The sequence below is a fragment of the Lissotriton vulgaris genome, chromosome 10 (genome assembly GCF_964263255.1).
Source record: "Lissotriton vulgaris chromosome 10, aLisVul1.2, whole genome shotgun sequence".
NCBI classification, from domain to species: Eukaryota; Metazoa; Chordata; class Amphibia; order Caudata; family Salamandridae; genus Lissotriton; species Lissotriton vulgaris.
Genome location: NC_141698.1, coordinates 661,566,424 through 661,636,052, shown reverse-complemented (window position 1 = coordinate 661,636,052; position 69,629 = coordinate 661,566,424).

The following is a 69,629-nucleotide window of genomic DNA, read 5'->3' as shown; positions in this document are numbered from 1 at the left end:
GTGGAGCTGTGTAGGTGGAGCTGTGTGGTGGGTGCATTGGTGGAGCTCTGTGCTGGGGGCATCAGTGAAGCTGTGTGGTTGTGACAGTGATGGAGCTGAATGGTGGGTGCATCAGTGGAGCTGTGTGGTGGGTGTAGCGGTGGAGCTGTGTCGGTGGAGCTGTGTGGTGGGTGCATCAGTGGAGCTGTGTCGGTGGAGCTGTGTGGTGAGTGTATCGGTGGAGCTGGGTGGTGAGTGCCTTGGTGGAGCTGAATGGTGGGTGCCTCAGTGGAGCTGTGTGGTGGATGCATCGGTGGAGCTGTGTGGTGGGTGCATCGGTGAAGCTGTGTCGGTGGAGCTGTGTGGTGGGTGCATTGGTGGAGCTGGGTGGTGGGTGCATCGGTTGAGCTGTGTCGGTGGAGCTGTGTGGTGGCTGCATCAGTGGAGCTGTGTGGTGGGTGCATCGGTGAAGCTGTGTGGTGGGTGCATCGGTGAAGCTGTGTGGTGAGTGCATCGGTGGAGCTAAGTGTGGGTCCATTGGTGGAGCTGTGTGGTGCGTGCATTGGTGGAGTTTAGTTGGATCATCGGCGGAGCTGTGTGGTGGGTGCATCGGTGGAGCTGTGTGGTGGGTGCATCGGTGGAGCTGAGTGGTGTGTGCATTAGTGGAGCTGTGTGGTGGGTGCATCAGTGGAGCTGTGTGGTGGGTGCATTGGTGGAGCTGTGTAGGTGGAGCTGTGTGGTGGGTTCATCGGTGGAGCTCTGCGGTGGGTGCATCAGTGAAGCTGTGTGGTGGGTGCAGCGGTGGAGCTGTGTGGTGGGTGCATCAGTGGAGCTGTGTGGTGGGTGCAGCGGTGGAGCTGTGTCGGTGGAGCTGTGTGGTGGGTGCATCAGTGGAGCTGTGTCAGTGGAGCTGTGTGGTGGGTGCATCGGTGGAGCTGTGTGGTGGGTGCCTTGGTGGAGCTGTATGGTGGGTGCCTCAGTGGAGCTGTGTGGTAGATGCATCGGTTGAGCTGTGTAGTGGGTGCATCAGTTGAGCTGTGTCGGTGGAGCTGTGTGGTGGGTGCATTGGTGGAGCTGGGTGGTGGGTGCATCAGTCGAGCTGTGTCGGTGGAGCTGTCTGGTGGCTGCATCAGTGGAGCTGTGTGGTGGGTGCATCGGTGGAGCTGTGTGGTGGGCGCATCGGTGGAGCTGTGTGGTGGGTGCATCAGTGGAGTTGTGTGGTGGCTGCATCAGTGGAGCTGTGTGGTGGGTGCATCGGTGGAGCTGTGTGGTGGGTCGTTTGGTGAAGCTGTGTGGTGGGTGCCTCAGTGGAGCTGTGTGGTGGCTGCATCAGTGGAGCTGTGTGCTGGGTGCATCAGTGGAGCTGTGTCGGAGGAGCTGTGTGCTGGGTGCATCGGTGGAGCTGGTTGGTGGGTGGATCGGTGGAGCTGTCTGGTTGGTGCATAGGTGGAGCTGTGTGGTTGGTGCATCTGCTGAGCTGTGTGGTGGGTGCATAGGTGGAGCTGCGTGGTGAGTGCATAGGTGGAGCTGTGTGGTGGGTGCCTCGGTGGAGCTGTGTGGTGGGTGCATCAGTGGAGCTGTGTGGTGGGTGCATCAGTGGAGTTGTGTGGTGGGTGCCTTGGTGGAGCTGTATGGTGGGTACCTTGGTGGAGCTGTGTGGTGGGTGCATTGGTGGAGTTGCATCGGTGGAGCTGTGTGGTGGGTTGTTTGGTGGAGCTGTGTCGTGGGTGCCTCAGTGGAGCTGTGTGGTGGGTGCATCGGTGGAGCTGTGTGGTGGGTGCAGCGTTGGAGCTGTGTAGGTGGAGCTGTGTGGTGGGTGCATTGGTGGAGCTGTGGTGGGTGCATCGGTGGAGCTGTGTGGTGGGTGCCTCGGTGCAGCTCTGTGGTGGGTGCATCAGTGAAGCTGTGTGTTGGGTGCATCTGTGAAGCTTAGGGGGTCCATTGGTGGAGCTGTGTGGTGGGTGCATTGGTGGAGCTTAGTTGGAGCATCGGTGGAGCTGTGTGGTGGGAGAATCAGTGGAGCTGTGTGGTGGGTGCATCGGTGGAGCTGTGTAGGTGGAGCTGTGTGGTGGGTGCATCGGTGGAGCTCTGTGGTGGGTGCATCAGTGAAGCTGTGTGGTGGGTGAATCGGTGGAGCTGTGTGGTGGGTGCATCAGTAGAGCTGTGTGGTGGGTGCATCAGTGGAGCTGTGTTGGTGGAGCTGTTTGGTGCGTGCATTGGTGGAGTTTAGTTGGATCATCGGCGGAGCTGTGTGGTGGGTGCATCGGTGGAGCTGTGTGGTGGGTGCATCGGTGGAGCTGAGTGGTGGGTGCATTAGTGGAGCTGTGTGGTGGGTGCATCAGTGGAGCTGTGTGGTGGGTGCATTGGTGGAGCTGTGTAGGTGGAGCTGTGTGGTGGGTGCATCGGTGGAGCTCTGCGGTGGGTGCATCAGTGAAGCTGTGTGGTGGGTGCAGCGGTGGAGCTGTGTGGTGGGTGCATCAGTGGAGCTGTGTGGTGGGTACAGCGGTGGAGCTGTGTCGGTGGAGCTGTGTGGTGGGTGCATCAGTGGAGCTGTGTGGTGGGTGCATCGGTGGAGCTCTGCGGTGGGTGCATCAGTGAAGCTGTGTGGTGGGTGCAGCGGTGGAGCTGTGTGGTGGGTGCATCAGTGGAGCTGTGTGGTGGGTACAGCGGTGGAGCTGTGTCGGTGGAGCTGTGTGGTGGGTGCATCAGTGGAGCTGTGTGGTGGGTGCATCAGTGGAGCTGTGTGGTGGGTGCATCAGTGGAGCTGTGTCAGCAGAGCTGTGTGCTGGGTGCATCGGTGGAGCTGGGTGGTGGGTGGATCGGTGGAGCTGTGTGGTGGGTGCATAGGTGCAGCTGTGTGGTGGGTGCATAGGTGGAGCTTTGTGGTGGGTGCCTCGGTGGAGCTGTGTGGTGGGTGCATAGGTGGAGCTGTGTGGTGGGTGCATCGGTGGAGCTGTGTGGTGGGTGCCTCAGTGGAGCTCTGTGGTGGGTGCATCGGTGAAGCTGTGTGGTGGGTGCATTGGTGGAGCTAAGTGTGGGTCCATTGGTGGAGCTGGTTGGTGGGTGCATCGGTGGAGCTGTGTGGTGGAAACCTCGGTGGAGCTCTTTGGTGGGTGCATCGGTGAAGCTGTGTGGTGGGTGCATCAGTGCAGCTTAGTGGGTCCATTGGCTGAGCTGTGTGGTGGGTGCATCAGTGGAGCTGTGTGGTGGGTGCATCAGTGGAGCTGTGTGGTGGGTGCATCGGTGGAGCTGTGTGATGGGTGCATTGGTGGAGCTGTGTGGTGGGTGCATCAGTGGAGCTGTGTGGTGGGTGCATCAATGGAGCTGTGTCAGTGGAGCTGGGTGCTGGGTGCCTCGGTGGAGCTGTGTGGTGGGTGCATCGGTGGATCTGTGTGGTGGGTGCATCAGTGGAGCTGTGTGGTGGGTGCATCAGTGGAGCTGTGTGCTGGGTGCATCAGTGGAGCTGGGTGGTGGGTGCATCAGTGGAGCTGGGTGGTGGGTGGATCGGTGGAGCTGTCTGGTGGGTGCATCGGTGGAGCTGTGTGGTGGAAACCTCGGTGGAGCTCTGTGGTGGGTGCATCGATGGAGCTGTGTGGTGGGTGCATCGGTGGAGCTGTGTGGTGGGTGCCTCAGTGGAGCTGTGTGGTGGGTGCATCAGTGGAGCTGTGTCGGCGGAGCTGTGTGCTGGGTGCATCGGTGGAGCTGGGTGGTGGGTGGATCGGTGGAGCTGTGTGGTGGGTGCATAGGTGCAGCTGTGTGGTGGGTGCCTTGGTGGAGCTGTGTGGTGGGTGCATAGGTGGAGCTGTGTGGTGGGTGCATCGGTGGAGCTGTGTGGTGGGTGCCTCGGTGGAGCTCTGTGGTGGGTGCATCGGTGAAGCTGTGTGGTGGGTGCATTGGTGGAGCTAAGTGTGGATCCATTGGTGGAGCTGTGTGGTGGGTGCATTGGTGGAGCTTAGTTGGATCATTGGCAGAGCTGTGTGGTGGGTGCATTGGTGGAGCTGTGTGGTGGGTGCATCGGTGGAGCTGTGTGGTGGGTGCATCAGTGGAGCTGGGTGGTGGGTGGATCGGTGGAGCTGTCTGGTGGGTGCATCGGTGGAGCTGTGTGGTGGAAACCTCGGTGGAGCTCTGTGGTGGTTGCATCGATGGAGCTGTGTGGTGGGTGCATCGGTGGAGCTGTGTGGTGGGTGCCTCAGTGGAGCTGTGTGGTGGGTGCATCAGTGGAGCTGTGTCAGCAGAGCTGTGTGCTGGGTGCATCGGTGGAGCTGGGTGGTGGGTGGATCGGTGGAGCTGTGTGGTGGGTGCATAGGTGCAGCTGTGTGGTGGGTGCATAGGTGGAGCTGTGTGGTGGGTGCCTCGGTGGAGCTGTGTGGTGGGTGCATAGGTGGAGCTGTGTGGTGGGTGCATCGGTGGAGCTGTGTGGTGGGTGCCTCGGTGGAGCTCTGTGGTGGGTGCATCGGTGAAGCTGTGTGGTGGGTGCATTGGTGGAGCTAAGTGTGGGTCCATTGGTGGAGCTGTGTGGTGGGTGCATTGGTGGAGCTTAGTTGGATCATTGGCAGAGCTGTGTGGTGGGTGCATCGGTGAAGCTGTGTGGTGGGTGCATCGGTGGAGCTGTGTGGTGGGTGCATCGGTGGAGCTGTGTAGGTGGAGCTGTGTGGTGGGTGCATTGGTGGAGCTCTGTGCTGGGTGCATCAGTGAAGCTGTGTGGTTGGTGCAGCGATGGAGCTGAATGGTGGGTGCATCAGTGGAGCTGTGTGGTGGGTGTAGCGGTGGAGCTGTGTCGGTGGAGCTGTGTGGTGGGTGCATCAGTGGAGCTGTGTCGGTGGAGCTGTGTGTTGAGTGCATCGGTGGAGCTGTGTGGTGAGTGCCTTGGTGGAGCTGAATGGTGGGTGCCTCAGTGGAGCTGTGTGGTGGATGCATCGGTGGAGCTGTGTGGTGGGTGCATCGGTGAAGCTGTGTCGGTGGAGCTGTGTGGTGGGTGCATTGGTGGAGCTGGGTGGTGGGTGCATCGGTCGAGCTGTGTCGGTGGAGCTGTGTGGTGGCTGCATCAGTGGAGCTGTGTGGTGGGTGCATCGGTGGAGCTGTGTGGTGGGTGCATCGGTGAAGCTGTGTGGTGAGTGCATCGGTGGAGCTAAGTGTGGGTCCATTGGTGGAGCTGTGTGGTGCGTGCATTGGTGGAGCTTAGTTGGATCATCGGCAGAGCTGTGTGGTGGGTGCATCGGTGGAGCTGTGTGGTGGGTGCATCGGTGGAGCTGTGTGGTGGGTGCATTAGTGGAGCTGTGTGGTGGGTGCATCAGTGGAGCTGTGTGGTGGGTGCATTGGTGGAGCTGTGTAGGTGGAGCTGTGTGGTGGGTGCATCGGTGTTGCTCTGTGGTGGGTGCATCAGTGAAGCTGTGTGGTGGGTGCAGCAGTGGAGCTGTGTGGTGGGTGCATCAGTGGAGCTGTGTGGTGGGTGCAGCGGTGGAGCTGTGTCGGTGGAGCTGTGTGGTGGGTGCATCAGTGGAGCTGTGTCAGTGGAGCTGTGTGGTGGGTGCATCGGTGGAGCTGTGTGGTGGGTGCCTTGGTGGAGCTGTATGGTGGGTGCCTCAGTGGAGCTGTGTGGTAGATGCATCGGTTGAGCTGTGTAGTGGGTGCATCAGTTGAGCTGTGTCGGTGGAGCTGTGTGGTGGGTGCATTGGTGGAGCTGGGTGGTGGGTGCATCAGTCGAGCTGTGTCGGTGGAGCTGTCTGGAGGCTGCATCAGTGGAGCTGTGTGGTGGGTGCATCGGTGGAGCTGTGTGGTGGGCACATCGGTGGAGCTGTGTGGTGGGTGCATCAGTGGAGTTGTGTGGTGGCTGCATCAGTGGAGCTGTGTGGTCGGTGCATCGGTGGAGCTGTGTGGTGGGTCGTTTGGTGGAGCTGTGTGGTGGGTGCCTCGGTGGAGCTGTGTGGTGGCTGCATCAGTGGAGCTGTGTGCTGGGTGCATCAGTGGAGCTGTGTCGGAGGAGCTGTGTGCTGGGTGCATCGGTGGAGCTGGGTGGTGGGTGGATCGGTGGAGCTTTCTGGTGGGTGCATAGGTGGAGCTGTGTGGTTGGTGCATCTGCTGAGCTGTGTGGTGGGTGCATAGGTGGAGCTGCGTGGTGAGTGCATAGGTGGAGCTGTGTGGTGGGTGCCTCGGTGGAGCTGTGTGGTGGGTGCATCAGTGGAGCTGTGTGGTGGGTGCATCAGTGGAGCTGTGTGGTGGGTGCCTTGGTGGAGCTGTATGGTGGGTACCTTGGTGGAGCTGTGTGGTGGGTGCATCGGTGGAGTTGCATCGGTGGAGCTGTGTGGTGGGTTGTTTGGTGGAGCTGTGTGGTGGGTGCCTCAGTGGAGCTGTGTGGTGGGTGCATCGGTGGAGCTGTGTGGTGGGAGAATCAGTGGAGCTGTGTGGTGGGTGCATCGTTGGAGCTGTGTAGGTGGAGCTGTGTGGTGGGTGCATCGGTGGAGCTCTGTGGTGGGTGCATCAGTGAAGCTGTGTGGTGGGTGCATCGGTGGAGCTGTGTGGTGGGTGCATCAGTAGAGCTGTGTGGTGGGTGCATCAGTGGAGCTGTGTTGGTGGAGCTGTGTGGTGGGTGCATCAGTGGAGCTGTGTAGGTGGAGCTGTGTGGTGGGTGCATCGGTGGAGCTGGTTGGTGGGTGCATTGGTGGAGCTGTGTGGTGGATGCATCGGTGGAGCTGTGTGGTGGAAACCTCGGTGGAGCTCTGTGGTGGGTGCATCGGTGAAGCTGTGTGGTGGGTGCATTAGTGCAGCTTAGTTGGTCCATTGGCTGAGCTGTGTGGTGCGTGCATTCATATAGATAAGTTGGAGCATCGGTGGAGCTGTGTGGTGGGTGCATCAGTGGAGCTGTGTGGTGGGTGCATCGGTGGAGCTGTGTGATGGGTGCATTGGTGGAGCTGTGTGGTGGGTGCATCAGTGGAGCTGTGTGGTGGGTGCATCAATGGAGCTGTGTCAGTGGAGCTGTGTGCTGGGTGCCTCGGTGGAGCTGTGTGGTGGGTGCATCGGTGGATCTGTGTGGTGGGTGCATCAGTGGAGCTGTGTGGTGGGTGCATCAGTGGAGCTGTGTGCTGGGTGCATCAGTGGAGCTGGGTGGTGGGTGCATCAGTGGAGCTGGGTGGTGGGTGTATCGGTGGAGCTGCCTGGTGGGTGCATCGGTGGAGCTGTGTGGTGGAAACCTCGGTGGAGCTCTGTGGTGGGTGCATCGATGGAGCTGTGTGGTGGGTGCATCGGTGGAGCTGTGTGGTGGGTGCCTCAGTGGAGCTGTGTGGTGGGTGCATCAGTGGAGCTGTGTCGGCGGAGCTGTGTGCTGGGTGCATCGGTGGAGCTGGGTGGTGGGTGGATCGGTGGAGCTGTGTGATGGGTGCATAGGTGCAGCTGTGTGGTGGGTGCATTGGTGGAGCTGTGTGGTGAGTGCCTCGGTGGAGCTGTGTGGTGGGTGCATAGGTGGAGCTGTGTGGTGGGTGCATCGGTGGAGCTGTGTGGTGGGTGCCTCGGTGGAGCTCTGTGGTGGGTGCATCGGTGAAGCTGTGTGGTGGGTCCATTGGTGGAGCTTAGTTGGATCATTGGCAGAGCTGTGTGGTGGGTGCATCGGTGGAGCTGTGTGGTGGGTGCATCGGTGGAGCTCTGTGCTGGGTGCATCAGTGAAGCTGTGTGGTTGGTGCAGCGATGGAGCTGAATGGTGGGTGCATCAGTGGAGCTGTGTGGTGGGTGTAGCGGTGGAGCTGTGTCAGTGGAGCTGTGTGGTGGGTGCATCAGTGGAGCTGTGTCGGTGGAGCTGTGTGGTGAGTGCATCGGTGGAGCTGTGTGGTGAGTGCCTTGGTGGAGCTGAATGGTGGGTGCCTCAGTGGAGCTGTGTGGTGGATGCATCGGTGGAGCTGTGTGGTGGGTGCATCGGTGGAGCTGTGTGGTGCGTGCATCGGTGAAGCTGTGTCGGTGGAGCTGTGTGGTGGGTGCATTGGTGGAGCTGGGTGGTGGGTGCATCGGTCGAGCTGTGTCGGTGGAGCTGTGTGATGGCTGCATCAGTGGAGCTGTGTGGTGGGTGCATCGGTGGAGCTGTGTGGTGGGTGCATCGGTGAAGCTGTGTGGTGGGTGCATCAGTGGAGCTGTGTGGTGGGTGCATCGGTGGAGCTGTGTAGGTGGAGCTGTGTGGTGGGTGCATTGGTGGAGCTGTGTGGTGGGTGCATCAGTGGAGCTGTGTGGTGGGTGCATCAATGGAGCTGTGTCAGTGGAGCTGTGTGGTGGGTGCATCGGTGGAGCTGTGTGGTGGGTGCCTTGATGGAGCTGTATGGTGGGTGCCATGGTGGAGCTGTATGGTCGGTGCATTGGTGGAGCTGTGTGGTGGGTGCATCAGTGGAGATGTGTGGTGGGCGCATCAATGGAACTGTCTCAGTGGAGATGTGTGGTGGGTGCATCGGTGGAGCTGTGTGGTGGGTGCCTTGGTGGAGCTGTATGGCGGGTGCCTCAGTGGAGCTGTGTGGTGGGTGCATCGGTGGAGCTGTGTGGTGGGTGCATCGGTGGAGCTGTGTCGGTGGAGCTGTGTGGTGGAGCTGTGTGGTGGGTGCATTCATGTAGCTAAGTAGGAGCATTGGTGGAGCTGTGTGGTGGGTGCATCGGTGGAGCTGTGTGGTGGGTGCATCAGTGGAGCTGTGTAATGGGTGCATCGGTGGAGCTGTGTGGTGGGTGCATCAGTGGAGCTGTGTGGTGGGTGCATCGGTGGAGCCGTGTCGGTGGAGCTGTGTGGTGGCTGCATCGGTGGAGCTGTGTGGTGGGTGCCTTGGTGGAGCTGTATGGTGGGTGCCACAGTGGAGCTGTGTGGTGGGTGCATCGGTGGAGCTGTGTGGTGGGTGCATCGGTGGAGCTGTGTCAGTGGAGCTGTGTGGTGGGCGCATTGGTGGAGCTGTGTGGTGGGTGCATTGGTGGAGGTGGGTGGTGGGTGCATCGGTCGAGCTGTGTCGGTGGAGCTGTGTGGTGGCTGCATCAGTGGAGCTGTGTGGTGTGTGCATCAGTGGAGCTGTGTGGTGGGTCATTTGGTGGAGCTGTGTGGTGGGGCTGTGTGGTGGGTGCCTCGGTGGAGCTGTGTGGTAGGTGCATCAGTGGAACTGTGTGGTGGGTGCATCAGTGGAGCTGTGTAGGTGGAGCTGTGTGGTGGGTGCATCGGTGGAGATGTGTGGTGGGTGCATTGGTGGAGCTGTGTGGTGGTGCATTGGTGGAGCTGTGTGGTGAGTGCTTCAGTGGAGCACTGTGGTGAGTGCATCAGTGGAGCTGTGTGCTGGGTGCATCGGTGGAGCTGGGTGGTGGGTGGATCGGTGGAGCTGTCTGTTGGGTGCATAGGTGGAGCTGTGTGGTGGATGCTTCGGTGGAGCTGTGTGGTGGGTGCATTGGTGGAGCTGTGTGGTGGGTGCCTTGGTGGAGCTGTATGGTGGGTGCCTTGGTGGAGCAGTGTGGTGGGTGCATCGGTGGAGCTGCATCGGTGGAGCTGTGTGGTGGGTGCATCGGTGGAGCTGTGTAGTGGGTGCATCAGTGGAGCTGTGTAGGTGGAGCTGTGTGGTGGGTTCATCGGTGGAGCTATGTGGTGGGTGCATTGGTGGAGCTGTGGTGGGTACATCGGTGAAGCTGTGGGGTGGGTGCCTCGGTGGAGCTCTGTGGTGCGTGCATCGGTGAAGCTGTGTGGTGGGTGTATCGGTGGAGCTTAGTGGGTCCATTGGTGGAGCTGTGTGGTGGGTGCATCAGTGGAGCTGTGTGCTGGGTGCATCAGTGGAGCTGTGTCGGTAGAGCTGTGCGCTGGGTGCCTCAGTGGAGCTGTGTGGTGGGTGCATCGGTGGAGATGTGTGGTGGGTGCCTTGGTGGAGCTGTGTCAGTGGAGCTGTGTGGTGGCTACATCGGTGGAGCTGTGTGGCGGGTGCCTCAGTGGAGCTGTGTGGTGGGTCATTTGGTGGAGCTGTGTGGTGGGTGCCTCGGTGGAGCTGTGTGGTGGGTGCATTGGTGGAGCTCTGTGGTGGGTGCATCAGTGAAGCTGTGTGGAGGGTGCATCGGTGGAGCTTAGTGGGTGCATTTGTGGAGCTGTGTGGTGGGTACATTGGTGGAGCTTAGTTGGAGCATCAGTGGAGCTGTGTGGTGGGTGCATCGGTGGAGCTGTGTTGTGGGTGCATCAGTGGAGCTTTGTGGTGGGTGCATCGGTGAAGCTGGGTGGTGGGTGCATCGGTGGAGCTGTGTGCTGGGTGCATCGGTGAAGCTGGGTGGTGGGTGCATCGATGGAGCTGTGTGGTGGGTACATCGGTGGAGCTGTGTAGGTGGAACTGTGTGGTGGGTGCATCTGTTGAGCTGTGTGGTGGGTGCATCTGTGGAGCTGTGTGGTGGGTGCATCTGTGGAGCTGTGTGGTGGGTGCCTTGGTGGAGCTGTGTGGTGGGTGCATCGGTGGAGCTGTGTGGTGAGTGCACCATGGAGCTGTATGGTGGGTGCCTCGGTGGAGCTGTGAGGTGGGTGCATCGGTGGAGCTGTGTGGTGGGTGCATCAGTGGAGCTGTGTCAGTGGAGTTGTGTGGTGGGTGCATCAGTGGAGCTGTGTGGTGGGTGCCTTGGTGGAGCTGTATGGTGTGTGCCTCAGTGGAGCTGTGTGGTGGGTGCCTCGGTGGAGCTGTGTGGTGAGTGCATCGGTGGAGCTGTGTGGTGGGTGCATCGGTGGAGCTGTATGGTGGGTGCGTCGTGGAGCTGTATGGTGGGTGCCTCTGTGGAGCTGTGTGGTGGGTGCATCGGTGGAGCTGTGTGGTGGGTGCATCGGTGGAGCTGTGTCAGTGGAGTTGTGTGGTGGGTGCATCAGTGGAGCTGTGTGGTGGGTGCCTTGGTGGAGCTGTATGGTGGGTGCCTCAGTGGAGCTGTGTGGTGGGTGCCTCAGTGGAGCTGTGTGGTGGGTGCATCGGTGGAGCTGTGTGGTGGGTGCATCGGTGGAGCTTTGTCAGTGGAGCTAAGTGGTGGGTGCACCGGTGGAGCTGTGTAGGTGGAGCTGTGTGGTGGGTGCATCGGTGGAGCTGTGTGGTGGGTGCATTGGTGGAGCTGTGGTGGGTGCATCAGTGAAGCTGTGTGGTGGGTGCATCGGTGGAGCTGGGTGGTGGGTGCATCGGTGGAGCTGTGTAGGTGGAGCTGTGTGGTGGGTGCCTCAGTAGAGCTCTGTCGTGGGTGCATCAGTGAAGCTGGGTGGTGGGTGCATCGGTGGAGCTTGGTGGTGGGTGCATCAGTGGAGCTGTGTCAGTGGAGCTGTGTGGTGCTTGCATCGGTGGAGCTGTGTGGTGGGTGCATAGGAGGAGCTGTGTGGTGGGTGCATAGGAGGAGCTGTGTGGTGGGTCATTCGGTGGAGCTGTGTGGTGGGTGCCTCGGTGGAGCTGTGAGGTGGGTGCCTTGGTGGAGCTGTGTGGTGGGTGCATTGGTGGATCTGTGTGGTGGGTTCATCGGTGGAGCTGGGTGGTGGGTGCATCGGTGGAGCTGTGTTGGCAGAGCTGAGTGGTGGGTGCATCAGTGGAGCTGGGTGGTGGGTGCATCGGTGGAGCCCTGTGGTGGGTGCATCGGTGGAGCTGGGTGGTGGGTGCATCGGTGGAGCTGTGTCGGCAGAGCTGAGTGGTGGGTGCATCAGTGGAGCTGGGTGGTGGGTGCATCGGTGGAGCTGTGTCGGCAGAGCAGTGTGGTGGCTGCATCGGTGGAGCTGTGTGGTGGGTGCCTTGGTTGAGCTGTGTGATGGGTGCATCGGTGGAGCTGTGTAGGTGGAGCTGTGTGGTGGGTGCATCGGTGGAACTGTGTGGTGGGTGCATTGGTGGAGCTGTGTGGTGGGTGCATCGGTGGAGCTTAGTGGATCCATTGGTGAAGCTGTATGGTGGGTGCATTGGTGGAGCTTAGTTGGAGCATCGGTGGAGCTGTGTGGTGGGTGCATCAGTGGAGCTGTGTCAGTGGAGTTGTGTGGTGGGTGCATCACTGGAGCTGTGTGGTGGGTGCATCAGTGGAGCTGTGTAGGTGGAGCTGTGTGGTGGGTGCATCGGTGGAGATGTGTGGTGGGTGCATTGGTGGAGCTGTGTGGTGGGTGCATCGGTGGAGCTGTGTGGTGGGTGCTTCGGTGGAGCACTGTGGTGAGTGCATCGGTGAAGCTGTGTGCTGGGTGCATCAGTTGAGCTGTGTCGGTGGAGCTGTGTGCTGGGTGCATCGGAGGAGCTGGGTGGTGGGTGACTCGGTGGAGCTGTCTGATGGGTGCATAGGTGGAGCTGTGTGGTGGGTGCATCTGTTGAGCTGTGTGGTGGGTGCATAGGTGGAGCTGTGTGGTGGGTGCATCGATGAAGCTGTGTGCTGGGTGCATAAGTGGAGCTGTGTCGGTGGAGCTGTGTGCTGGGTGCATCGGTGGAGCTGTGTCAGTGGAGCTATGTGGTGGGTGCATCGGTGGACCTTAGTGGGTCCATTGGTGGAGCTGTCTGGTGGGTGCATAGGTGGAGCTGTGTGGTGGGTGCATCTGTTGAGCTGTGTGGTGGGTGCATAGGTGGAGCTGTGTGGTGGGTGCATAGGTGGAGCTGTGTGGTGGGTGCATCGGTGGAGCTGTTTGGTGGGTGCCTTGGTGGAGCTGTATGGTGGGTGCCTTGGTGGAGCTGTGTGGTGGGTGCATTGGTGGAGCTGCATCGGTAGAGCTGTGTGGTGGGTGCATCGGTGGAGCTGTGTGGTGGGTTGTTTGGTAGAGTTGTGTGGTGGGTGCCTCGGTGGAGCTGTGGGGTGGGTGCATCGGTGGAGCTGTGTGGTGGGTGCATCGGTGTAGCTGTGTAGGTGGAGCTGTGTGGTGGGTGCATCGGTGGAGCTGTGTGGTGGGTGCATTGGTGGAGCTGTGGTGGGTACATCGGTGGAGCTGTGTGGTGGGTGCCTTGGTGGAGCTCTGTGGTGGGTGCATCGGTGAAGCTGTGTGGTGGGTGTATCGGTGGAGCTTAGTGGGTCCATTGGTGGAGCTGTGTGGTGGGTGCATCAGTGGAGCTGTGTGCTGGGTGCATCAGTGGAGCTGTGTGGTGGGTGCCTCGGTGGAGCTCTGTGATGGATGCATCAGTGATGCTGTGTGGTGGGTGCATCGGTGGAGCTTAGTGAGTCCATTGGTGGAGCTGTGTGGTGGTTGCATTGGTGGAGCTTAGTTGGAGAATCGGTGGAGCTGTGTGGTGGGTGCATCTGTGGAGCTGTGTAGGTGGAGCTGTTTGGTGGGTGCATTGGTGGAGCTCTGTGGTGGGTGCATCAGTGAAGCTGTGTGGTGGGTATATCAGTGGAGCTGTGTGGTGGGTGCATCAGTAGAGCTGTGTGGTGGGTGCATCAGTAGAGCTGTGTGGTGGGTGCATCAGTGGAGCTGTGTTGGTGGAGCTGTGTGGTGGGTGCATTGGTGGAGCTGTGTATGTGGAGCTGTGTGGTGGGTGCATCGGTGGAGCTGGTTGGTGGGTGCATTGGTGGAGCTGTGTAGTGGTTGCATCGGTGGAGCTGCATCGGTGGAGCTGTGTGGTGGGTGCATCCTTGGAGCTGTGTAGTGGGTGCATCGGTGGAGCTGTGTAGGTAGAGCTGTGTGGTGAGTGCATCGGTGGAGCTGTTTGGTGGGTGCATTGGTGGAGCTGTGGTGGGTATATAGGTGGAGCTGTGTGGTGGGTGCCTCGGTGGAGCTCTGTGGTGGGTGCATCGATAAAGCTGTGTGATGGGTGTATCGGTGGAGCTTAGTGGGTCCATTGGTGGAGCTGTGTGGTGGGTGCATCAGTGGAGCTGTGTGCTGGGTGCATCAGTGGAGCTGTGTCGGTAGAGCTGTGTGCTGGGTGCCTCAGTGGAGCTGTGTGGTGGGTGCATCGGTGGAGCTGTGTGGTGGGTGCCTTGGTGGAGCTGTGTCAGTGGAGCTGTGTGGTGGCTGCATCTGTGGAGCTGTGTGGTGGGCGCCTCGGTGGAGCTGTGTGGTGGGTTATTTGGTGGAGCTGTGTGGTGGGTGCCTCGGTGGAGCTGTGTGGTGGCTGCCTCGGTGGAGCTATGTGGTGGGTGCATCGGTGAAGCTGTGTGGTGGGTGCATCGGTGGAGCTTAGTGGGTGCATTGGTGGAGCTGTGTGGTGGGTACATTGGTGGAGCTTAGTTGTAGCATCAGTGGAGCTGTGTGGTGGGTGCATAGGTGAAGCTGTGTGGTGGGTGCATCAGTGGAGCTGTATGGTGGGTGCATCGGCGAAGATGGGTGGTGGGTGCATCGGTGGAGCTGTGTGGTGGGTGCATCGGTGGAGCAGTATGGTGGGTGCTTCGGTGGAGCACTGTGGTGAGTGCATCGGTGAAGCTGTGTGCTGGGTGCATCAGTTGAGCTGTGTCGGTGGAGCTGTGTGCTGGGTGCATCGGAGGAGCTGGGTGGTGGGTGACTCGGTGGAGCTGTCTGATGGGTGCATAGGTGGAGCTGTGTGGTGGGTGCATCTGTTGAGCTGTGTGGTGGGTGCATAGGTGGAGCTGTGTGGTGGGTGCATCGATGAAGCTGTGTGCAGGGTGCATCAGTGGAGCTGTGTCGGTGGAGCTGTGTGCTGGGTGCATCGGTGGAGCTGTGTCAGTGGAGCTATGTGGTGGGTGCATCGGTGGACCTTAGTGGGTCCATTGGTGGAGCTGTCTGGTGGGTGCATAGGTGGAGCTGTGTGGTGGGTGCATCTGTTGAGCTGTGTGGTGGGTGCATAGGTGGAGCTGTGTGGTGGGTGCATAGGTGGAGCTGTGTGGTGGGTGCCTCAGTGGAGCTGTGTGGTGGGTGCATCGGTGGAGCTGTTTGGTGGGTGCCTTGGTGGAGCTGTATGGTGGGTGCCTTGGTGGAGCTATGTGGTGGGTGCATTGGTGGAGCTGCATCGGTAGAGCTGTGTGGTGGGTGCATCGGTGGAGCTGTGTGGTGGGTTGTTTGGTAGAGTTGTGTGGTGGGTGCCTCGGTGGAGCTGTGGGGTGGGTGCATCGGTGGAGCTGTGTGGTGGGTGCATCGGTGTAGCTGTGTAGGTGGAGCTGTGTGGTGGGTGCATCGGTGGAGCTGTGTGGTGGGTGCATTGGTGGAGCTGTGGTGGGTACATCGGTGGAGCTGTGTGGTGGGTGCCTTGGTGGAGCTCTGTGGTGGGTGCATCGGTGAAGCTGTGTGGTGGGTGTATCGGTGGAGCTTAGTGGGTCCATTGGTGGAGCTGTGTGGTGGGTGCATCAGTGGAGCTGTGTGCTGGGTGCATCAGTGGAGCTGTGTGGTGGGTGCCTCGGTGGAGCTCTGTGATGGATGCATCAGTGATGCTGTGTGGTGGGTGCATCGGTGGAGCTTAGTGAGTCCATTGGTGGAGCTGTGTGGTGGTTGCATTGGTGGAGCTTAGTTGGAGAATCGGTGGAGCTGTGTGGTGGGTGCATCTGTGGAGCTGTGTAGGTGGAGCTGTTTGGTGGGTGCATTGGTGGAGCTCTGTGGTGGGTGCATCAGTGAAGCTGTGTGGTGGGTATATCAGTGGAGCTGTGTGGTGGGTGCATCAGTAGAGCTGTGTGGTGGGTGCATCAGTAGAGCTGTGTGGTGGGTGCATCAGTGGAGCTGTGTTGGTGGAGCTGTGTGGTGGGTGCATTGGTGGAGCTGTGTATGTGGAGCTGTGTGGTGGGTGCATCGGTGGAGCTGGTTGGTGGGTGCATTGGTGGAGCTGTGTAGTGGTTGCATCGGTGGAGCTGCATCGGTGGAGCTGTGTGGTGGGTGCATCCGTGGAGCTGTGTAGTGGGTGCATCGGTGGAGCTGTGTAGGTAGAGCTGTGTGGTGAGTGCATCGGTGGAGCTGTTTGGTGGGTGCATTGGTGGAGCTGTGGTGGGTATATAGGTGGAGCTGTGTGGTGGGTGCCTCGGTGGAGCTCTGTGGTGGGTGCATCGATAAAGCTGTGTGATGGGTGTATCGGTGGAGCTTAGTGGGTCCATTGGTGGAGCTGTGTGGTGGGTGCATCAGTGGAGCTGTGTGCTGGGTGCATCAGTGGAGCTGTGTCGGTAGAGCTGTGTGCTGGGTGCCTCAGTGGAGCTGTGTGGTGGGTGCATCGGTGGAGCTGTGTGGTGGGTGCCTTGGTGGAGCTGTGTCAGTGGAGCTGTGTGGTGGCTGCATCGGTGGAGCTGTGTGGTGGGCGCCTCGGTGGAGCTGTGTGGTGGGTTATTTGGTGGAGCTGTGTGGTGGGTGCCTCGGTGGAGCTGTGTGGTGGCTGCCTCGGTGGAGCTATGTGGTGGGTGCATCGGTGAAGCTGTGTGGTGGGTGCATCGGTGGAGCTTAGTGGGTGCATTGGTGGAGCTGTGTGGTGGGTACATTGGTGGAGCTTAGTTGTAGCATCAGTGGAGCTGTGTGGTGGGTGCATAGGTGAAGCTGTGTGGTGGGTGCATCAGTGGAGCTGTGTGGTGGGTGCATCGGTGAAGCTGGGTGGTGGGTGCATCGGTGGAGCTGTGTGCTGGGTGCATCGGTGAAGATGGGTGGTGGGTGCATCGGTGGAGCTGTGTGGTGGGTGCATCGGTGGAGCAGTGTAGGTGGAACTGTGTGGTGGGTGCATCTGTTGAGCTGTGTGGTGGGTGCATCTGTGGAGCTGTGTGGTGGGTGCTTTGGTGGAGCTGTGTGGTGGGTGCATCGGTGGAGCTGTGTGGTGAGTGCATCCATGGAGCTGTATGGTGGGTGCCTCGGTGGAGCTGTGTGGTGGGTGCATCGATGGAGCTGTGTGGTGGGTGCCTCGGTGGAGCTGTGTGGTGGGTGCATCAGTGGAGCTGTGTGGTGGGTGCATCGGCCGAGCTGTATAGGTGAAGCTGTGTGGTGGGTGCATCAGTGGAGCTGTGTGGTGGGTGCATTGGTGGAGCTGTGGTGGGTGCATCAGTGAAGCTGTGTGGTGGGTGCATCGGTGGAGCTGTGTGGTGGGTGCATCGGTGGAGCTGTGTAGGTGGAGCTGTGTGGTGGGTGCCTCGGTGGAGCTCTGTCGTTGGTGCATCAGTGAAGCTGGGTGGTGGGTGCATCGGTGGAGCTGGGTGGTGGGTGCATCGGTGGAGCTGTGTCAGTGGAGCTGTGTGGTGGTTGCATCGGTGGAGCTGTGTGGTGGGTGCGTCGGTGGAGCTGTGTGGTGGGTGACTCGGTGGAGCTGTGTGGTGGGTGCCTCGGTGGAGCTGTGTGGTGGGTGCCTCTGTGGAGCTGTGTGGTGGGTGCATCGGTGGAGCTGTGTGGTGGGTTTATCGGTGGAGCTGTGTGGTGGGTGCATCAATTGAGCTTTGTAGGTGGAGCTGTGTGGTGGGTGCATCGGTGGAGCCCTGTGGTGGGTGCATTGGTGGAGCTGTGTGGTGGTTGCATCGGTGGAGTGTGTGGTGGGTGCCTCGGTGGAGCTGTGTGGTGGGTGCATCGGTGGAGCTGTGTGGTGGGTGCATCGGTGGAGCTGTGTGGTGGGTGCATTGGTGGAGCTGTGTGCTGGGTGCATCAGTGGAGCTGTGTGGTGGGTTCATCGGTGGAGCTGGGTGGTGGGTGCATCGGTGGAGCTGTGTCGGCAGAGCTGAGTGGTGGGTGCATCAGTGGAGCTGGGTGGTGGGTGCATCGGTGGAGCTTTGTCGGCAGAGCTGTGTGGTGGCATCGGTGGAGCTGTGTGGTAGGTGCCTTGGTGGAGCTGTGTGATGGGTGCATCGGTGGAGCTGTGTGGTGGGTGCATCGGTGGAGCTGTGTAGGTGGAGCTGTGTGGTGGCTGCATCGGTGGAGCTGTGTGGTGGGTGCATTGGTGGAGCTGTGTGGTGGGTGCATCGGTGGAGCTGTGTGGTGGGTGCCTCGGTGGAGCGCTGTGGTGGGGGCATCGGTGAAGCTGTGTGGTGGGTGCATCGGTGGAGCTTAGTGGGTCCATTGGTGGAGCTGTGTGCTGGGTGCATTGGTGGAGCTTAGTTGGAGCATCGGTGGAGCTGTGTGGTGGGTGCATCAGTGGAGCTGTGTCAGTGGAGCTGTGTGGTGGGTGCCTTGGTGGAGCTGTGTGGTGGGTGCCTTGGTGGAGCTGTGTGGTGGGTGCATTGGTGGAGCTGTGTGGTGGGTGCATGTGCATCAGTGGAGCTTGGTCAGTGGAGCTGTGTGGTGGGTGCATCGATGGAGCTGTGTAGGTGGAGCTGTGTGTTGGGTGCATCGGTGGAGCTGTGTGGTGGGTGCATTGGTGGAGCTGTGGTGGGTGCATCAGTGAAGCTGTGTGGTGGGTGCATTGGTGGAGCTGGGTGTGTTGCGTGTTTACCTAGGTTCCTGATCGATACTGTAACCTTATGCCCCTATTCGGCTATAAATCCATTTATTCCCTATATTGGCATAACCGTCCAAGTGCCATATTCAGAAAGTCATCTCTGGCCTCACACGAACAGAGCCACATTCCAGCATAGTTCTCTGCCACTTCCTTTGCAACCAATTAGTGCAATGACAGAGCAGAAGTCACTATCTGATATTCCTAGATTAACACTCCAAGTTCTTCAACAAGATAAAAACTCAGCAAACCTGGAAATCCCCGCTTGCTGAGTTTTGATTAGTAATGGAACTCTAATGAGCAACTGATAGCTATCACTTCCTAGTGACATCTTTAATTGACGTCTTATGTCCAGCAAACTTGCGTCAAACCCGGCACCTGTCAGGTATAAATACTACCAACGTTGCCTTAAGCAATTGCTGTTGTGCACCCTGTTGTGCATCCCATTGCTGTTGTATGCTGTATGCAGTACGCTGCTGCTGCTGTCCCCTTGGTGGTGAAGCTACTGATACCATTATCGCTGCTAAAGCGCGAACGATGGTGTGGTGAGCTTAGGAGCTGAACAGCTGTCCCTCTGCGAAGAGCCCAGCAGATTCCAGCTGCCGCGGACGCTGTCCCCCGCCTCCTCCTCCCGACGCGCTGAAGAGAGCCGCTGCCTTTCTTCTGCTGAGAAATCCAGCTCCAGCGTTTCCGGTGTACCCTCGCGGGTGACTGGGATATTGAGTGCCCCCTGAAGGAAATACCAGACTTCCATCATTCTATTCAGAGGTATGGTGCTGACTAAACCCTTAGACGAGAATTCTTGAAGCAAACCTTGGCAAAACCAACTTAACTTAAAGCTACTTACTTACTCCCCTTCCACGTGTTATACTCAACTGGTGCTTCTAACTAAGCCTACCCCAGTGTGCCTGACCTAAGTCTGTTAGCCTAAGGTATATATGAATGTATATATGTTTTATTACTTTTAAACCATTGTATGGCTAAGAAACCATATCAATGCTTTTACAGTATTATTTCGCAATTCTTATCTTACTGTACGTACTTTTTATAATAACAAGTCTTGCAATTGTGGCAATACATTTCTCTTGTACGAGAAGAAAGACTTCAATAAATGTTAACCCTTTATTGACAAACGCCCGTCTCTCTATTCTCTACATATCGTGAAAGTAAACTGCACTAATCTGACTGAGTGAAATACCTGTCTATTGTTTCACATGACCCTAGAGATTGACTCTTGATCTGAGGAGCAAAGTTGTCATGTTGCACGGTTGTTGGAAAGCTGAATCCCTTCTTGTCTGTGCCAGGGAAGCTGATCACTTCCCAAGCAGAGAAGAAAGTTTCCAGTGACCTCTGAGCTAGTTGGTAACACACCCAATTAAGTTTAGCATAGTCAGTGGAGGCCTGGAATATCCGCAGTTCCACGTCAATACTACTGTTTATGTTATTCCAATGCGCAGGGCCTAGTGGGAAACTAGGAACTACACTACATGGCGCCCAAACGTTTGGTAAGGCGATAAACTAACGCAAGACGTTAGAGTAACTCATTCGTGCATATTTCACACAGACCCCTTTCTCCCGTAAATACTCCAATAGACGTCTGGAGTGGGTGAAAGGTTAAAATCCGCCCGAACTCAGTAGGAAGAGATTCCTATGTAAAGCTCTGGTTTATTCAACGTTGAAGGATACAGTGTTCCAAAATATTGTGCACCTAATCTTTGTCTCCTTGGAGACCAACTCTGCAAAGCCTGCATTTATAAAAAATGACAGACAGTGAAGAAGAAAGGGAAGAAGTTAGACTGGCATCCCTACTAATAGAGGAGGACTCGAGTCTCCTACAGACAGACCCGGATGCTATTATCATCCCGGTCCACTTAAGAAAATCTATAACTTTAAAACTTATAGAAAACGGACTGACACCACAAGGTGGTACAGTAGTCTTCGTGATAGAGGCTCACGAATATCGGCAGACAGAGGTATTCTATTCATGGATAAACTTTCCAGCGGCAAACGCTACAACAAAAGAGTTTCACTATTACAAAATAGAGAAACCTCCGGAAGAGGAGATTGAAATTCCACTTAAATTTTAAGAGCACCTGCTCTGGTTTAATGGCGCCCTAAAACATAATGATCACATTACCAGGCTCGGTCCACTAGGTAGACCAGGAGCAACGTGGCCGGTTCTAGCCAGCTACACACCACATCCTGACATTGCAAAAATGTCAAAAGAAGATCTCTTAGTTAACATAGGAGAATTAACAAAAGCTTATAGAGAGTTAGTAAAATTATTTATTAAAAATAATTTAAACACTCCTAAAAAGAGCTGGGATGGAAATAAACAATCCACTTCCAAGGAAAAAGTTTTCCAGTCCAGAGGAAGGTCTCCTCGACGAAGGGAAAGAACTCCGACTCGAGAACACCAGTCTCCCCAGCGGGAGCCCTCTGAGAAAAGATATAACCTTAGAAATAGGGATAATTTGAAAAAACCTGATAGATATCAAAGTATTGATACACGTCCCTCTCGATCTTTTCCACAGAATTCGGAAAGAAGAGGACGGTCAGACCCAGGAGAGCACACCAAGTCCAAAGTCAAGGAACCTGCTCAGAGTAAAAAATCTCAATTTCAGAAAAAGAAGGTAGCCAGTATTAGAGTAATCAACCATGCCGAGAATACTGAGGACACAGTTGAAAAACGGGGAGTGGGCATTGACAATGTTGGACAGTGCAGCAGAAATCAGTATAGCGCGCAAGATCTTGATGAGTCATCTGGAGACAGTGGACACGAATGAATTCATTCAGGTTGAAACTGCCGACACCAGACTTAGCGAGCCCCATAAAATATACGAAATTACATTGCGTATAGAGGGTGATAAGACTAGGAAAATTAGAGGTCTATTTTGGGATAAGCTCTCAAAAGGCTATGATATTCTGTTAGCTGAAAAAGATTGGCCCCCAGAGTTTGTCAGGGAGTGCCCTCGTGGCGAAGAAGTGATTATGCCAGCCTTCTCGAATCACATTCTGATTCACAAAATATATACATATGCAAGGAAATGGGCATTAGCCCAGGCACCTGCATTATATAAAAATCATGTAGGATGGGATTCACCCCCTCACAAAATCCAATTAAAAAGTGAACCAACTGCCCAACGGCAGTATCCCATAAAGCAAGAAGCTAAAAAACAAGTCAGGGAGATCTTAGATCAACTTGAATACCAGGGGGTGATTGAAACATGCACCGCTCAAATGAACAATCCTTTGTTTCCTGTCTCCAAGCCAGACAATTCATATCGTCAAGTTTTGGACTACAGACACCTTAATACATGTTGCGAAACTTTTGCAGTACAAAACTTGCATAGTGCAGCCCTAATGAATAACATAGTTAGGAAAAAATATATAACGACATTAGACATATCTAATGGTTTCTTTTGTCAAAACATTGCACCAGAAAGCAGATATTTGACCGCTTTCTCTGCATTTGGGTCACAGAAAAAATTCTGTCGACTCCCACAGGGGTTCAAGAACAGCCCAGGACTATTCTCAGCTAGGGTAACAGAGTTACTACAAATCTATGATGATGAGGCATTATCTTACGTAGATGATATCTATCTCACAGACGACGACTTGGATACTCACTTGAAAAGAATGAACACCATTATACTTGGGTTCGCAGCAGAGGGTTACAAATTCAACTTTAAAAAGTCCGGAATTGCCCATCTGACAGTACTATTTTTAGGGTACGAATTATCAAGTGAAGGGAAATGCCTAGCGGACAACTTCTTAGAGAAGTGCGCTGTACTCCAAGCTCCAAAAACGCTGAAGAATTTACAATCCATTCTAGGATTTCTGAATTTCGGAAGAACTTACATCCTAAATTACGCAGAGAGGGTTAAACCTCTCTACGAACTAATAAAACCTGATTTTAAACAAATCAATTGGACTCAAAAACACACAGAAATTTTGAGATCACTGCAAACAGACATGTTAACAAAAACAAAATTAGATACACGTGACAATACACGCGATCTTGTAATCCGAGTCATCCCAGGAAGATGCGGATTCACATACCTAACCTCTAATGAGGGAGAAAAGGTACCAATAGCTTACAAATCACATTTGTACACAAAGGCTGAAATAAAATTCAGTTCAACGGAGAAAATTCTAACTGCGGTTCAGACTGCTGTAGCGAAAGAAAGGCCCCTAGCACAAGGTAAACGAATAATAATCGTAACACCTATACCAGCTTTAGAAGCGGTAACTAAAGCAAGCATTCCTAATGCAAAGGCTTTGCATCCGAGATGGATCCAGTGGGTTAATTCTCTTGCTGCAACAGACGTAGTTTACGAATTTGATCCTAACTTAAAAACACAGGAATTTTTACAATATGAATATGAATGTCCTCTGCCAATTGAAATTCTGCCTCTCGAAGAATACGGAAGTATTATATATACTGACGGATCAGCACAACCCGCAGTCGCGGGTAAGCAAGCTTACAGTGCTGCGTGCGCGATTGTTAAAGATCGCTGGCACAAAGGTAAATTTAGACCAATGGTCACCAAAACACAATCTCTAGGAGATTGCTCGGCTCAACGGGGCTGAATTAGTAGCATTTAAGATGGCGCTAGAAAATACCGATCGCGAATTCCCCACACTAATAGTGTGCGATTCTTTTTATTGCGTACAATCTTATAATGAATACTTGCAGAATTGGGTGGAAAATGGTTTCAAAGATGCAAAAGGTGGCACAATAAAGCATAAAATGCTTTGGGAACAGGTAGTTCTTTTACAGAAAGAACTGCAAAAGACTCACGTGATACATACACTGAGTCATCAACGTGATGGCGTTCACGTTGCAGGGAATTCATTGGCTGATGAAGCCGCGAAGGCAGCTGTGCAAACGGTTTCCGTAGCTGCGATAACTCGGTCACAAACAAAAATAGACAGCGATATTCGACAAGCTGTCAGTGCGTCAGTAAAAAATTATAAGAAAACACTCCCAAAAGGCTTTCCTGAAAAGTACTTGTACTTAACAGATACGAATAATGTTCCTTTTGCTCGAATCCCTGGAGTGGGGGATAGAGTAATTCCAAACAGGGAACACAGGTTAGGACTAATCAAAGCGGCACACGAAGGGCTTGCTTCTGCACACGCTGGCGTTTCCGCAACAATATCACTTTTAAAACAGAGATATTGGTGGCCTCGCTTGAGAATACAAACTAAAAAGTATGTATTAGAATGCGACATATGCCAAAGGATAAAAGTATCAACAGTAAAACGACCAGCGCAGACACCCCTTCTTATCTCGGATAAACCATTTGCATGTGTTTACCTGGACCACTGTGGTCCCCTACAAAGGGACGGCAACTATAGATATATCATGGTAGCAGTGGATACCTGTACGAGGTTCATATGGATGTGGCCCCAGCGCTCGGCTGACGCTAGAACGGTTATAAAAGATTTGCGAGTCTTTATCGGCACATACGCAATTACCACGTTCCATTCTGACCAGGGTCCTGCTTTCAGCTTTCGAGCTTATAGGGAGGCCATGGCTAGCATGGGAATTGGGTTGCGGTATTCTTGTCCGTCGCACCCTGAAGGGAATAGTGTGGTAGAAAGAAAAAACCGTGACATAAAGCAATCTATAACAGCGAAGGTATTAGGTTCAGGCGCTGGGTGGGTCAAACATTTAATAAGTGTCCAGACTAGTCTTAATAACATGCCAAGAAATTCTCTAAAAGGTTTCAGCCCATACGAACTATTGTTCGGAATTAGAATGCGTATTCAGGACCTCGATAGTCAGATGTCAGTGGTACAAGAAGAAACAACGCACTTTGATGTAAAGGATCGTTTGGCTGTTTTACAGGAACTGAATGAAACAAGAAAATCCTTAAGCAACATAAAGTTAAAGCAACAGCCAACTACCACTGACGAGGCACCACCAGCAACAGCCCCAGCAAGGCCTGTCTGGATTCCAAATATTGGGGATCTAGTCAGAGAAAAGATCGCGGTTAAGAAGGAATTTGGGCCTTCTTACAGAAAAGCAGTACCTGTCTTGGCAGTCACCGGAACAAGATCAGTTGTGCTACCGCCCCTTGCTGGTAAAAAGGAGAACAGAGTCGTGTCTATCGATCTGGTAAAACCACAAGCATGTGGCCTATAATCAACAGTAGGCCCAGTGGACTCCCAAGAAACAACAGAATACCCAAACTTGCAACAATCCAAGAGGTTCAAACTGGAAGACTAATCACATTCGATCAGCCTGCAGTGCACAATGAAGGACTATGCAATAATGCCATGGAACTCGTGCCTCTTGAGACACAGATTGAAACAGTTCATCAAGAAACAACACCAGTCTACACTAATGTGGCATCAGAAAATGCTACCGAGAGACAGATTGAAAGAACAATCCCATCAATTGACAGAACTGCCTCTGGTTATTTCATCAACTTCGACAACTTCTCTGAAGATCAAAACGACCCCGAAGTGATGCCAGAAACAAAAAAGACTTTAAAAGAAAAAGCAACGGAACTCTTTCATCAACTAAAAGAAATTTACCTTATTTCACCGTGGTTAGAGTTCTGGTTCGGTCTAGGTGTGTTTTTCCTCCTGCTTTGGCTCATCATGGTACTGTGTTTGGGAAAATTCATTGAGGGAGAATATATTACAATGGACACAGCAAGTCAGAACATCAACCTAGTCCTCAAACCACACAGATCATCCCATGTGAAGAAAAGAGAACTGTCAACAGTAAATGTCACAGCAATTCCAATACCTGGTGGGGTAGTATGGGAGAAAACAGACTATGAGATATATGGTCCGGTCGAAATCCTGAAGTATCCTCATCAACTGAAGGTTTCCTTAAATGACTTTGTAAAACCGAGTACATTCTCTGATGATTGGGACTTTAACAGTATTAATGACATGATGTCTGATTTAGTAATGTCAGCTAGATTCACAGATCATGATTATTTACAAGGTTCATCTAGTTATGAGCAGTTATTCTGTTACACACACTATGGTGATCATTACTTGCATAAATCTGCACAGCCTAGAAATGTTTTTATGTATAATCAATGGGAACATTGTGCTACACCACCTAAAAGCAGTTCTAAAGCATTTTTTGAGAAATTCAAATACTTCTCAGGGTTTAACACCAGTAATGCAGAAACGTTTTATTACAAACTGTTAGATGAAACAGGAATGAAAACCATGCTGACAAATTCTAAATTGCTATATTCAGAAGCATTTTATAACAAAATGATGACATTTGGTTTTGATTATTGGAAAAATAACATTGAAATGAAAACAATTTGGGGTACAAAAGATTGTCAGGTGCAAGGCATTGAAGCACTATTTAGAACCTGCATGATACCAGAACAAATGTTGTTTTTAAATGACACAATACACCAAACATCTTGTCTTGGCCTAGCTAAGATCAAAGACCTTAAAGCACCGTCTATTCCAAAGCCAATACCTGAAAATGCAACTACAGATATTGAGTTAGACGTGTCACAAATTTTACATTTTAACAGAACACATCCTGATTGGAAAAAGTGGTTAATCTGGCCTACAGACACATACAGCTGTCAAGATAGATTCCTGAATAAAACACAGGGGTTAAAAATGACCAGATTAGACTCGAGATACTCCCAGAGACAACATCCAGGGATAATAACAACATACAGTGTAGGGAAACTCTGCCTTGAATGGCTAACATCATCCACACTGGCTGAAATTAAGCAACACTTGTCTTTACTAAAAGATGGTGCTGATTTGCGCGATTTCATTCATGGACCACGCAAACAGCGTCAAAAGCGTTTCATAGCGACCAGTATCTATGCTGCGTACAACGAGGCTTGGAAAGTCAAACAAATTGAAACAGCAGAAAAAATACGAGAAATTGATCGTATTAATTTGGAAAAATCACTTTCTGTAGTAGACAATGGGTTAATGACTCTGTCTTCCAGAATATATTCATTGGACAATATTGTATCCTCTGCCTTTGATGTGATAGACAGAGACTTGCTAATGTTACAACATGGCCAATCTCAATTACGTTCTATTATAGAATTAGGCTGGACGCTGCAAAATCTTCGTTCAGGCTATGTGCCTTGGCGTTTAATCAACACAACGTCATTATTTTCCATTTTTAACCTTACTGATAAACAGATCAGTTTGGCACAGAAAGGAGCAGACTATACAATCCTGAGCATCGAAAAACTTGAGACATTACCATTGACAATGTCAGAGAGTCCTGTCATTGAATGGATAATACACGGAATTATCACAATTCCGATAACAACTTTCCAATTTAAAAAGTGCCTTGAGTACATACCTGCTGGCCAGTATGAACAATTGGGTAAAGGATATGTAAAATCTGAATGGAAATTACCATACACACATTCTTGCTATAGTGACAGCGACAAAAATGTATTTCTTAGTGGTGAAAACTGTAAACATTCACTAAGCGGTATACTTTTGTGCCAGGGTATTAATTTACATGGAGCCTGTGAAGGTAATTCTAACAACCTTTCATGCCACCAGCTAGTCACACCTGCAACTCAGATAGAGCCCTTCTTTATGCAACTCGCGAACGGGAGTTACATTCTTAGAACGGATCACAGATGTTGTGGCCTTGTGCCAGGGAAAAGTTATCTAGTAAGCGTAACATCCATGGTCAAATGCTGTATGCAAGCATTGTTCCCGAGTGGGCCTGCAGACACAGTGACTCCCATCTGGCCTCGTCTGAATCTCTATTCTATACGAATTGATACTTTAAGCAAAAGGAAATCTGTACTTTTACAGACAACAGTGCCTATAACGTCATCAAAAGAGACGTATGATCTTCTAGTTGCAACGACAGCTACTGAAGTTCATGACCTTTTATCAACAAATTGCCCCGTGCATTTCGTAGAAATGCTCAGCCAACTCCTTAACATGTCTAGTGCCACAAGCATCCCAGGCATATTTAAGACAGTCTTTACGGGACTGCTAACACCTTTTCAGGCAATTTTGGGAATCGTTCCTAATTTTGTACACTCTGTTTTTGGCGGCATACCATTATTTTTGGGACTTGTAGCAGGGATTTTATTTTTGACCCTCCTGCTTCGTTATGGCAAGCCGAAACTCAGACATAGCTCCCATGGGAATGGAAGAGACAATCCTAGCAATGCGCTACCGGGACAGGATAACTAACGTCCTTGGATTGGCCAGGCTGAGAGATCTAAACATGACCTGGTTCCTTTCATTCAGACCTATATGGCAGAACTGTATCTTACCGGTACTTCGATGTATGCTATGCGGAGATGAGTGCGTGTTGGACATCTGTCTTTCACTTTCATCAGCAGTACCAATGGACGTCGATACTTTGCTCAGTCCAATAACGGCTCACGCATTGTGTTGTCCCCAGCAGCTACCAATCCTGATGACGGCATTCGTTGAGACTCCTGTGCTACGACTAGGTGGTAACAGTGGAGCAAGCGACAAAAGCAGCATCACCCAGGTACGACCTTCTGTGAGCATTGCTGCTCCTGACTACGATGACAGCAATCATTCTCACACCTGCCAAGTTACAGCGCTATCTAATTTGGTTGAACTGTCACCTGATTTTGTTGACCAATTCTTTGAGAGCCTGTCTGATACGATGTTCTCACCCGTACAGAAACAATAACTTTTAAGAAGCTTTCCGACACACAGCGTTCCCATGAACTCTGAATTCGGCCTTCAGTTTTGATCAACAAAAACTGCAAAAAGCTTTGGAACTCTATTTCCCCGTTCAAGCATTAATTCTTTTGATTTGGACATTTTTTTAATATTCACCATTTTTTGGCACGAACAATTCTTTGCTTAAGGTAAAAACTATTCTTAGAGAACAGAAGCTTCACACTTCTATTTCTAAAACACATCTAGAGACATAACAACATTACATCAGCCTCTAGCACATGTTATTGCAATGCATTTATATGTGATGATTTATCTCGCCCTTCTTCTGTCAAAGATACTTCATGTGTAATTCTTTTTGCATAATCGTTCATTGATTCCCTATGCAATAATTTTTGAATGATTTCTATGCTTCAAAAAACGTACAGTACCTAAATTTCACGTATTACAATATACGCCTATTTTGAATGCATTTATGTATTTTGGGGTGGACAATGTTACAGGTGCATCTAATTGCTCTAGTTTTAGTAATTTGATGGACATGAAAACGTGGAGTGGGTGTTGCGTGTTTACCTAGGTTCCTGATCGATACTGTAACCTTATGCCCCTATTCGGCTATAAATCCATTTATTCCCTATATTGGCATAACCGTTCAAGTGCGATATTCAGAAAGTCATCTCTGGCCTCACAGGAACAGAGCCACATTCCAGCATAGTTCTCTGCCACTTCCTTTGCAACTAATTAGTGCAATGACAGAGCAGAAGTCACTATCTGATATTCCTAGATTAACACTCCGAGTTCTTCAACAAGATAAAAACTCAGCTATCAGTTGCTCATTAGAGTTCCATTACTAATCAAACACAGCAAGCGGGGATTTCCAGGTTTGCTATCACTTCCTAGTGACATCTTTAATTGACGTCTTATGTCCAGCAAACTTGCGTCAAACCCGGCACCTGTCAGGTATAAATACTACCAACGTTGCCTTAAGCAATTGCTGTCGTGCACCCTGTTGTGCATCCCATTGCTGTTGTATGCTGTATGCAGTACGCTGCTGCTGCTGTCCCCTTGGTGGTGAAGCTACTGATACCATTATCGCTGCTAAAGCGCGAACAATGGTGTGGTGAGCTTAGGAGCTGAACAGCCGTCCCTCTGCGAAGAGCCCAGCAGATTCCAGCTGCCGTGGACGCTGTCCCCCGCATCCTCCTCCCGACGCGCAGAAGAGAGCCGCTGCCTTTCTTCTGCTGAGAAATCCAGCTCCAGCGTTTCCGGTGTACCCTCGCGGGTGACTGATGGAAGTCTGGGATATTGAGTGCCCCCTGAAGGAAATACCATTCTATTCAGAGGTATGGTGCTGACTAAACCCTTAGACGAGAATTCTTGAAGCAAACCTTGGCAAAACCAACTTAACTTAAAGCTACTTACTTACTCCCCTTCCACCTGTTAGGCTTAGGTCAGGCACACTGGGGTAGGCTTAGTTAGAAGCACCAGTTGAGTATGTTAGCCTAATGTATATATGAATGTATATATGTTTTATTACTTTTAAACCATTGTATGGATAAGAAACCATATCAATGCTTTTACAGTATTAATTCGCAATTCTTATCTTACTGTACGTACTTTTTATAATAACAAGTCTTGCAATTGTGGCAATACATTTCTCTTGTACGAGAAGAAAGACTGTCAATAAAGGGTTAACATTTATTGAACAAACGCCCGTCTCTCTATTCTCTACATATCGTGAAAGTAAACTGCACTAATCTGACTGAGTGAAATACCTGTCTATTGTTTCACACGACCCTAGAGATTGACTCTTGATCTGAGGAGCAAAGTTGTCATGTTGCACGGTTGTTGGAAAGCTGAATCCCTTCTTGTCTGTGCCAGGGAAGCTGATCTCTGCATAGGAAGTGAAGAAAGTTTCCAGTGACCTCTGAGCTAGTTGGTAACACACCCAATTAAGTTTAGCATAGTCAGTGGAGGCCTGGAATATCCGCAGTTCCACGTCGATACTACTGTTTATGTTATTCCAATGCGCAGGGCCTAGTGGGAAACTTGGAACTACACTACAGGTGGTGGGTGCATCAGTGGAGCTGTGTAGGTGGAGCTTTGTGGTGGGTGCCTCGGTGGAGCTCTGTCGTGGGTGCATCAGTGAAGCTGGGTGGTGGGTGCATCGGTGGAGCTGGGTGGTGGGTGCATCGGTGGAGCTGTGTCAGTGGAGCTGTGTGGTGGTTGCATCGGTGGAGCTGTGTGGTGGGTGCATCGGTGGAGCTGTGTGGTGAGTCGTTCAGTGGAGCTGTGTGGTGGGTGCCTCGGTGGAGCTGTGTGGTGGGTGCCTCAGTGGAGCTGTGTGGTGGGTGCATCGGTGGAGCTGTGTGGTGGGTTCATCGGTGGAGCTGTGTGGTGGGTGCATCAATTGAGCTGTGTAGTGGAGTTCTGGACTTTTTGGTTCCGTCCAGAGGTGTCAGGGAACAACACCCAAAGACCCCGGAGTTCCACCTGCCTTGGTGCGCAAATGAACAGAAACACGGGCTTCTCGGTGGTGGCGTCAAAGACCAAAGGTTTATTACTGCAGGGACACAGAAGTCACAGAAACTACGCATGGGCAGTGTCTAGGAGCCTGTTCAATTTGTACATTGAGGGTTGCTCCTTATATACTAAAAATTGTGCTCCAGGCAAATATTTCACATGTTAGTACATTCCCAAACCTTTGTGTCTTAAACAATAAATATTTGGCGTTACACAGGAACTGTCGATAATATCTGATGCCGAACATCACGAAGAGGGGTTCCCACTAGTTCATCACAATCCCTTGTCAATATTGCATTCAAGAGCCGGACCGCCTCATCGTAAAGTTCGTTACCTCCCCCTAATAAAGGCCCAGAAGGAAAGGAGTAGAGCCAGGTGCAGAAGATAGGAAAGCGGGATAAGAGATGTTTGTGGGTTGTAAATGGGCAAGGCTACCGGCTTCGGCCGCCTAATCATGATCAGGACAATGGACACGAGAACCAGTTCAGGTGGGCTGGCCTCGGGCAGAGGAGGCAGCCTTTGTCGAGTCATGCAGCTACAGCGTGATCTGGTTTAAGGTGCACGTGTCATGAAAGAGGTGAATCTCCGGCTAAGGCTACGTGTCCTTAATCGAAATGTAGTGATCAGAGGTTATTGCGTATGTGAGGGCAAGAAACACAACAGCATATTAGACACAGAATCAGTGATTCTTCGACGTACAGAAAGTGGAGTCAACACACTCGCAGACGTAGAGAACACAGTGGAAGTAGGAACAGATAGCGAGGCAGTCGGAGTATCGAGAAGAAAAGTTTGTGAAGTAGTAGGTGTAAGCGAGACAGATACAGGTATAGAAGTCGGCAACCCAGGAAGAGGAGGAGCCGTAGGAACATTCACATTCACTACAGGAGGTATAGGAACTTGATTCTGAGGGGCAGGAGCAGGAATGCCAGGTTGTCCAACAACCGGCAATTGAACATTCGGTACAGGTGGAGTCGTAGCACCTTGTGCATACGGTGGAGGTGACCGTAACAAATAAGACAACAGAGGATCATTTTCGGGATCCTCTAGTATCCTAGCTGTTTTCGATGGCAAGGCAGGGTAGCACTTGTCGATCGCTAAATTATGCTCTCTAATGGCCACCTCTATAGCCTTCTCACACTCATTATCTTGCAGCTGTTTAGTTGCTTGCTCTAGAGTTAACTCTTCTTTTTCTTTCTGTTCTTTCTTAAATTTCTTCATTTCTCTCTGTTTGGATTCCTTTCGCCAGTAACGGAAAGAATCAAACATTGCCGGCCGGGCTTTCTTCCTAAACAATTTCGCTTCTAAATTATCAAGAATCTCGGGCTCAAAACTACCATGCAGTGGCCAACTAAGGACACCGTCTTTCTTGGTGTAGCGGACCCATACCTCATTATAGGATATAGGACCCACACCATGTTTACAATATAAGTCATATAAGGGAGTCCCAATTGGAGGAACCAGACAGGAATCCTCCAATCGTGAGTCACTATTGCAACTGAAACAAGACAACATTTTCCGACTTACCATTTTCAGTCTGGAACACAAAACAAACAAAACACGAAACAAATATGTGCACTTGAACCAAGAACTTAGGCCTACCAAAACCAAACTAATGTATCGATACCCAAACTGAACCAAATAGATTATCATAACCAGAACAACTAGTGATAATCTTACGAAACCAAACCAAACTAAGAACCAATCAAGGATTTTTAACAACCCTCACAAAGTAACCAGCTAGCTATCACTAAATACTTAACTGAGGCACTGAAGACGTCACCAAGGAGAAACCCGTCACGTTTCGCTGTACTAAGGGCTGCACCTCGGGTCCAAGACAGGGCGACGGTCAAGGCAACGGCCCACTGCAGCCGTCCTGAACGGGAACCCTCGTGGAAGAGAACTTCGGGCCACTTTTGCGATATGCCGGGATCGATGAAGTGGGGCGCCTCCCTCGGAAATCTTCACACGAAGCTTCTCGAACTCTTCAGGCTTTTGGACCGGTACCGAATGACGTCGCCCCACGTTGGGCGCCAATTGGAGTTCTGGACTTTTTGGTTCCGTCCAGAGGTGTCAGGGAACAACACCCAAAGACCCCGGAGTTCCACCTGCCTTGGTGCGCAAATGAACAGAAACACGGGCTTCTCGATGGTGGCGTCAAAGACCAAAGGTTTATTACTGCAGGGACACAGAAGTCACAGAAACTACGCATGGGCAGTGTCTAGGAGCCTGTTCAATTTGTACATTGAGGGTTGCTCCTTATATACTAAAAATTGTGCTCCAGGCAAATATTTCACATGTTAGTACATTCCCAAACCTTTGTGTCTTAAACAATAAATATTTGGCGTTACACAGGAACTGTCGATAATATCTGATGCCGAACATCACGAAGAGGGGTTCCCACTAGTTCATCACAATCCCTTGTCAATATTGCATTCAAGAGCCGGACCGCCTCATCGTAAAGTTCGTTACCTCCCCCTAATAAAGGCCCAGAAGGAAAGGAGTAGAGCCAGGTGCAGAAGATAGGAAAGCGGGATAAGAGATGTTTGTGGGTTGTAAATGGGCAAGGCTACCGGCTTCGGCCGCCTAATCATGATCAGGACAATGGACACGAGAACCAGTTCAGGTGGGCTGGCCTCGGGCAGAGGAGGCAGCCTTTGTCGAGTCATGCAGCTACAGCGTGATCTGGTTTAAGGTGCACGTGTCATGAAAGAGGTGAATCTCCGGCTAAGGCTACGTGTCCTTAATCGAAATGTAGTGATCAGAGGTTATTGCGTATGTGAGGGCAAGAAACACAAAATGGCGGACATGATCTAAGATGGATGCCATGGGTAGATCAGAAATGTGTTCATAACAGGAGTGCTCTTGCTCATATCGTAGCGAAAACACCAGGATATGCTAAATGGATCATTTGCGGTTCGCTGATACCAATATTATGTATTTCCGACAATATTGAGAACACGGGTTCAAATCGTCACGGAACCTCAGTAGGTGGAGCTGTGTGGTGGGTGCATCAGTGGAGCCCTGTGGCGGGTGCATTGGTGGAGCTGTGTGGTGGGTGCATCGGTGGAGCTGTGTGGTGGGTGCATCGGTGAAGCTGTGTGGTGGGTGCCTCGTGGAGCTGTGTGGTGGGTGCATCGGTGGAGCTGTGTGGTGGGTGCATTGGTGGAGCTGTGTGGTGGGTGCATCAGTGGAGCTGTGTGGTGGGTGCATCGGTGGAGCTGGGTGGTGGGTGCATCGGTGGAGCTGGGTCAGCGGAGCTGAGTGGTGGGTGCATCAGTGGAGCTGGGTGGTGGGTGCATCGGTGGAGCTGTGTTGGCAGAGCTGTGTGGTGGGTGCATCGGTGGAGCTGTGTGGTGGGTGCATCGGTGGAGCTGTGTAGGTGGAGCTTTGTGGTGGGTGCATCGATGGAGCTGTGTGGTGGGTGCATTGGTGGAGCTGTGTGGTGGGTGCATCGGTGGAGCTGTGTGGTGGGTGCCTCAGTGGAGCTCTGTGGTGGGTGCATCGGTGAAGCTGTGTGGTGGGTGCATCGGTGGAGCTTAGTTGGAGCATCGGTGGAGCTGTGTGGTGGGTGCATCGGTGGAGCTGTGTGGTGGGTGCATCAGTGGAGCTGTGTGGTGGGTGCATAAGTGGAGCTGTGTCGATGGAGCTGTGTGCTGCGTGCATCAGTGGAGGTGGGTGGTGGGTGGAGCTGTGTGGTGGGTGCATAGGTGGAGCTGTGTGGTGGGTGCATAGGTGGAGCTGTGTGGTGGGTGCATTGGTGGAGCTGTGTGGTGGGTGCATCGGTGGAGCTGTGTGGTGGGTGCATCAGTGTAGCTGTGTAGGTGGAGCTGTGTGGTGGGTGCATCGGTGGAGCTGTGTGGTGGGTGCATCGGTGGAGCTGGGTGGTGGGTGCATCGGTGGAGCTGGGTCGGCGGAGCTGAGTGGTGGGTGCATCAGTGGAGCTGGGTGTTGGGTGCATCGGTGGAGCTGTGTTGGCAGAGCTGTGTGGTAGGTGCATCGGTGGAGCTGTGTGGTGGGTGCATCGGTGGAGCTGTGTAGGTGGAGCTTTGTGGTGGGTGCATCGATGGAGCTGTGTGGTGGGTGCATTGGTGGAGCTGTGTGGTGGGTGCATCGGTGGAGCTGTGTGGTGGGTGCCTCAGTGGAGCTCTGTGGTGGGTGCATCGGTGAAGCTGTGTGGTGGGTGCATTGGTGGAGTTAGTTGGAGCATCGGTGGAGCTGTGTGGTGGGTGCATCGGTGGAGCTGTGTGGTGGGTGCATCAGTGGAGCTGTGTGGTGGGTGCATAAGTGGAGCTGTGTCGATGGAGCTGTGTGCTGCGTGCATCAGTGGAGGTGGGTGGTGGGTGGAGATGTGTGGTGGGTGCATAGGTGGAGCTGTGTGGTGGGTGCATAGGTGGAGCTGTGTGGTGGGTGCATTGGTGGAGCTGTGTGGTGGGTGCATCGGTGGAGCTGTGTGGTGGGTGCATCAGTGGAGCTGTGTAGGTGGAGCTGTGTGGTGGGTGCATCGGTGGAGCTGTGTGGTGGGTCGTTTGGTGGAGCTGTGTGGTGGGTGCATCAGTGGAGCTTTGTGGTGGGTGCAGTGGAGGGTAAATCGGTGGAGCTGTGTAGTGGGTGTCTCGGTGGAGCTGTGTGGTGGGTGCATCAGTGGAGCTGTGTGGTGGGTGCCTTCGTGGAGCTGTGTGGTGGGTGCCTCAGTGGAGCTGTGTGGTGGGTGCATCGGTGGAGCTGTGTGGTGGGCGCATCAGTGGAACTGTGTAAGTGGAGATGTGTGGTGGGTGACTCGGTGGAGCTGTGTGGTGGGTGCATTGGTGGAGCTGTGATGGGTGAATCAGTGGATCTATGTGGTGGGTGCCTCGGGGGAGGTCTGTGGTGGGTGCATCAGTGAAGCTGTGTGGTGGGTGCATTGGTGGAGCTTAGTGAGTCCATTGGTGGAGCTGTGTGGTGGGTGCATCAGTGGAGCTGTTTGCTGGGTGCATCAATGGAGCTGTGTCGGTGGAGCTGTGTGCTGGGTGCATCAGTGGAGCTGTGTGGTGGGTGGATCGGTGGAGCTGTGTGGTGGGTGCATAGGTGGAGCTGTGTGGTGGGTGCATAGGTGGAGCTGTGTGGTGGGTGCATCGGTGGAGCGTAGTGAGTCCATTGGTGGAGCTGTGTGGTGGGTGCATCAGTGGAGCTGTTTGCTGGGTGCATAAGTGGAGCTGTGTCGATGGAGCTGTGTGCTGCATGCATCAGTGGAGGTGGGTGGTGGGTGCATCGGTGGAGCTTAGTTGGAGCATCGGTGGAGCTGTGTGGTGGGTGCATCGGTGGAGCTGTGTGGTGGGTGCATCAGTGGAGCTGTGTGGTGGGTGCATAAGTGGAGCTGTGTCGATGGAGCTGTGTGCTGCATGCATCAGTGGAGGTGGGTGGTGGGTGCATCGGTGGAGCTGTGTGGTGGGTGCATAGGTGGAGATGTGTGGTGGGTGCATAGGTGGAGCTGTGTGGTGGGTGCATAGGTGGAGCTGTGTGGTGGGTGCATCAGTGGAGCTGTTTGCTGGGTGCATCAATGGAGCTGTGTCAGTGGAGCTGTGTGCTGGGTGCATCAGTGGAGCTGGGTGGTGGGTGGATCGGTGGAGCTGTGTGGTGGGTGCATAGATGGAGCTGTGTGGTGGGTGCATAGGTGGAGCTGTGTGGTGGGTGCCTCGGTGGAGCTGTGTCGTGGGTGCATCGGTGGAGCTTAGTGGGTCCATTGGTGGAGCTGTGTGGTGGGTGCATTGGTGGAGCTTAGTTGGAGCATCGGTGGAGCTGTGTGGTGGGTGCATCGGTGGAGCTGTGTGGTGGGTGCATCAGTGGAGCTGTGTGGTGGGTGCATAGGTGGAGCTGTGTGGTGGGTGCATTGGTGGAGCTGTGTGGTGGGTGCATCGGTGGAGCTGTGTGGTGGGTGCATCAGTGGAGCTGTGTAGGTGGAGCTGTGTGGTGGGTGCATCGGTGGAGCTGTGTGGTGGGTGCATTGGTGTAGCTGTGTGGTGGGTGTAGCTGTGTGGTGGGTGCCTCTGTGGAGCTCTGTGGTAGGTGCATCGGTGAAGCTTTGTGGTGGGTGCATTGGTGGAGCTTAGTGGGTGCATCGGTGGAGCTGTGTGGTAGGTGCATTGGTGGACCTTAGTGGGTCCATTGGTGGAGCTGTGTGGTGGGTGCATTGTTGGAGCTTAGTTGGAGCATCGGTGGAGCAGTGTGGTGGGTGCATCGGTGGAGCTGTGTGGTGGGTCGTTTGGTGGAGCTGTGTGGTGGGTGCATCAGTGGAGCTTTGTGGTGGGTGCATCGGTGGAGCTGTGTAGGTGGAACTGTGTTGTGGGTGCTTCGGTGGAGCTGTATGGTGGGTGCACTGGTGGAGCTGTGTGGTGGGTGCATTGGTGGAGCTGTGTGGTGGGTGCCTCGGTGGAGCTCTGTGGTGGGTGCATCGGTAAAGCTGTGTGTTGGGTGCATCGGTGGAGCTTAGTGGGTGTATTGGTGGAACTGTGTGGTGGGTGCATTGGTGGAGCTGTGTGGTGGGTGCATCAGTGGAGCTGTGTGGTGGGTGCATCGGTGGAGCTGTGTGGTGGGTGCATCGGTGGAGCTGTGTGGTAGGTGCATCGGTGGAGCTTATCGGGTCCATTGGTGGAGCTGTGTGGTGGGTGCATCAGTGGAGCTGTTTGCTGGGTTCATCAATGGAGCTGTCGGTGGAGCTGTGTGCTGGGTGCATCAGTGGAGCTGGGTGGTGGGTGGATCGGTGGAGCTGTGTGGTGGGTGCATAGGTGGAGCTGTGTGGTGGGTGCATTGGTGAAGCTGTGTGGTGGGTGCATCGGTGGAGCTGTGTAGGTGGAACTGTGTTGTGGGTGCTTCGGTGGAGCTGTATGGTGGGTGCACTGGTGGAGCTGTACGGTGGGTGCATTGGTGGAGCTGTGTGGTTGGTGCCTCGGTGGAGCTCTGTGGTGGGTGCATCGGTAAAGCTGTGTGTTGGGTGCATCAGTGGAGCTTAGTGGGTCTATTGGTGGAACTGTGTGGTGGGTGCATTGGTGGAGCTTAGTTGGAGCATTGGTGGAGCTGTGTGGTGGGTGCATCAGTGGAGCTGTGTGGTGGGTGCATCAGTGGAGCTGTGTGTGTGTGCATCGGTGGAGCTGTGTGGTGGGTGCATCGGTGGAGCTGTGTGGTAGGTGCATCGGTGGAGCTGTGTAGGTGGAGCTGTGTGGTGGGTGCATTGGTGGAGCTGTGTAGGTGGAGCTGTGTGATGGGTGCATCAGTGGAGCTGGTTGGTGGGTGCATTGGTGGAGCTGTGTGGTGGGGGCATCGGTGGAGCTGTGTGGTGGGTACCTCGGTGGAGCTCTGTGGTGGGTGCATAAGTGAAGCTGTGTGGTGGGTGCATCGGTGGAGCTTAGTGGGTCCATTGGTGGAGCTGTATGGTGGGTGCATTGATGGAGCTAAGTTGGAGCATCGGTGGAGCTTTGTGGTGGGTGCATCGGTGGAGCTGTGTGGTGGGTGCATCAGTGGAGCTGTGTGGTGGGTGCATCGATGGAGCTGTGTGTTGGGTGCCTTGGTGGAGCTGTATGGTGCGTGCCTCAGTGGAGCTGTGTGCAGGGTGCATCAGTGGAGTTGTGTGGTGGGTGCATCGGTGGAGCTGTGTAGGTGGAGCTGGGTGGTGGGTGGATTGGTGGAGCTGTCTGGTGGGTGCATAGGTGGAGCTGTGTGGGGGGTGCATCTGTTGAGCTGGGTGGTGGGTGCATCAGTGGAGCTGTGTCAGTGGAGCTGTGTGGTGGCTGCATCGGTGGAGCTGTGTGATGGCTGCATCGGTGGAGCTGTGTGGTGGGTGCATCGGTTGAGCTGTGTGGTGGGTCGTTCTGTGGAGCTGTGTGGTGGGTGCCTCGGTGGAGCTGTGTGCTGGGTGCATCAGTGGAGCTGTGTGGTGGGTGCATCAGTGGAGCTGTGTAGTTGGAGCTGTGTGGTGGGTGCATCAGTGGAGCTGTGTGATGGGTGCATTGGTGGAGCTGTGTGGTGGGTAAATCGGTGGAGCTGTGTGGTGGGTGCCTCGGTGGAGCTATGTGGCGGGTGCCTCGGTGGAGCTCTGTGGTGGGTGCATCAGTGAAGCTGTGTGGTCGGTGCATCTGTGGACCTTAGTGGGTCCATTGGTGGAGCTGTGTGGTGGGTGCATTGGTGGAGCTTAGTTGGAGCATTGGTGGAGCTGTGTGGTGGGTGCATTGGTGGAGCTGTATGGTGGGTGCATCAGTGGAGCTGTGTGGTGCGTTCATCCGTGGAGCTGTGTCTGTGGAGCTGTGTGCTGGGTGCATCGGTGGAGCTGGGTGGTGGGTGGATCAGTGGAGCTGTGTGGTGGGTGCATAGGTGGAGCTGTGTGGTGGGTGCATCTGTTGAGCTGTGTGGTGGGTGCATAGGTGCAGCTGTGTGGTGTGTGCATAGGTGGAGCTGTGTGGTGGGTGCCTTGGTGGAGCTGTGTGGTGGGTGCATTGGTGGAGCTGTGTGGTGGGTGCATCGGTGGAGCTGTGTGGTGGGTGCCTCGGTGGAGCTCTGTGGTGGGTGCATCCGTGAAGCTGTGTGGTGGGTGCATCGGTGAAGCTTAGTGGGTCCATTGGTGGAGCTGTGTGGTGGGTGCATTGGTGGAGCTTAGTTGGATCATCGGCGGAGCAGTGTGATGGGTGCATCGGTGGAGCTGTGTGGTGGGTGCATCGGTGGAGCAGTGTGGTGGGTGCATCAGTGCAGCTGTGTGGTGGGTGCATCGATGGAGCTGTGTAGTGGGTGCATCGGTGGAGCTGTGTAGGTAGAGCTGTGTGGTGGGTGCATCGGTGGAGCTCTGTGGTGGGTGCATCAGTGAAGCTGTGTGGTGGGTGTAGCAGTGGAGCTGTGTGGTGGGTGCATCAATGGAGCTGTGTGGTGGGTGCAGCAGTGGAGCTGTGTCGGTGGAGCTGTTTGGTGGGTGCCTTGGTGGAACTGTATGGTGGGTGCCTCAGTGGAGCTGTGTGGTGGGTGCATGTGTGGAGCTGTGTGGTGGGTGCATTGGTGGAGCTGTGTCAGTGGAGCTGGGTGGTGGGTGCATCAGTCAAACTGTGTCGGTGGAGCTGTGTGGTGGCTGCATCAGTGGAGCTGTGTGGTGGGTGCATCAGTGGAGCTGTGTGGTGGGTGCATAAGTGGAGCTGTGTGGTGGGTGCCTCGGTGGAGCTGTGTGGTAGGTGCATCGGTTGAGCTGTGTGGTGGGTGCATCAGTGGAGCTGTGTAGGTGGAGCTGTGTGGTGGGTGCATCGGTGGAGCTGTGTGGTGGGTGCATTGGTGGAGCTGTGATGGGTGAATCAGTGGAGCTGTGTGGTGGGTGCCTCGGGGGAGGTCTGTGGTGGGTGCATCAGTGAAGCTGTGTGGTGGGTGCATCGGTGGAGCTTAGTGAGTTGTGATACGGCGTCCTCACATACCCGTCTTGCTCCACGTTACTGCAGTCCTTCGCGTACGACAGAGAACCCAGCCAGAGCGTCCATAGTAACAGCCCAACCCACCAAATGTCCAACCCTCTGTCCTCTGTTCCAGGACCCAATCCGGAACGGCGAAAACACGGAAGCACTACCTCCCGACCCCAGAAGTACCTCCCCCTCACGTGATCCGGACACTAGAAAGACCGGAACCAGGAAACAGTCCAGCGTCGGATTGAGCTTGTGGCAGGAGACCCCGACCGGAGCGGCGAAGGAGAGGATGACCGAAGAGGAAGAAGACTGGTCCGAAGATTGGTGGAGTCCACCGGAGGTTGCTGGGGAGTGGCCGCAACTCAACTTGGAGAGTTGCGGCGGAGCGGGTGAGTGAAACGGAACCCCTCCGATAGCACGTTAGGTGCAGTGTAAATAACTCCTTCTGTATAGTTCACACCTCTTTAGGCTCACGTCGTCACCCGTAGCACTGTGTAAATATTGTGAAGCACTCCCCCACTTTGTAAATAAACCCTCGAACCCTCACGTCCCACCACCCAACACCCCTACTGCTTCTCGATACCCAGCTTGTGTCTGTACCTACCTCGACCCTACCGTCCCCTCCTCACTTTCGACTTCATACCCCTCACACTCTCCGGTGCTGGTAATAGGGATCCGACGAGAGAAGTCCGGCAGGACTAACAGCTCCTTTCTTTTCTTTGTTTTCCTCCCTGTACCTCCGAGGACATCCCCAAGATTAGAAGACCCGGAGAGCCCGCTGAAAACGTTACCAAACCCGGACCCTTCTTCCACCCGAGGAGCTGTGCCTTTAATTTGTGGAACATTGACACTCGATAAACACCCTGTTGTGAACAGAAGTACCGAAATAAATCAAACATTGCCCACTATATACAGCCTCCGGCCATGGTATTCCGGTCCGCCACACCCCCACGCACACAGTTGGTGTCAGAAGTGGGATCCGGAAGCATGGAGGCCGTCGTACAGAAAATGGCCGAGTCCCAAGAGATGTTGGGAAAGCTAATGGAGCGGTTTTTGAAAACCGCAGAGGAAGACAGGGGGCAACTGCATGACGTCCTCAAGGGTCAAGGGGATGCCCACGACCAGGCCATGGGTAAATTAACGGACGTCCTCGGCCAGCAGCAACAACGACCCATAACCTCCCTACCATCAGTGGTCCTACAAAAGTATGTTCCTGGCGACGATCCGGACTACTTTTTTACAAACTTTGAAAGACTAGCGCAGGCCGCCTCATGGGCAGCAGATCGATGGGGGCAATATTTGGGACCGCTACTGACCGGAGACCTCCAAGCGGCGTATCAGCAAGCCAATATACAGGGCAACACACCCTATGATGACATCAAGAAGTGTATCCTCCAGAGACTGGGCATAGATGATGAGACCTATAGAGTAAAGCTGCGCCAAGCCAAGGAAGGGCCACAGGAAACCCCTAGGGCCCTGTCCTTCCGCATTAAAGATCTCGCCAACCGCTGGTTACGCCCGGACACCTCCACCAAAGACGATATCCTTGCAAAAGTATATTTGGAGCAATTCCTGGCATCCCTACATCCGGCCACTCAAAAATGGGTACGACAACACGCACGTCTCACCCTTGACAGCGCGGTGGAAATCGCGAGTGCATACAGTCGAGCCAAAGAAACACCCAGGGGCAGAGATGAACATCCCCACAGAGTGCATATAAATACAGTCCGACCCCACCGACCCCCCCCTCCACGGAAAGCGGAGCCGCCTCCCCTGCTGCCACCGCCGCTCGTATACAGACCACCCAATCCGGGTCCACAGTGTTACAACTGCGGCGGCTATGGACACATAGCGCGTGTATGTCCACAGAAAGACGAGCCCATGGAGGTAGGCCTGGTACAGAACTATGTGTGTGCAACACCCGGAAAGACGCCCCCACCGTTCCGCTGTCCCGTATATGTAGACGGACACCCCCTCATGGCTTTGGCTGACACGGGCTGTCGCCAAAGTGTTCTACGTCCCCAGGACCTACCGATCCCACCGAGACCACCCACAGGCATGGTCGCCATCCAGTGTGTACACGGAGACACTAAAAAGTACCCAACCACCCAGGTGCGAGTACGGCACCCAGCTGATCCAGGAACTGAACTCACTGTGGGTCTGATACCGAACCTTCCTGAGCAAGTGATCTTAGGGAGTGACTATGCTGGCCTTCCTAAACTAGTGCAGGACACTACAGACTCCCTGAACCAATGGTGGGAAGAAGCACCCTTTTCTAGGGAACAACCGCTTGCTGAAGATCCGACCAGAACCCGGAAATCCCGTAACCAGAAGAGAAAAGAGAAGCGAAACCACACCACCGCCTACCCGGTGGTTCCTGATGTCCATCCCTGGCAAACGGATAGGGAATTCCGGGCGTCACAACAAGAAGATCCTATCCTGCAAGAGGCCTGGGGAAAGGCCTTAGATCAGGAAGACCCCCTTCACGTATGTCCCTATTTTTTCAAAAAGAACGGACTACTGTATAGAAAAGGGAACCCAAACCAACCGCCCCAGCTATTGATCCCCGGACCCTTTAGAGAGAAGGTACTCTTCCTTGCCCACAGCCATCTCCTAGGGGGTCACTTCAGCGACGAAAAAACCAGTCTGTCCATCCTGGAGAAGTTTTATTGGCCGGGAGTACATCAACAAGTCAGACAATATTGTAGAGAGTGCCCGGTATGTCAGAGGAACAGCAGATACCGTCCTCCCAGGGCTCCCTTACTCCCTCTACCCCTCATTGACATTCCCTTCACCCGGGTGGGAATGGACATTATAGGCCCCCTACTCCCCTCCCGCAGTGGCTGCCGATATATAGTTTTGGTGGACTACGCCACCCGCTTCCCTGAGGCAGTGCCCTTACGCCAACCTACAACACAGACCATAGCTAAAGCCCTCATCTCCATATTCTCGAGAGTAGGGTTTCCCAGGGAGATCCTTACGGATCAAGGCACCCCATTCGTTTCATCCGTAATGAAACAAGTGTGTTCAAACCTAGGCATAAAGCAGATTCGCACTTCCGCCTACCACCCCCAGACAGACGGGCTGGTAGGACGATACAACGCTACCCTTAAGTTGACTCTGAAGAAAATGTTGGCCTTGGAGGCAAAGAGGTGGGAGGAGATGTTGCCGTTGGCCTTGTTTGCCATACGCTGCAAAACTCAGAGTAGCACAGGATATTCTCCATATGAATTGCTGTACGGTGGACCACCCCGCACCCTACTTGACATGGCCCAAGAAGCGTGGGAGGCCGAACCTGACAGAACCCGACCCCTGCCAGAATATGTCGAAAATCTAAAAACCCATCTCTCCCAGCTGCGCGATATTGTCCGCCGGAATATGGAGAACGCACAAGCCAGCCAGAAACGGCAATATGATAAGGGTACCAAACCCCGCTCCTAACAATGGGGATCTAGTTCTACTGATGAGGCTGTCATCTGACCACAAACTATTAGGGCAATGGCAAGGACCCTATGTGATTCTTCGCCAAGTGACTCCTGTCACCTACGAAGTGGAACTCGACCCTACTCGAGGCACCACACAGGTGTACCATATCAACCTTCTAAAAAAATGGGAGGGACCCCGGCCCGTCCTATCCACCACTGATATACCACCCCCTCTCTCATTTGAATCGTGTTTCGACCCCGAGATGACCAGAGAGCAGAGACAGAGTCTCCGAGAGGCGTTACAACCCTTACAGAGAGTGTTTTCCTCCTCACCAGGTCACACGACTATCACAGAACACAGCATACACACAGACCCCGGAAAGATTGTACGGCTACGACCCTACAGGGTCCCTGAAGCCCATAGAAACGTGATAAGACAAGAAACCGAGCAGATGCTGGGTATGGGGATCATTGAGCCTTCCATCAGTGAATGGAATTCCCCCGTAGTTCTAGTGCCTAAACCTGACGGGTCCGTCAGGTTTTGCATAGATTTCCAAGAGGTAAACAAAATATCTACCTTCGACACCTATCCCCTTCCACGGGTCGATGAGATGGTCGAAAGCATAGGGAAAGCCCGATACATATCCACATTAGACCTCTGCAAAGGCTACTGGCAGATCCCACTAAGAGCACAGGACCGAAAGAAAACTGCCTTTTCCACCCCAGACGGCTTATTCCAATTCACGGTGTTACCATTTGGGTTACACGGGGCACCAGCCACCTTCCAAAGGGCGATGAACCATGTATTAAGACCACATTCAGGGTATGCCGGGGCCTACCTCGACGATATTGTTATCTATAGCAATAGCTGGGCAGAACACCTCGATCATCTCGGTAAAGTTGTTGGGTCATTGGGCTCTTTTGGCTTCACCATCAATCCTGCAAAGACCACTCTAGCGGCTAAATCGGTGAAGTACTTGGGTTACCTCTTAGGTGAGGGTGTGATACGTCCACAGGCCAAGAAGGTTGAGGCCATTCAGTCCATTCCATTCCCCCAGTCACGAAAGGACCTCCGGGCTTTCCTAGGCCTACTAGGTTATTACCGTAGGTTTATACCCAACTTTTCCCAGACTGCAGCCCCCCTCACTGACCTCTTAAAAACGTCCGCCAAAACAGAAACCCGCCTAAAGAATCCCACTCCTGTTCTACTGTTAGCCTTCTCTCGACTCAAAGCAGCCTTAACCTCCAAACCTGTATTGGTCAGTCCGGATTATACACGGACCTTCCTCCTACAGACAGACGCCTCAGACCAGGGTCTTGGGGCAGTCCTTTCACAGAAAGACGAACATGGGAACGAGAACCCCATATTGTACCTGAGCCGTAAACTGTATCCCCGTGAAACCAGTTATGCTGTCGTTGAGAAAGAGGCATTGGCCATTAAATGGACGGTGGAAAGCCTAAGGTATTATCTAGAAGGGAGAGAGTTTATCATCTATACTGACCACGCCCCTCTGGAGTGGATGGCCCGTAATAAAGGACATAATGATCGGGTCCTCCGTTGGTTCTTAGCCCTACAACCATACAGATTTCGGACATTGCACCGTAAAGGGACCGAACAAGGCAATGCCGATTACCTCTCCCGATATCCCATGGCCCAAACCCGTACTAGAAAGACAGCTAGGGGAAGGGGATGTGATACGGCGTCCTCACATACCCGTCTTGCTCCACGTTACTGCAGTCCTTCGCGTACGACAGAGAACCCAGCCAGAGCGTCCATAGTAACAGCCCAACCCACCAAATGTCCAACCCTCTGTCCTCTGTTCCAGGACCCAATCCGGAACGGCGAAAACACGGAAGCACTACCTCCCGACCCCGGAAGTACCTCCCCCTCACGTGATCCGGACACTAGAAAGACCGGAACCAGGAAACAGTCCAGCGTCGGATTGAGCTTGTGGCAGGAGACCCCGACCGGAGCGGCGAAGGAGAGGACGACCGAAGAGGAAGAAGACTGGTCCGAAGATTGGTGGAGTCCACCGGAGGTTGCTGGGGAGCGGCCGCAACTCAACTTGGAGAGTTGCGGCGGAGCGGGTGAGTGAAACGGAACCCCTCCGATAGCACGTTAGGTGCAGTGTAAATAACTCCTTCTGTATAGTTCACACCTCTTTAGGCTCACGTCGTCACCCGTAGCACTGTGTAAATATTGTGAAGCACTCCCCCACTTTGTAAATAAACCCTCGAACCCTCACGTCCCACCACCCAACACCCCTACTGCTTCTCGATACCCAGCTTGTGTCTATACCTACCCCGACCCTAGCGTCCCCTCCTCACTTTCGACTTCGTACCCCTCACACTCCCCGGTGCTGGTAATAGGGATCCGACGAGAGAAGTCCGGCAGGACTAACGGCTCCTTTCTTTGTTTTCCTCCCGGTACCTCCGAGGACATCCCCAAGATTAGAAGACCCGGAGAGCCCGCTGAAAACGTTACCGAACCCGGACCCTTCTTCCACCCGAGGAGCTGTGCCTTTAATTTGTGGAACATTGACACTCGATAAACACCCTGTTGTGAACAGAAGTACCGAAATAAATCAAACATTGCCCACTATATACGTCCTCCGCGCATGGTATTCCGGTCCGCCACACCCCCACGCACACATGAGTCCATTGGTGGAGCTGTGTGGTGGGTGCATCAGTGGAGCTGTTTGCTGGGTGCATCAATGGAGCTGTGTCGGTGGAGCTGTGTGCTGGGTGCATCAGTGGAGCTGGGTGGTGGGTGGATCGGTGGAGCTGTGTGGAGGATGCATAGGTGGAGCTGTGTGGTGGGTGCATAGGTGGAGCTGTGTGGTGGGTGCCTCGGTGGAGTTGTGTCGTGGGTGCATCGGTGGAGCTTAGTGGGTCCATTGGTGGAGCTGTGTGGTGGGTGCATTGGTGGAGCTTAGTTGGAGCATCGATGGAGCTGTGTGGTGGGTGCATCGGTGGAGCTGTGTGGTGGGTGCATCAGTGGAGCTGTGTGGTGGGTGCATAAGTGGAGCTGTGTCGATGGAGCTGTGTGCTGCATGCAGCAGTGGAGGTGGGTGGTGGGTGCATCGGTGGAGCTTAGTTGGAGCATCGGTGGAGCTGTGTGGTGGGTGCATCGGTGGAGCTGTGTGGTGGGTGCATCAGTGGAGCTGTGTGGTGGGTGCATAAGTGGAGCTGTGTCGATGGAGCTGTGTGCTGCATGCATCAGTGGAGGTGGGTGGTGGGTGCATCGGTGGAGCTGTGTGGTGGGTGCATAGGTGGAGATGTGTGGTGGGTGCATAGGTGGAGCTGTGTGGTGGGTGCATAGGTGGAGCTGTGTGGTGGGTGCATCAGTGGAGCTGTTTTCTGGGTGCATCAATGGAGCTGTGTCGGTGGAGCTGTGTGCTGGGTGCATCAGTGGAGCTGGGTGGTGGGTGGATCGGTGGAGCTGTGTGGTGGGTGCATAGGTGGAGCTGTGTGGTGGGTGCATAGGTGGAGCTGTGTGGTGGGTGCCTCGGTGGAGCTGTGTCGTGGGTGCATCGGTGGAGCTTAGTGGGTCCATTGGTGGAGCTGTGTGGTGGGTGCATTGTTGGAGTTTAGTTGGAGCATCGGTGGAGCTGTGTGGTGGGTGCATCGGTGGAGCTGTGTGGTGGGTGCATCAGTGGAGCTGTGTGGTGGGTGCATAAGTGGAGCTGTGTCGATGGAGCTGTGTGCTGCATGCATCAGTGGAGCTGTGTGGTGGGTGCATAGGTGGAGCTGTGTGGTGGGTGCATAGGTGGAGCTGTGTGGTGGGTGCATTGGTGGAGCTGTGTGGTGGGTGCATCGGTGGAGCTGTGTGGTGGGTGCATCAGTGGAGCTGTGTAGGTGGAGCTGTGTGGTGGGTGCATCGGTGGAGCTGTGTGGTGGGTGCATTGGTGGAGCTGTGTGGTGGGTGTAGCTGTGTGGTGGGTGCCTCTGTGGAGCTATGTGGTGGGTGCATAGGTGGAGCTGTGTGGTGGGTGCATAGGTGGAGCTGCGTGGTGGGTGCCTCGGTGGAGCTGTGTGGTGGGTGCATCAGTGGAGCTGTGTGGTGGGTGCCTTGGTGGAGCTGTATGGTGGGTGCCTTGGTAGAGCTGTGTGGTGGGTGCATCGGTGGAGCTGCATTTGTGTGGAGCTGTGTGATGGGTGCTTCGGTGGAGCTGTGTGGTGGGTTGATTGGTGGAGCTGTGTGGTGGGTGCCTCGGTGGAGCTGTGTGGTGGGTGCATTGGTGAAGCTGTGTGGTGGGTGCATCGGTGGAGCTGTGTGGTGGGTGCATCGGTGGAGCTGTGTAGGTGGAGATGTGTGGTGGGTGCATCGGTGGAGCTGTGTGATGGGTGCATTGGTGGAGCTGTGTGGTGGGTAAATCGGTGGAGCTGTGTGGTGGGTGCCTCGGTGGAGCTGTGTGGTGGGTGCATCAGTGGAGCTGTGTGGTGGGTGCCTTCGTGGAGCTGTGTGGTGGGTGCCTCAGTGGAGCTGTGTGGTGGGTGCATCGGTGGAGCTGTGTGGTGGGCGCATCAGTGGAGCTGTGTAAGTGGAGCTGTGTGGTGGGTGCCTCGGTGGAGCTGTGTGGTGGGTGCATTGGTGGAGCTGTGAAGGGTGTATCGGTGGAGTTGTGTGGTGGGTGCCTCGGGGGAGGTCTGTGGTGGGTGCATCAGTGAAGCTGTGTGGTGTGTGCATCGGTGGAGCTTAGTGGGTCCATTGGTGGAGCTGTGTGGTGGGTGCATCAGTGGAGCTGTTTGCTGGGTGCATCAATGGAGCTGTGTCGGTGGAGCTGTGTGCTGGGTGCATCAGTGGAGCTGGGTGGTGGGTGGATCAGTGGAGCTGTGTGGTGGGTGCATAGGTGGAGCTGTGTGGTGGGTGCATAGGTGGAGCTGTGTGGTGGGTGCCTCGGTGGAGCTGTGTCGTGGGTGCATCAGTGGAGCTTAGTAGGTCCATTGGTGGAGCTGTGTGGTGGGTGCATTGGTGGAGCTTAGTTGGAGCATCGGTGGAGCTGTGTGGTGGGTGCATCAGTGGAGCTGTGTGGTGGGTGCATAAGTGGAGCTGTGTCGATGGAGCTGTGTGCTGCGTGCATCAGTGGAGGTGGGTGGTGGGTGCATCAGTGGAGCTGTGTGGTGGGTGCATAGGTGGAGCTGTGTGGTGGGTGCATTGGTGGAGCTGTGTGGTGGGTGCATCGGTGGAGCTGTGTGGTGGGTGCATCAGTGGAGCTGTGTAGGTGGAGCTGTGTGGTGGGTGCATCGGTGGAGCTGTGTGGTGGGTGCATTGGTGTAGCTGTGTGGTGGGTGTAGCTGTGTGGTTGGTGCCTCTGTGGAGCTCTGTGGTGGGTGCATCGGTGAAGCTGTGTGGTGGGTGCATTGGTGGAGCTTAGTGGGTGCATCGGTGGAGCTGTGTGGTGGGTGCATTGGTGGACCTTAGTGGGTCCATTGGTGGAGCTGTATGGTGGGTCATTTGGAGGAGCTGTGTGGTGGGTGCAACAGTGGAGCTTTGTGGTGGGTGCATCGGTGGAGCTGTGTAGGTGGAACTGTGTTGTGGGTGCTTCGGTGGAGCTGTATGGTGGGTGCACTGGTGGAGCTGTGTGGTGGGTGCATTGGTGGAGCTGAGTGGTGGGTGCCTTGGTGGAGCTCTGTGGTGGGTGCATCGGTAAAGCTGTGTGTTGGGTGCATCGGTGGAGCTTAGTGGGTCTATCGGTGGAGCTGTGTGGTGGGTGCATCAGTGGAGCTGTGTGGTGGGTGCATCAGTGGAGCTGTGTGGTGGGTGCATCAGTGGAGCTGTGTGGTGGGTGCATCGGTGGAGCTGTGTGGTAGGTGCATCGGTGGAGCTTAGTGGGTCCATTGGTGGAGCTGTGTGGTGGGTGCATCAGTGGAGCTGTTTGCTGGGTGCATCAATGGAGCTGTGTCGGTGGAGCTGTGTGCTGGGTGCATCAGTGGAGCTGGGTGGTGGGTGGATCGGTGGAGCTGTGTGGTGGGTGCATAGGTGGAGCTGTGTGGTGGGTGCATAGGTGGAGCTGTGTGGTGGGTGCCTCGGTGGAGCTGTGTCGTGGGTGCATCGGTGGAGCTTAGTGGGTCCATTGGTGGAGCTGTGTGGTGGGTGCATTGGTGGAGCTTAGTTGGAGCATCGGTGGAGCTGTGTGGTGGGTGCATCGGTGGAGCTGTGTGGTGGGTGCATCAGTGGAGCTGTGTGGTGGGTGCATAAGTGGAGCTGTGTCGATGGAGCTTTGTGCTGCATGCATCAGTGGAGGTGGGTGGTGGGTGCATCGGTGGAGCTTAGTTGGAGCATCGGTGGAGCTGTGTGGTGGGTGCATTGGTGGAGCTGTGTGGTGGGTGCATCGGTGGAGCTGTGTGGTGGGTGCATAAGTGGAGCTGTGTCGATGGAGCTGTGTGCTGCATGCATCAGTGGAGGTGGGTGGTGGGTGCATCGGTGGAGCTGTGTGGTGGGTGCATAGGTGGAGCTGTGTGGTGGGTGCATAGGTGGAGCTGTGTGGTGGGTGCATAGGTGGAGCTGTGTGGTGGGTGCATCAGTGGAGCTGTTTGCTGGGTGCATCAATGGAGCTGTGTCGGTGGAGCTGTGTGCTGGGTGCATCAGTGGAGCTGGGTGGTGGGTGGATCGGTGGAGCTGTGTGGTGGGTGCATAGGTGGAGCTGTGTGGTGGGTGCATAGGTGGAGCTGTGTGGTGGGTGCCTCGGTGGAGCTGTGTCGTGGGTGCATCGGTGGAGCTTAGTGGGTCCATTGGTGGAGCTGTGTGGTGGGTGCATTGGTGGAGCTTAGTTGGAGCATCAGTGGAGCTGTGTGGTGGGTGCATCGGTGGAGCTGTGTGGTGGGTGCATCAGTGGAGCTGTGTGGTGGGTGCATAAGTGGCGCTGTGTCGATGGAGCTGTGTGCTGCATGCATCAGTAGAGTTGTGTGGTGGGTGCATAGGTGGAGCTGTGTGATGGGTGCTGTTAGACCCGGGACCCTGGCCGGCCAAGACTCGCGTCGAGGTCAGTCAGGGATCGCCAGTTCTAAGTGTCAGGGCAAGGGAGTCACACACCAAGGCAACCCCTACTCGCCCTCTAGGTAACGTGGCGCGAGCAGTCAAGGCTAAACTTGGAGGCGATGTAAGTTAAGTATTTGCGCATGCACCCCAGCAACAACACCCAAGGCCCACCACAAAGAAACACTCCACACAAGGTTATGTAAAAATAGCCTTTGTATTATAAAAATATACATCAGATAAAACACACATCATATTACACGGTGCCAATCAGGCACGGGCGGAATTTACAAGGGATATTTGTACAGGACAGGGCCACCTGGACCACTGTCAAGGGTATCAGCACTTTTAGAAATAATTACTGTAGCACAAAAATATAACAGTAGAGCATACAACCAGTAATCACTGGTAACAGGACCTCTCTAGCACCACCTGTACTAGGGAGAAAACAACCACCTACATGTCACACTACCTGTAGGGGTGCAAAAGCAACACACATGATGCCGTAACATTCAGAGGTGTAAAAAGGACAAAGAGAACACATGATGAATAATCTACCCATTCAGAGGTGTAAGCAAAACACATGATGCCGTAACATTCAGAGGTGTAAAGTCACTAACAATTCCCCCAAACTCACCAGTCACCACCTGTGACTGTCCCGGTGTCCCAATGTCAGGGCCTAAACGTGGCAGTTGTCCACTAAGTGCTGGACAACTGGAGCAGGGAAAGTTAGCACCAAGTTGGAGCCTCTCTGGGCTCAAAGAACCACCACTGTGGCACTGGTGAGCCTCTCTTAGGCTCCTGACAAGAAATGGCGCCCTGAGCCTCGCTCAGGCACTTCTTTCCAGAACCACTGTCCCAGAGCCTCTCAGGGCTCTCAAAACGAAGATGGGCACCAGCGCCTCTCTTAGGGCTACACGAAACCAGCAGGCCCCCTTGAGCCTCTCTGGGCTCGGTAAACAAATAGCTCCTGGAGCCTCGGGGCTCCTCAACCCTGGGGGGCTTGGGGTGCACGTCGGAGCGGCCCTCTACCAACGGGGCCGCTCGAGGAAACAAAGAGAACCCGCCCCCGCACTCACCGGGACTTCACTGGTGCTGCGGGGGGCGGGAACCACTGCCGGCTGCTTCCACACTCACCGGCTGTCTGGCGCTGCAGCTGGGCCGCGGGCGGGGCTCCTCTCCTCTCGTCCTGGGGCCCCAACCAGACGTGGCAGGCTCCGCTCCTTCTCTCTTGTCCCGGGGCTCCCCTCTCCACTCGGGGAGCCTCGGGGACCCGGCCGGCAGCTTCTCGGCTGCGAGGGGCGGGACTTCCGGGTTGCCTGTCTCGGGCCGCGCTGCAATTGGTCAGCCGGCCCAGTGCTTCCGGGTCGCCGCGGGCAGCGCGGCGGCTCGCTTCTTAGGCAGGCAGGCGGCTTCCCAGGATCCGAGGAGTGGGCTCCCTCGTGAATCCAATAAATCACGGCCCTGGGCAATGCCGGGTGGGCACCGGCCTTCACGAACAAAGCGCTCCCAAGCGCTATAAAGGCCAGTAACGCGCTCCCAGCGCTAAAGTGGCAAATAAAGCGCTACGAAGCGCTGGGTCACCACAGAGCGCTCTCAAGCGCCAAAAAGGCAATACAAAGCGCTCCCAGGCGCTGGGGGTAAAATCCAGCGTTTCCAAGCGCTAGGCAGGCGATCTCAGCGCTCCTAGCGCTGAAGGGCAGAGAGCAGCGCTCTCAGGCTGCAGGCAGGAGTCCTCAGTGCTCCCCAGCACTGGAGGACAGGACAGGGCTCCAGCAGGGCTGGAGGCAGGCAGGGGGGGCAAGGCTGGGCCAGAGCCAGCACACTGGGTCTCCAGGCAAGGAGACTCCCCAAGTGGCGGTCCTTCTGGCCCCAGCAGCGGCACAAGCCCCCTCTGGCAGGATTCCAAAAGAAGAACATTTTCAGTGGGGACACAGCCCCCTCTTATACCAACAAATCCTTTGTTACAATGTGCAGGGTGGGGGGAAAACCAGTCGCAGCTGGTTCTGGAGCACTCTTGATGGCCCAACCACCCATTCCTTTCACTGGGGAGGCTAGGGTCATTAGACACACCACAGGGGGGCGGAGCCAGCATTGTGTGGGGAAAACCCAGCCCATCCAGGACACAGGTACACTCCTCCCACACATCACTCATGCTAATCTCCCACTCACCACCGGGCAGACCCATCCAGACTTCCTGGAGCCTGGCATGCCAGCCAGCTCCAGCCAATCACGCTCCAGCACCCTCACTGCACACATATCTCAATGTCCAGAAGTAGCACTTCCCAACTAGACACACACATGCCGCAGACACCATCTTGCAGCATTCACTCTCACGAGTTCAGGCATACCAAACTCGAGCCTGCACTCCCCACGCATCAGGAACTACTAGGGACACACACATTCCCCATGCATTCCTATGGGAGGGCAGGCCAGCCATACTACACGCACGCACTTTCACTCTGGGACTCAGGGAAAAGTGCGCAGAGACCCACAAATCACTAGCACAGGGTCACAAATAAGGCAAAAAGTCTAGGGGTGAACCTGCCCTGCGGGCCAAGTCCAACAGGTGCATAGGTGGAGCTGTGTGGTGGGTGCATAGGTGGAGCTGTGTGGTGGGTGCATTGGTGGAGCTGTGTGGTGGGTGCATCGGTGGAGCTGTGTGGTGGGTGCATCAGTGGAGCTGTGTAGGTGGAGCTGTGTGGTGGGTGCATCGGTGGAGCTGTGTGGTGGGTGCATTGGTGGAGCTGTGTGGTGGGTGTAGCTGTGTGGTGGGTGCCTCTGTGGAGCTATGTGGCAGGTGCATAGGTGGAGCTGTGTGGTGGGTGCATAGGTGGAGCTGTGTGGTGGGTGCCTCGGTGGAGCTGTGTGGTGGGTGCATCAGTGGAGCTGTGTGATGGGTGCCTTGGTGGAGCTGTATGGTGGGTGCCTTGGTAGAGCTGTGTGGTGGGTGCATCGGTGGAGCTGCATTTGTGGAGCTGTGTGATGGGTGCATCGGTGGAGCTGTGTGGTGGGTTGATTGGTGGAGCTGTGTGGTGGGTGCCTCGGTGGAGCTGTGTGGTGGGTGCATTGGTGAAGCTGTGTGGTGGGTGCATCGGTGGAGCTGTGTGGTGGGTGCATCGGTGGAGCTGTGTAGGTGGAGCTGTGTGGTGGGTGCATCGGTGGAGCTGTGTGATGGGTGCATTGGTGGAGCTGTGTGGTGGGTAAATCGGTGGAGCTGTGTGGTGGGTGCCTCGGTGGAGCTGTGTGGTGGGTGCATCAGTGGAGCTGTGTGGTGGGTGCCTTCGTGGAGCTGTGTGGTGGGTGCCTCAGTGGAGCTGTGTGGTGGGTGCATCGGTGGAGCTGTGTGGTGGGCGCATCAGTGGAGCTGAGTAAGTGGAGCTGTGTGGTGGGTGCCTCGGTGGAGCTGTGTGGTGGGTGCATTGGTGGAGCTGTGATGGGTGTATTGGTGGAGTTGTGTGGTGGGTGCCTCGGGGGAGGTCTGTGGTGGGTGCATCAGTGAAGCTGTGTGGTGGGTGCATCGGTGGAGCTTAGTGGGTCCATTGGTGGAGCTTTGTGGTGGGTGCATCAGTGGAGCTGTTTGCTGGATGCATCAATGGAGCTGTGTCGGTGGAGCTGTGTGCTGGGTGCATCGGTGGAGCTTAGTGGGTCCATTGGTGGAGCTGTGTGGTGGGTGCATTGGTGGAGCTTAGTTGGAGCATTGGTGGAGCTGTGTGGTGGGTGCATCGGTGGAGCTGTGTGGTGGGTGCATCCGTGGAGCTGTGTGGTGGGTGCATAAGTGGAGCTGTGTCGATGGAGCTGTGTGCTGCGTGCATCAGTGGAGGTGGGTGGTGAGTGCATCAGTGGAGCTGTGTGGTGGGTGCATAGGTGGAGCTGTGTGGTGGGTGCATTGGTGGAGCTGTGTGGTGGGTGCATCGGTGGAGCTGTGTGGTGGGTGCATCAGTGGAGCTGTGTAGGTGGAGCTGTGTGGTGGGTGCATCAGTGGAGCTGTGTGGTGGGTGCATTGGTGTAGCTGTGTGGTGGGTGTAGCTGTGTGGTGGGTGCCTCTGTGGAGCTCTGTGGTAGGTGCATCAGTAAAGCTGTGTGGTGGGTGCATTGGTGGAGCTTAGTGGGTGCATCGGTGGAGCTGTGTGGTGGGTGCATTGGTGGACCTTAGTGGGTCCATTGGTGGAGCTGTGTGGTGGGTGCATTGTTGGAGCTTAGTTGGAGCATCGGTGGAGCTGTGTGGTGGGTGCATCGGTGGAGCTTTGTGGTGGGTCGTTTGGTGGAGCTGTGTGGTGGGTGCATCAGTGGAGCTTTGTGGTGGGTGCATCGGTGGAGCTGTGTAGGTGGAACTGTGTTGTGGGTGCTTCGGTGGAGCTGTATGGTGGGTGCACTGGTGGAGCTGTGTGGTGGGTGCATTGGTGGAGCTGTGTGGTGGGTGCCTTGGTGGAGCTCTGTGGTGGGTGCATCGGTAAAGCTGTGTGTTGGGTGCATCGGTGGAGCTTAGTGGGTCTATTGGTGGAGCTGTGTGGTGGGTGCATTGGTGGAGCTGTGTGGTGGGTGCATCGGTGGAGCTGTGTGGTGGGTGCATCGGTGGAGCTGTGTGGAGGGTGCATCAGTGGAGCTGTGTGGTGGGTGCATCAGTGGAGCTGTGTGGTGGGTGCATCGGTGGAGCTGTGTAGGTGGAGCTGTGTGGTGGGTGCATCAGTGGAGCTGGGTGGTGGGTGGATCGGTGGAGCTGTGGGGTGGGTGCATCGGTGGAGCTGTGTGGTCGGTGCATCTGTTGAGCTGTGTGGTGGGTGCATAGGTGCAGCTGTGTGGTGGGTGCATAGGTGGAGCTGTGTGGTGGGTGCCTCAGTGGAGCTGTGTGGTGGGTGCATTGGTGAAGCTGTGTGGTGGGTGCATCGGTTGAGCTGTGTGGTGGGTGCCTCGGTGGAGCTCTGTGGTGGGTGCATCGGTGAAGCTGTGTGGTGGGTGCATCGGTGGAGCTAAGTATGGGTCCATTGGTGGAGCTGTGTGGGTGGTACATTGGTGGAGCTTAGTTGGATGATCGACGGAGCTGTGTGGTGGGTGCATCGGTGGAGCTGTGTGGTGGGTGCATCGGTGGAGCTATGTGGAGGGTGCATCAGTGGAGCTGTGTGGTGGGTGCATCAGTGGAGCTGTGTGGTGGGTGCATCGGTGGAGCTGTGTAGGTGGAGCTGTGTGGTGGGTGCATCGGTGGAGCTTTGTGGTGGGTGCATCAGTGAAGCTGTGTGGTTGGTGCAGCGGTGGAGCTGTGTGGTGGGTGCATCAGTGGAGCTGTGTCGGTGGAGCTGTGTGTTTGATGCATTGGTGGAGCTGGGTTGGTGGAGCTGAGTGGTGGGGGTGCATCAGTGGAGCTGGGTGGTGGGTGCATCGTTGGAGCTGTGTCGGTGGAGCTGTGTGGTGGCTGCATCGGTGGAGCTGTGTGGTGGGTGCCTCGGTGGAGCTGTGTAGGTGGAGCTGTGTGGTAGGTGCATCGGTGGAGCTGTGTGGTGGGTGCATAGGTGGAGCTGTGTTGTGGGTGCATAGGTGGAGGTGTGTGGTGGGTGCCTCGGTGGAGCTGTGTCATGGGTGCATCGGTGGAGCTTAGTGGGTCCATTGGTGGAACTGTGTGGTGGGTGTATTGGTGGAGCTGTGTGGTGGATGCATTGGTGGAGCTTGGTGGTGGGTGCATCCGTGGAGCTTAGTGGGTCCATAGGTGGAGCTGTGTGGTAGGTGCATCGGTGGAGCTGTGTGGTGGATGTATTGGTGGAGCTTGGTGGTGGGTGCATTGGTGGAGCTGTGTGGTGGGTGCCTCGGTGGAGCTCTGTGGTGGGTGCATCGGTGAAGCTGTGTGGTGGTTGCATCGGTGGAGCTTAGTGGGTCCATTGGTGGAACTGTGTGGTGGGTGTATTGGTGGAGCTTAGTTGGAGCATCGGTGGAGCTGTGTGGTGGGTGCATCGGTGGAGCTGTGTGATGGGTGCATCAGTGGAGCTGTATGGTGGGTGCATAAGTGGAGATGTGTCGATGGAGCTGTGTGCTGCGTGCATCGGTGGAGGTGGGTGGTAGGTGCATCGGTGGAGCTGTGTGGTGGGTGCATAGGTGGAGCTGTGTGGTGGGTGCATAGGTAGAGCTGTGTGGTGGGTGCATTGAAGGAGCTGTGTGGTGGGTGCATCGGTGGGGCTGTGTGGTGGGTGAATCAGTGGAGCTGTGTGGTGGGTGAATCAGTGGAGCTGGGTAGGTGGGGCTGTGTGGTGGGTGCATCGGTGGAGCTGTGTGGTGGGTGAATTGGTAGAGCTGTGTGGTGGGTGGAGCTGTGTGGTGGGTGCCTCTGTGGAGCTCTGTGGTGGGTGCATCGGTGAAGCTGTGTGGTGGGTGCATCGGTGGAGCTTAGTGGGTGCAGTGTTGGAGCTGTGTGGTGGGTTCATTGGTGGAGCTTAGTGGGTCCATTGGTGGAGCTGTGTGGTGGGTGCATCAGTGGAGCTGTGTGCTGGGTGCATTAGTGGAGCTGTGTCAGTGGAGCTGTGTGCTGGGTGCATCAGTAGAGCTGGGTGGTGGGTGGATCGGTGGAGCTGTCTGGTGGGTAGATTGGTGGAGCTGTCTGGTGGGTGCATCGGTGGAGCTGTGTGGTGGGTCCATCTGTTGAGCTGTGTGGTGGGTGCATAGGTGGAGCTGTGTGTTGGGTGCATAGGTGGAGCTGTGTGGTGGGTACCTCGGTGGAGCTGTATGGTGGGTGCCTTGGTGGAGCTGTGTGGTGGGTGCCTTGGTGGAGCTGTGTGGTGGGTGCATCAGTGGAGCTGTGTGGTGGGTGCATTGGTGTAGCTGTGTCAGTGGAGCTGGGTGGTGGGTGCATCGGTGGAGCTGTGTGGTGGGTGCATAGGTGGAGCTGTGTGTTGGGTGCATAGGTGGAGCTGTGTGGTGGGTACCTCGGTGGAGCTGTATGGTGGGTGCCTTGGTGGAGCTGTGTGGTGGGTGCCTTGGTGGAGCTGTGTGGTGGGTGCATCAGTGGAGCTGTGTGGTGGGTGCATTGGTGTAGCTGTGTCAGTGGAGCTGGGTGGTGGGTGCATCGGTGAAGCTGTGTGGTGGGTGCATCGGTGGACCTTAGTGGATCCATTGGTGGAGCTAAGTGGTGGGTGCATTGGGGGAGATTATTTGGAGCATCGGTGGAGCTGTGTGGTGGGTGCATCGGTGGAGCTGTATGGTGGGTGTATCAGTGGAGCTGTGTGGTGGGTGCATCAGTGGAGCTGTGTCGGCGGAGCTGTGTGCTGGGTGCATCGGTGGAGCTGGGTGGTGGGTGGATCGGTGGAGCTGTGTGGTGGGTGCATAGGTGCAGCTGTGTGGTGGGTGCATAGGTGGAGCTGTGTGGTGGGTGCCTCGGTGGAGCTGTGTGGTGGGTGCATCGGTGGAGCTGTGTGGTGGGTGCCTCGGTGGAGCTCTGTGGTGGGTGCATCGGTGAAGCTGTGTGGTGGGTGCATCGGTGGAGCTAAGTGTGGGTCCATTGGTGGAGCTGTGTGGTGGGTGCATTGGTGGAGCTTAGTTGGATCATTGGCAGAGCTGTGTGGTGGGTGCATCGGTGGAGCTGTGTGGTGGGTGCATCGGTGGAGCTGTGTGGTGGGTGCATCAGTGGAGCTGTGTGGTGGGTGCATCAGTGGAGCTGTGTGGTTTGTGCATCGGTGGGGCTGTGTAGGTGGAGCTGTGTGGTGGGTGCATTGGTGGAGCACTGTGCTGTGTGCATCAGTGAAGCTGTGTGGTTGGTGCAGCGATGGAGCTGAATGGTGGGTGCATCAGTGGAGCTGTGTGGTGGGTGTAGCAGTGGAGCTGTGTCGGTGGAGCTGTGTGGTGGGTGCATCAGTGGAGCTGTGTCGGTGGAGCTGTGTGGTGAGTGCATCGGTGGAGCTGTGTGGTGAGTGCCTTGGTGGAGCTGAATGGTGGGTGCCTCAGTGGAGCTGTGTGGTGGATGCATCGGTGGAGCTGTGTGGTGGGTGCATCGGTGAAGCTGTGTCGGTGGAGCTGTGTGGTGGGTGCATTGGTGGAGCTGGGTGGTGGGTGCATCGGTCGAGCTGTGTCGGTGGAGCTGTGTGGTGGCTGCATCAGTGGAGCTGTGTGGTGGGTGCATCGGTGGAGCTGTGTGGTGGGTGCATTGGTGAAGCTGTGTGGTGAGTGCATCGGTGGAGCTAAGTGTGGGTCCATTGGTGGAGCTGTGTGGTGCGTGCATTGGTGGAGCTTAGTTGGATCATCGGCGGAGCTGTGTTGTGGGTGCATCGGTGGAGCTGTGTGGTGGGTGCATCGGTGGAGCTGTGTGGTGGGTGCATTAGTGGAGCTGTGTGGTGGGTGCATCAGTGGAGCTGTGTGGTGGGTGCATTGGTGGAGCTGTGTATGTGGAGCTGTGTGGTGGGTGCATCGGTGGAGCTCTGGGGTGGGTGCATCAGTGAAGCTGTGTGGTGGGTGCAGCGGTGGAGCTGTGTGGTGGGTGCATCAGTGGAGCTGTGTGGTGAGTGCCTTGGTGGAGCTGAATGGTGGGTGCCTCAGTGGAGCTGTGTGGTGGATGCATCGGTGGAGCTGTGTGGTGGGTGCATCGGTGAAGCTGTGTCGGTGGAGCTGTGTGGTGGGTGCATTGGTGGAGCTGGGTGGTGGGTGCATCAGTCGAGCTGTGTTGGTGGAGCTGTGTGGTGGCTGCATCAGTGGAGCTGTGTGGTGGGTGCATCGGTGGAGCTGTGTGGTGGGTGCATCGGTGAAGCTGTGTGATGAGTGCATCGGTGGAGCTAAGTGTGGGTCCATTGGTGGAGCTGTGTGGTGCGTGCATTGGTGGAGCTTAGTTGGATCGTCGGCGGAGCTGTGTGGTGGGTGCATCGGTGGAGCTGTGTGGTGGGTGCATCGGTGGAGCTGTGTGGTGGGTGAATTAGTGGAGCTGTGTGGTGGGTGCATCAGTGGAGCTGTGTGGTGGGTGCATTGGTGGAGCTGTGTAGGTGGAGCTGTGTGGTGGGTGCATCGGTGGAGCTCTGTGGTGGGTGCATCAGTGAAGCTGTGTGGTGGGTGCAGCGGTGGAGCTGTGTGGTGGGTGCATCAATGGAGCTGTGTGGTGGGTGCAGCGGTGGAGCTGTGTTGGTGGAGCGGTGTGGTGGGTGCATCAGTGGAGCTGTGTCAGTGGAGCTGTGTGGTGGGTGCATCGGTGGAGCTGTGTGGTGGGTGCCTTGGTGGAGCTGTATGGTGGGTGCCTCAGTGGAGCTGTGTGGTAGATGCATCGGTTGAGCTGTGTAGTGGGTGCATCAGTTGAGCTGTGTCGGTGGAGCTGTGTGGTGGGTGCATTGGTGGAGCTGGGTGGTGGGTGCATCAGTCGAGCTGTGTCGATGGAGCTGGCAGGTGGCTGCATCAGTGGAGCTGTGTGGTGGGTGCATCGGTGGAGCTGTGTGGTGGGCGCATCGGTGGAGCTGTGTGGTGGGTGCATCAGTGGAGTTGTGTGGTGGCTGCATCAGTGGAGCTGTGTGGTGGGTGCATCGGTGGAGCTGTGTGGTGGGTCGTTTGGTGGAGCTGTGTGGTGGGTGCCTCAGTGGAGCTGTGTGGTGGCTGCATCAGTGGAGCTGTGTGCTGGGTGCATCAGTGGAGCTGTGTCGGAGGAGCTGTGTGCTGGGTGCATCGGTGGAGCTGGGTGGTGGGTGGATCGGTGGAGCTGTCTGGTGGGTGCATAGGTGGAGCTGTGTGGTTGGTGCATCTGCTGAGCTGTGTGGTGGGTGCATAGGTGGAGCTGTGTGGTGAGTGCATAGGTGGAGCTGTGTGGTGGGTGCCTCGGTGGAGCTGTGTGGTGGGTGCATCGGTGGAGCTGTGTGGTGGATGCATCAGTGGAGCTGTGTGGTGGGTGCCTTGGTGGAGCTGTATGGTGGGTACCTTGGTGGAGCTGTGTGGTGGGTGCATCGGTGGAGTTGCATCGGTGGAGCTGTGTGGTGGGTTGTTTGGTGGAGCTGTGTGGTGGGTGCCTCAGTGGAGCTGTGTGGTGGGTGCATCGGTGGAGCTGAGTGGTGGGTGCAGCATTGGAGCTGTGTAGGTGGAGCTGTGTGGTGGGTGCATTGGTGGAGCTGTGGTGGGTGCATCGATGGAGCTGTGTGGTGGGTGCCTCGGTGCAGCTCTGTGGTGGGTGCATCAGTGAAGCTGTGTGGTGGGTGCATTGGTGGAGCTCTGTGCTGGGTGCATCAGTGAAGCTGTGTGGTTGGTGCAGCGATGGAGCTGAATGGTGGGTGCATCGGTGAAGCTAAGTGGGTCCATTGGTGGAGCTGTGTGGTGGGTGCATCAGTGGAGCTGTGTAGGTGGAGCTGTGTGGTGGGTGCATCGGTGGAGCTGTGTGGTGGGTGCATTGGTGTAGCTGTGTGGTGGGTGTAGCTGTGTGGTGGGTGCCTCTGTGGAGCTCTGTGGTGGGTGCATCGGTGAAGCTGTGTGGTGGGTGCATTGGTGGAGCTTAGTGGGTGCATCGGTGGAGCTGTGTGGTGGGTGCATTGGTGGACCTTAGTTGGTCCATTGGTGGAGCTGTGTGGTGGGTGCATTGTTGGAGCTTAGTTGGAGCATCGGTGGAGCTGTGTGGTGGGTGCATCGGTGGAGCTGTGTGGTGGGTCGTTTGGTGGAGCTGTGTGGTGGGTGCATCAGTGGAGCTTTGTGGTGGGTGCATCGGTGGAGCTGTGTAGGTGGAACTGTGTTGTGGGTGCTTCGGTGGAGCTGTATGGTGGGTGCACTGGTGGAGCTGTGTGGTGGGTGCATTGGTGGAGCTGTGTGGTGGGTGCCTTGGTGGAGCTCTGTGGTGGGTGCATCGGTAAAGCTGTGTGTTGGGTGCATCGGTGGAGCTTAGTGGGTCTATTGGTGGAACTGTGTGGTGGGTGCATTGGTGGAGCTTAGTTGGAGCATCGGTGGAGCTGTGTGGTGGGTGCATCAGTGGAGCTGTGTGGTGGGTGCATCAGTGGAGCTGTGTGGTGGGTGCATCGGTGGAGCTGTGTGGTGGGTGCATCGGTGGAGCTGTGTGGTAGGTGCATCGGTGGAGCTTAGTGGGTCCATTGGTGGAGCTGTGTGGTGGGTGCATCAGTGGAGCTGTTTGCTGGGTGCATCAATGGAGCTGTGTCGGTGGAGCTGTGTGCTGGGTGCATCAGTGGAGCTGGGTGGTGGATGGATCGGTGGAGCTGTGTGGTGGGTGCATAGGTGGAGCTGTGTGGTGGGTGCATAGGTGGAGCTGTGTGGTGGGTGCCTCGGTGGAGCTGTGTCGTGGGTGCATCGGTGGAGCTTAGTGGGTCCATTGGTGGAGCTGTGTGGTGGGTGCATTGGTGGAGCTTAGTTGGAGCATCGGTGGAGCTGTGTGGTGGGTGCATCGGTGGAGCTGTGTGGTGGGTGCATCAGTGGAGCTGTGTGGTGGGTGCATAAGTGGAGCTGTGTCGATGGAGCTGTGTGCTGCATGCATCAGTGGAGGTGGGTGGTGGGTGCATCGGTGGAGCTTAGTTGGAGCATCGGTGGAGCTGTGTGGTGTGTGCATCGGTGGTGCTGTGTGGTGGGTGCATCGGTGGAGCTGCGTGGTGGGTGCATAAGTTGAGCTGTGTCGATGGAGCTGTGTGCTGCATGCATCAGTGGAGGTGGGTGGTGGGTGCATCGGTGGAGCTGTGTGGTGGGTGCATAGGTGGAGATGTGTGGTGGGTGCATAGGTGGAGCTGTGTGGTGGGTGCATAGGTGGAGCTGTGTGGTGGGTGCATCAGTGGAGCTGTTTGCTGGGTGCATCAATGGAGCTGTGTCGGTGGAGCTGTGTGCTGGGTGCATCAGTGGAGCTGGGTGGTGGGTGGATCGGTGGAGCTGTGTGGTGGGTGCCTAGGTGGAGCTGTGTGGTGGGTGCATAGGTGGAGCTGTGTGGTGGGTGCCTCGGTGGAGCTGTGTCGTGGGTGCATCGGTAGAGCTTAGTGGGTCCATTGGTGGAGCTGTGTGGTGGGTGCATTGGTGGAGCTTAGTTGGAGCATCGGTGGAGCTGTGTGGTGGGTGCATCGGTGGAGCTTTGTTGTGGGTGCATCAGTGGAGCTGTGTGGTGGGTTCATAAGTGGAGCTGTGTCGATGGAGCTGTGTGCTGCATGCATCAGTAGTATTTACAACAAGGGGTGGTGAGGGACAGAGTCTCTGAATTAAGCAGAAAGCTCTCACCCAGTCAAGAGATCAGGGCTAGATCCAACACCGTTTTTTAGCTCACTGCACCATCCCAGTTTCAGAACCTGGCTGTATGCAAATTAGTCTGTTCCTGTCCCAGTGCATGATGGGAACAGGGCAAACCAAACTACAAAAGCCAATTCTTACACTGGGAAGGAAACAAGCTCCCGGGGACCGGTTTCTGGCATTACAGCCGTCTTCGGCCCGGTTTGCTTGAATCCTGATGGTGCAATGAGCAAGGGTCTCACATCTGAGAATACCCTTCCACGCTTAGGGTGGACAAAAATATTTACAACAAGGGGTGGTGAGGGACAGAGTCTCTGAATTAAGCAGAAAGCTCTCACCCAGTCAAGAGATCAGGGCTAGATCCAACACCGTTTTTTAGCTCACTGCACCATCCCAGTTTCAGAACCTGGCTGTATGCAAATTAGTCTGTTCCTGTCCCAGTGCATGATGGGAACAGGGCAAAACAAACTACAAAAGCCAATTCTTACACTGGGAAGGAAACAAGCTCCCGGGGACCGGTTTCTGGCATTACAGCCGTCTTCGGCTGTAGCGATTGTGGTGCCCGGGGGACGAGGAATGATTCTACTATCGAGATCTAGGAGATGGTATGCCTGCGGGGATGTGTGTAGAAGGAGTCAAGCGAACTACAGTGACCAGCATTCCAAGGGGCAAGCAGGAAGTGCCACGAGACCAAAGGCATATTAGCACCTCCCATCCACACGGACGGTGCTTGTCAATGTGATTCCCAAGTCGATCGGAGTGGCGGAAGGTGTTCCCCGCCGGATCCCAGCGAGAAGAAAGAAGTTTCCTGGAGAAAAACCCGTGATTCCCCCTGCGCTTGGCTGATGACGGAGCTCTGTGGCTAAGTACTCTTGTAATGAAAGCGGGCTCGCTTTCGTTTTCTTCCTTCAGGATCATTCGTCCCTAGTTAGTTAGCTTAGGGCGGTTCTGGGACATAACTTTTGTTTTGTACTTTATGATCAGGGAGCGTTCTGCTGGAAGACGTGCTGCGCTGATATTCTGTGCTTGATCTCCCCAAGAGAAGGATTCTGGGAGATGTAGTCCCAAGTTGTTTTTGTTTTTGATTTCACAGACAATATTGCCATTGAGAGACATAGACCTTTTTCCTGTGAAGTTTGTTTAGCTGTTTCTTGTCTTCACTTCGTGGCAAAACTCTGAGGGCGGTTTGTGCTTCATAACAAACCGCGACAATTTCCTTTCTTTGCGACTACTGCCTGTTGCAGTCCTGAACACTTGGCAGAACTATTATTGATCAAGCAGGATTGCTTTGGGGCTTTTCTTTCACGGCCTGGGTTGTGCATGATTCTGGTAAGTGAGGTGTCTAGGTATTGTTTAGGATACGACCCGAGACACCTGAACTATAGTATTAATGGTGTTCATTACTCTTCCCTAATTAGATGGGCCCTTCCTTGCTGTCTTCCGCATCTTGGTGACCAGACTCCCGGGGGAACCCAAAGAATCATCGCTACCCATTTAATATTTTAACCACTTCCCCTTTCCCGGCTAGGTACGAGGGCACACAGTGAGTTTTGCTTCCACTGTGGGTTTCGTGGTTGGCTGGGGGAAGAGAGCTTAGCATCCGAAGTCGTTTCTGCCGGACACCCTGCATAAGGTTAGTGGCGTGTGTGAGCCTGCGCTGCTGCCTGTCCTTGACATCGGCCCGGTTTGCTTGAATCCTGATGGTGCAATGAGCAAGGGTCTCACATCTGAGAATACCCTTCCACGCTTAGGGTGGACAAAAATATTTACAACAAGGGGTGGTGAGGGACAGAGTCTCTGAATTAAGCAGAAAGCTCTCACCCAGTCAAGAGATCAGGGCTAGATCCAACACCGTTTTTTAGCTCACTGCACCATCCCAGTTTCAGAACCTGGCTGTATGCAAATTAGTCTGTTCCTGTCCCAGTGCATGATGGGAACAGGGCAAACCAAACTACAAAAGCCAATTCTTACACTGGGAAGGAAACAAGCTCCCGGGGACCGGTTTCTGGCATTACAGCCGTCTTCGGCCCGGTTTGCTTGAATCCTGATGGTGCACCACACAGCTCCAGGTTCTAAGCTGGGATGGGGCAGTGAGATAAATAACGGTGATGGATCAAGCCCTGATCTTTGGACTGGGTAAGAGTGGTCTGCTTCACTCAGACACTCTGTTCATCACCACCCCCTTTTCTAAATCGTTTGTGGCCACTATAGGTGTGGCAGGGTATACTCAGACATGAGTCCCTTTCTCACTGCTCCATCAGGATTCAAGCAAGCTGGGCCGAAGAAGGCTGAAATGCCAGAAACCGGTCCCCGGTAGCTTGTCTCCTTTCTGGTTAAGAATTGGCTTGGTAGTTTAGTCTGCCCTGTTCCCATGATGCACTGGGCCAGGGACAGACTGATTTGCATATAGCCAGGTTCTAAGCTGGGATGGGGCAGTGAGATAAATAACGGTGATGGATCAAGCCCTGATCTTTGGACTGGGTAAGAGTGGTCTGCTTCACTCAGACACTCTGTTCATCACCACCCCCTTTTCTAAATCGTTTTTGGCCACTATAGGTGTGGCAGGGTATACTCAGACATGAGTCCCTTTCTCACTGCTCCATCAGGATTCAAGCAAGCTGGGCCGAAGAAGGCTGAAATGCCAGAAATCGGTCCCCGGTAGCTTGTCTCCTTTCTGGTTAAGAATTGGCTTGGTAGTTTAGTCTGCCCTGTTCCCATGATGCACTGGGCCAGGGACAGACTGATTTGCATATAGCCAGGTTCTAAGCTGGGATGGGGCAGTGAGATAAATAACGGTGATGGATCAAGCCCTGATCTTTGGACTGGGTAAGAGTGGTCTGCTTCACTCAGACACTCTGTTCATCACCACCCCCTTTTCTAAATCGTTTTTGGCCACTATAGGTGTGGCAGGGTATACTCAGACATGAGTCCCTTTCTCACTGCTCCATCAGGATTCAAGCAAGCTGGGCCGAAGAAGGCTGAAATGCCAGAAACCAGTCTCCGGTAGCTTGTCTCCTTTCTGGTTAAGAATTGGCTTGGTAGTTTAGTCTGCCCTGTTCCCATGATGCACTGGGCCAGGGACAGACTGATTTGCATATAGCCAGGTTCTAAGCTGGGATGGGGCAGTGAGATAAATAACGATGATGGATCAAGCCCTGATCTTTGGACTGGGTAAGAGTGGTCTGCTTCACTCAGACACTCTGTTCATCACCACCCCCTTTTCTAAATCGTTTTCGGCCACTATAGGTGTGGCAGGGTATACTCAGACATGTGTCCCTTTCTCACTGCTCCATCAGGATTCAAGCAAGCTGGGCCGAAGAAGGCTGAAATGCCAGAAACCGGTCCCCGGTAGCTTGTCTCCTTTCTGGTTAAGAATTGGCTTGGTAGTTTAGTCTGCCCTGTTCCCATGATGCACTGGGCCAGGGACAGACTGATTTGCATATAGCCAGGTTCTAAGCTGGGATGGGGCAGTGAGATAAATAACGGTGATGGATCAAGCCCTGATCTTTGGACTGGGTAAGAGTGGTCTGCTTCACTCAGACACTCTGTTCATCACCACCCCCTTTTCTAAATCGTTTTTGGCCACTATAGGTGTGGCAGGGTATACTCAGACATGAGTCCCTTTCTCACTGCTCCATCAGGATTCAAGCAAGCTGGGCCGAAGAAGGCTGAAATGCCAGAAACCGGTCCCCGGTAGCTTGTCTCCTTTCTGGTTAAGAATTGGCTTGGTAGTTTAGTCTGCCCTGTTCCCATGATGCACTGGGCCAGGGACAGATTGATTTGCATATAGCCAGGTTCTAAGCTGGGATGGGGCAGTGAGATAAATAACGGTGATGGATCAAGCCCTGATCTTTGGACTGGGTAAGAGTGGTCTGCTTCACTCAGACACTCTGTTCATCACCACCCCCTTTTCTAAATCGTTTGTGGCCACTATAGGTGTGGCAGGGTATACTCAGACATGAGTCCCTTTCTCACTGCTCCATCAGGATTCAAGCAAGCTGGGCCGAAGAAGGCTGAAATGCCAGAAACCGGTCCCCGGTAGCTTGTCTCCTTTCTGGTTAAGAATTGGCTTGGTAGTTTAGTCTGCCCTGTTCCCATGATGCACTGGGCCAGGGACAGACTGATTTGCATATAGCCAGGTTCTAAGCTGGGATGGGGCAGTGAGATAAATAATGGTGATGGATCAAGCCCTGATCTTTGGACTGGGTAAGAGTGGTCTGCTTCACTCAGACACTCTGTTCATCACCACCCCCTTTTCTAAATCGCATGCATCAGTAGAGCTGTGTGGTGGGTGCATAGGTGGAGCTGTGTGGTGGGTGCATAGGTGGAGCTGTGTGGTGGGTGCATAGGTGGAGCTGTGTGGTGGGTGCATTGGTGGAGCTGTGTGGTGGGTGCATCGGTGGAGCTGTGTGGTGGGTGCATCAGTGGAGCTGTGTAGGTGGAGCTGTGTGGTGGGTGCATCGGTGGAGCTGTGTGGTGGGTGCATTGGTGGAGCTGTGTGGTGGGTGTAGCTGTGTGGTGGGTGCCTCTGTGGAGCTATGTGGCGGGTGCATAGGTGGAGCTGTGTGGTGGGTGCATAGGTGGAGCTGTGTGGTGGGTGCCTCGGTGGAGCTGTGTGGTGGGTGCATCAGTGGAGCTGTGTGGTGGGTGCCTTGGTGGAGCTGTATGGTGGGTGCCTTGGTAGAGCTGTGTGGTGGGTGCATCGGTGGAGCTGCATTTGTGGAGCTGTGTGATGGGTGCATCGGTGGAGCTGTGTGGTGGGTTGATTGGTGGAGCTGTGTGGTGGGTGCCTCGGTGGAGCTGTGTGGTGGGTGCATTGGTGAAGCTGTGTGGTGGGTGCATCGGTGGAGCTGTGTGGTGGGTGCATCGGTGGAGCTGTGTAGGTGGAGCTGTGTGGTGGGTGCATCGGTGGAGCTGTGTGATGGGTGCATTGGTGGAGCTGTGTGGTGGGTAAATCGGTGGAGCTGCGTGGTGGGTGCCTCGGTGGAGCTGTGTGGTGGGTGCATCAGTGGAGCTGTGTGGTGGGTGCCTTCGTGGAGCTGTGTGGTGGGTGCCTCAGTGGAGCTGTGTGGTGGGCGCATCGGTGGAGCTGTGTGGTGGGCGCATCAGTGGAGCTGTGTAAGTGGAGCTGTGTGGTGGGTGCCTCATTGGAGCTGTGTGGTGGGTGCATTGGTGGAGCTGTGATGGGTGTATTGGTGGAGTTGTGTGGTGGGTGCCTCGGGGGAGGTCTGTGGTGGGTGCATCAGTGAAGCTGTGTGGTGGGTGCATCGGTGGAGCTTAGTGGGTCCATTGGTGGAGCTTTGTGGTGGGTGCATCAGTGGAGCTGGGTGGTGGGTGGATCGGTGGAGCTGTGTGGTGGGTGCATAGGTGGAGCTGTGTGGTGGGTGCATAGGTGGAGCTGTGTGGTGGGTGCCTCGGTGGATCTGTGTCGTGGGTGCATCGGTGGAGCTTAGTGGGTCCATTGGTGGAGCTGTGTGGTGGGTGCATTGGTGGAGCTTAGTTGGAGCATCGGTGGAGCTGTGTGGTGGGTGCATCAATGGAGCTGTGTCGGTGGAGCTGTGTGCTGGGTGCATCAGTGGAGCTGGGTGGTGGGTGGATCGGTGGAGCTGTGTGGTGGGTGCATAGGTGGAGCTGTGTGGTGGGTGCATAGGTGGAGCTGTGTGGTGGGTGCCTCGGTAGATCTGTGTCGTGGGTGCATCGGTGGAGCTTAGTGGGTCCATTGGTGGAGCTGTGTGGTGGGTGCATTGGTGGAGCTTAGTTGGAGCATCGGTGGAGCTGTGTGGTGGGTGCATCGGTGGAGCTGTGTGGTGGGTGCATCCGTGGAGCTGTGTGGTGGTTGCATAAGTGGAGCTGTGTCGATGGAGCTGTGTGCTGCGTGCATCAGTGGAGGTGGGTGGTGAGTGCATCAGTGGAGCTGTGTGGTGGGTGCATAGGTGGAGCTGTGTGGTGGGTGCATTGGTGGAGCTGTGTGGTGGGTGCATCGGTGGAGCTGTGCGGTGGGTGCATCAGTGGAGCTGTGTAGGTGGAGCTGTGTGGTGGGTGCATCAGTGGAGCTGTGAGGTGGGTGCATTGGTGTAGCTGTGTGGTGGGTGTAGCTGTGTGGTGGGTGCCTCTGTGGAGCTCTGTGGTGGGTGCATCGGTGAAGCTGTGTGGTGGGTGCATTGGTGGATGTTAGACGGACCGGGAGGGTCGGCCGAGGACAAGGGGAGAGGTCTCCGGGGAGAGCCGTCTCCAGCGATCGTACAGACAAGTAACTTCCCCCCCACAGACGGACACCACACCAGGATAAGGTTCAACGATACTTTATCAGCAATTCTTTAGTTACGGTAAAATTATACAAGGAGGTCTGGACTCAGGGGTCCCCTCTATTCTGGTCTCTGGATTGGGAAAAGGGTAGCGGGACAGTCTTGTTACCAATAGATGAAAATAGCTCTCAATCCTCGAGCTCGGCGTTCTAGATGATCGGGCCGCGGCGGAGCCAGCAGGTCCCGAGATGGATGAAGGAAGCGACGGTCCGCGGCGGAGCCAGCAGGTCCCGATGAAGATGGTGGTTACAAACGGTCCGCGGCCACGCCAGCAGGTCCCGACGACGATGATGATTACGAAGGTTTCGGCAGCGCCAACAGGCAGGACGATGGTTCGCAAGGCAGGGCTACGGCAGCGCCAGTAGTCCGTCAAGGATGAGTTCTTCACTGCGTCTCTCGACTCCAGGATACAACTGCCTTCCTGCTCTGGAGCTGCCCCAGTTATAGGGCTGATCCTCTTTGATGTCCGGACCCTCGCACTTGGAGGTTGGGGGGTCCGGGATGAAGGGGTCCAGACACCCAGCAGGGGGGTGGAGCCAGCGCCCGGGGAGATGGTGGGCGAGCGGCACCTGGCGAGGGAGAACCATCGACACCTCTTTCTCCCATTGACCTGCCAAGTAGTCCGCTCACCTCCTGGGTGGATGGTGGTGCCGGGATGTCTGAGGCCTGGCCAGGCCCAGGGTTGGGGTCGATCGGGGGCCACGCGGCCTCGTGGCGGAGTGTCCAAGATGGCGCCCAGGCTGGGCGCGCGGGCCAGTGATGGATCGGGCCCACGAGGTCGATATGTTCAGAGGCAAGGGTCCCGGAGGGGACGGAAAGCGTGAAGTGGTGGTGTGTGACACTTGAGGGACCGGGCTCGGGCCTGGTCGGGCAGAGGGGGAGCGGCCCTTCACGTGGCCTGTCCAACATGCGTCCCCCCCAGCTGAAGGCGGGGAGAGTCACCCATCCTCTTGGGGACTCTCCTCGTCGAGGCGGAAAAACCGGGACAGGCCATCTGC